Source organism: Lolium perenne, chromosome 3 (assembly GCF_019359855.2).
Source record: "Lolium perenne isolate Kyuss_39 chromosome 3, Kyuss_2.0, whole genome shotgun sequence".
NCBI lineage: Eukaryota > Viridiplantae > Streptophyta > Magnoliopsida > Poales > Poaceae > Lolium > Lolium perenne.
Window position 1 is genome coordinate 350,256,446 of NC_067246.2, and position 72,089 is coordinate 350,328,534.

The 72,089-nt window shown below is 46.8% G+C and overlaps 1 pseudogene; it reads left to right on the plus strand.

Annotated features, from left to right (window-relative positions):
• The first annotated feature begins 17,077 nt into the window (after positions 1 to 17,077).
• On the plus strand, positions 17,078 to 46,763 carry LOC127346191 (uncharacterized; annotated as a pseudogene).
• Positions 46,764 to 72,089: the final 25,326 nt, after the last annotated feature.

Here is a 72,089-nt window from a genome sequence, read left to right on the forward strand (position 1 = left end):
AAAAACTTGAATCCACTTTTAGTCCTGTAGTGACACATTGCAAGAACTCAATAAAACATTAGCTACAGCTCTCCAAGTCTAGAAAACCTCGCTTAAAGTCCACAAGAGACAATGCAAAAAACAGAGACAGAATCTGCCAAAACAGAACAGCCAGTAAAGACGAATTTTAAAGAGGTACTTCCGTTGCTCAAATCAGAAAACTCAAAACTAATGAAAGTTGCGTACATATCTGAGGAACACGCACGTAAATTGGCAGATTTTTCTGAGTTACCTACAGAGAATCTGACCCAAATTCATGACAGATAGAAATCTGTTTCTGCGCAGAAATCCAAATCTAGTATCAACCTTCGATTAGAGGCTTCACTTGGCACAAAACTGCAATAAAATAAAGATAAGGAGAGGTTGATACAGTAGTAACAACTTCCAAAACACAACAAAACAGTAGCAAAATAAATACAGGGGTTATCTCCCAAGAAGTTCTTTCTTTATAGCCATTAAGATGGGCTCAGCAATTTTAATGATGCACTCGCAAGAAATAAGAGTTGAAGCAAAAGAGAGCATCAAAAAGAAAATTCATAACACATTTAAGTCTAACCCACTTCCTATGCATAGGAATCTTGTACACAAATAAATTCATGAAGAACAAAGTGGCAAGCATAGGAAGATAAAACAAGAGTAACTTCAAAATTTTCAGCATATAGAGAGGTGTTTTAGTACCATGAAAATTTCTACAACCATATTTTCCTCTCTCATAATAATTTTCAGTAGCTTCATGAGCAAACTCAACAATATAACTATCACATAAAGCATATTTCTCATGATCCATAAACACATAATTTTTATCAATCTCAAAAATAGTGGGATTAAAACTTTCAAACCCACTTTTATCAATAATATAACATGATGATTGATCAATCTCAAAAGATATGGAACTCATAGATAAAGTCAAGTTCTCTCCAATCCCATTTTCATTAGTAGTACAATTAATATTATCAAGTAACATAGGACCATCATCTAGAGATTTATCATAAACATTTGCCAAGCAAAATTCTTTAGTACCATGCATTTCGACATCAGGCACAAACAAAGCATTATCATAAGATTTATCAAAGTAGCATGGATTATCATATAAATAACAGTAGCATAATTATTCTCACAAGTTTTACTCATAGGGAATATTTCAAGAGAATCCACAGGAACATAGCATTCAACCACCTTTGGTAAGCATGGAGGACAAACAAATAGTGTAAGAGATAAAGAGTTACTCTCATTAGAAGGTTGGCATGGGTAGCTAATCCATTCTTCCTCCTTTTGTTCGTCACTCTCCTCTTCTTTTTCATCCAATGAGCTTTCAGGTTCATCAATTTCCTCCTCTTTTTCATCCAATGAGCTTTCAGGTTCATCAATTTCTTCTTCCACAGGTTCCTGCAAATTGTGAGTGCATTCTTGTGCATTAATGAGTCTCTCTTTATAATCAATGATATAAGGATTATCACTGTAACTTTCATTGCAAAAATTAAGGATAGAAGAGACATAATCTTTAAGGTCCTTACAAACAACACAAGTTTCATAATTCTTAACCATGAAGGATTCTATCTCAGAGGCTCCCATAAATAAGACAAATTGTTCTACCTCTTCGAACACAAAATGAATATAGTTATTCCAATTATAGTTCTTAATTAAAACTTCCTCACTAAAGCCACATTGAAATTTCAGATGTTTAGTGTCCTCTTTAGAGCAACAATTTATATCATGGCGTTTAAGCAAAATTTTAGCAATTGAATTCAATTTTTCTATCACAACACTCATGACTTTACCCGTTCTTGATTCTCTATAATTATTATATAATTCTATGAGCTCCAAATAGGTTGTAGGTTCTCCCATAACAGCAGTTTTTAATTTTTCGATTTTTCAAATTTTTATGGATATTTGGGTATATGAGAAAAGTAAAACAAGACAAAAACAAACTAGACAAAAGTAAACTAAGCAAAATAATACTAGACAGAAATAAACTAAGCACAAATAAACTAGACAAAAGTAAACTAAGCAAAACAAAATAAAATAAAATAAAAACAGACAGAGAGGTAGAGTGTACTCCCCAGGTGAACTTATGAGTAGAGCTATGCCTCCCCGGCAACGGCGCCAGAAAACAGTCTTGATAACCCACAAGTATAGGGGATCGCAATAGTCTTCGAGGGAAGTAAAACCCAAATTTATTGATTCGACACAAGGGGAGGTAAAGAATACTTATAAGTCTTAACAACTGAGTTGTCAATTCAGCTGCACCTGGAAAAGCACTAGTAACAGGGGTGATGTGAAAGCAGCAGTAATATGAGAGCAATAGTAACAGTAACACAGCAGCAGTAACACAGGAGCAATGGCACCAGAAAATAGTTGATACTACTTCCAATGACATATAGAACGAGTATATGATGATGAGAGATGGACCGGGGTTCCCAGCGATCTACACTAGTGGTAACTCTCCAATTACAAGTGACAAGTGTTGGGTGAACAAATTACAGTTGGGCAATTGATAGGATTCAAAGCATTAAGAAAGAACATCAATTCATTAATCATGTAGGCATGTTTTCCATATATAGTCATACGTGCTCGCAATGAGAAACTTGTACAACATCTTTTGTCCTACCAGCCGGTGGCAGCCGGGCCTCTAGGGAATCTACTGGAAATTAAGGTACTCCTTTTAATAGAGCACCGGAGCAAAGCATTAACACTCCGTGAAAACATGTGATCCTCATATCTAAGCCTTCCCCTCCAGTTGTCCCAATTTCTGTCACTTTGGGGCCTTTGGTTCCGGACATAGACATGTGCAAACAACTTGTAGATACAATCTAAGCAATAATATAGAGCTTAAATCTAAGATCATGCCACTCGTGCCCTAGTGACAAGCATTAAGCATAACAAGATTGCAGCAACTATAACTTCACAAACTTTATAGATAGACTAATCATAATGTATCATCCATCGGATCCCAACAAACACAATACCGATTACATCAGATGGATCTCAATCATGTAAGGCAGCTCATGAGATCATTGTATTGAAGTACATAGGATAGAGAGTACCAACTAGCTACTGCTAGAACCCGTAGTCCATGGGGGAACTACTCACGGAGCATGATGGAGGCGGTGGCGTCGATGGAGATGGCTTCCGGGGGCACTTCCCCGTCCCGGCAGGGTGCCGGAACAGAGACTTCTGTCCCCCGAATTGGAGTTTCGCAATGGCGGCGACGCCCCTGGAGTCTTTCTGGAGTTTCGTCAATTGGTATCGCGTTTTTAGGTCGAAAGGGTTTATATAGGCGAAAAGGCGGCGCAGGAGGGGCAACAGGGTGCCCTCCCCATAGGCCGGCGCGGCCAGGGGCTGGCCCGCGCGGCCCTATGGTGTGGGGGCCCAGGCCTCCCCTCTGACTCCCCTTCGGTGTCCTAGTCCGTCTCGGTGAATTATGATGTTTAGTCTTCGTTTCGTCGAATTCCGAGAATATTGCCCGAACAGCCTTTCTGGAACCAAAAACAGCAGAAAACAGGAACTGGCACTGTGGCATCTTGTTAATAGGTTAGTTCCGGAAAACACATAAAAACATTATAAAGTGCAAGCAAAACATGTAAGTATTGTCATAAAACAAGCATGGAACATCAGAAATTATGGATACGTTGGAGACGTATCACCCAGCATGAGGCCCAACATGGGAGGCCGCTTGATCGACGTCAGTACGTGGATCAGGATGATCTTGTGTACCTGCACGAGCAAAAACAGGAGGCTGGATCTCTCCTTGATCGTTAGCGCAAAGACCATTACTACCAAGATCTAGGAGAGTTTCATATGTGTATGATGGGATGTTTTGAGGTGTGACCGACTGAGAGAAGGGAAAAGTTTGTTCATCGAAGATAACGTCGCGTGAAATATAAACACGACTACTAGCCACATCTAAACACTTATAACCTTTATGATGCTCGCTATAGCCTATAAAAACACACTCTTTGGATCGAAACAACAATTTTCGTGTGTTGTAAGGGCGAAGTAAGGGCCAGCAAGCACAACCAAAGGATTTTAGCATGGAGTAATTTGTCTTTGCTTGCACCAAGAAGACGTTCAAGAGGAGTGGCATTGTCGATGACACGAGTAGGGAGACGGTTTATAAGATAGGTGGCAATAGAGAATGCATCATCCCAAAATTTAACAGGCATGGAGGCTTGCGCTAAAAGGGCAAGGCCAGTTTCGACTATGTGGCTGTGTTTTCTCTCGGCGCACCCATTCTGTTGGTGTGTATGTGGACAGGAGATAGTATGGGTAATTCCAGTGGAATCAAAATACTTGTGAAAACGACGATATTCCCCTCCCCAATCAGATTGGACACCCTTGATTTTTCGGTCAAGCAAAAGCTCAACATGTTTTTTGAACTTGAGGAAAGTATCCTCAACTTCAGATTTGCCATGAAGGAGAAAAACCCAAGAGAATTTACTGAAATCGTCAACAAAACTCACATAGTGCTTAAAACCACCAACAGAAGTTATAGCCAGGCCCCAAACATCAGTATAAATGAGCTCAAGAGGAGCAGTAGAAGTATGAATAGAAATTGAATTGGGCAATTGGTGACTGTTGCCAAGTTGACACGCATTGCAAACAGTTGCATGCTCAGTACACAACGGGAGTTTATGAAGTCTCAAAATAGACTGAACTACTTGTTTGGAAGGGTGGCCTAGGCGCCGATGCCATTGCTCTTTGCTAATCCGTGAAGAAAACATGGCACACTTGAGGGCGCTTATTTCTAAAGACTCGATGGGGTAGAGACCTCCTCTACACCTGCCTCGAAGCAGCGTTTTCTTCGACACCAGATCCTTAATAAGAAAAAAATAAGGATGAAATTCAATGAAGACTCCATTATTTAGAGCAAGTTTGTGAATGGAGAGTAAATCTTTGGAGATATGTGGGACGTAGAGAACATTTTAAGAACAAGATCTTCGGCAGTAGTGGAAATTGAACTATGACCAAGATGAGAAATAGCCATACCTGCGCCGTTGCCGACGTGCACACAATCATTTCCGTGATAGGCATCACAGACGTGGAGGCGCTCTAGGTCCACTACTAGGAAATGGCCTACCGCCGGCGTCCTGAAATGGCCTACCGCCGGCGTTTTTGCATTCGCCGGCGATCACCTCGCCGGTGGTAACGCCTCATCGCCGGCGCCTCCCAATTCGCCGGGGGTAAGTGCCGTTACCGCCGGCGTTTTACCAATTCGCCGGGGGTAAGTGTTGTCAATTCGCCGGGGGTAGTCTTACCGCCGGCGTCTTATCATTTCGCCGGGGGAATCAGGCCGTAGTGCTGGCGATTGCAAAACGCCAGGGATACATGTACATTTCGCCAGCATTAACATTAGCAGGAGTAAAAAATAAAACTCGAATTTCACAGTATATACACTAGAATTCATAGCATATACACAGAATATACAGGCAATTACCAGAATGACAGCAAAATAGACATCATTAGCAAGATACACATCATTGGCAATGATACACATAATTAGAAAGTCCCGAAATGTCCATAACATGCATGCATATGCATCAATAACACAAGTGTCGACCATAGTTCAAACATCACGACTCGAAGTAGCAAATGTTACAGAAATACATATAAGTCCAGTGTCGATGACCTAGCTAAACAACAATGACATAATAAACTAGAGAGACGGTGGCGGCAAGCATCATCATGATGAAAGGGGTCCTCCACATCTCCCTCCTCTGTCCCGCTCGAAAGTTGGCGTATCGAGTTTCCACCTCCTCCAAAGTGGTGTACCCCTTGTAGCTGTTGCCGGTGAAACGGTGGACCTGCCTCCTACAGTCTTCCCAGTCCTCGTAGACTCCAGGAACCCTGCCGTGGTAGACGACATAGTACGTCATCTATGCAAACACAGAAAAAAGAAATGAAAGTTGTTAGTACATTAGTAGAGAGAGATATAACATAGAGTAGTGCAAAGAAAAAGCATGGAAATTACTTAAGTAATTTTATGACTAACATTTGCAAAGGACAAAAGTGTTTGAGTCAAGTCGGCTTCGGCGGGAAGGGATGGATGCCCTCAAGCGTGTTGAATGTTCTGTCGTCACATCCATCTTCTAATCGGCCTTCTATCTCGGCCTTAGAAAGTGCGGGACCATAGTGGAACAAGCCACCATTACCGCAAACATCCCTCCAGAGTATTGTGCAAATGGTCCGCTGGATGGCACGGAACTCGGCTCTCACGTTTTCATCGGTGGTGTCCGCCATGTTCACGAACATCCGCTGAACACTGGATGGCAACAAGAGATCGTTCTGAGACCTTACAATCGACCTCATCTGTAGGATGGCAAACCAGGCCTCCATCCCATTGTCATGCGCCGATTGCTTGAGGCAGGGGAACTTGGTTATGTGGTTGCACACATAGCAACCTTTCACTTTCTTCTCATGCCTGATTTTGTCGATGCCAACCTCGGCTATGAAGCCGCTGAGGGCTTTATCAAGTGTAGACTTAAGGTCGGTGAAGTCCTTGTCCGGATCAAGCCCGGAGTCGAGGTAACTGACATGTGAATGATACGGGTGAAAGAGGAGGAGGGTGCAGTACTTGAATCTGCGCAAAATGGAAATAAACCATCATACTCGATCAACTATGAAGGAAATTCATGAAAGAATGTAATAGAGGGTACTCTAGTAACCAAATACTTACTCGCGGAAATATGGTATGGCAAAGCATTTCTTATCCTTGTTTAACACCAAGAAATCCTTGATGTACTTCGCTAGAAACGCTTGTTCGTTCTGGACGACAGTTGGAGTCATGTAGAAGGGGTCCATGATAGCGATGTCCGCTGTGTTCTCCATGGCGATATCGTGCGCCATGCTGAGCGATAGGAGGCGGACCAAGTTTCGGTCGAGCTGTTGCATGTTCAAGAGCCTGAAGATGTCTTCATATCGAATGAACATCAAGTCCGCAGGGTATGTGGTGAGAAAGCCAAAGCCACTGGGAACCTTGGCCGTCAAAACCGGGTACGAGGTATTTCTATCTCGAAGAAGTAGGTCCTCCTTCATTAGAACAGCATCATGCAAGCTCCTCATATCGGGCGTCACCTGCTGGACAATGTGTGCCGGCAGCATAGGCTGGCCTAGGTGATGCATCTTCCTCCACGGGGTCGGCAACTTGTCATTAACCACTTTCTTGCTTGCGGCAACATCTCCGGACTTCTTCCGCTTCCTGGCCTTCTTCTTACTGCAACTAGGAGTGGCGTTTTGTTTCATACCCTCCGTGGTCGCACCAAGGAGTGTCCTCGGGGTAAGCCCAACTCGGGGTGGAGCGGTGAAGGCGGTAGTGTCTTCCTGCTCAGGAGTTTCTTGTGAAAGGAACAACTTCTTCTTTAGCGTACGATCGGCGGGTGGCTTGTAAGGAGAAACCCCGTCGCCCTCCATCTCAGCGATGAACGTATCGATTGGAGCTTGATCGATGTCCAACGCGTTGCCGTGCTGACTCTCGGGCTGACTGTCGGGCTGGCTATCGGGCCCAAAAGGACCACCAGCCGGTGGAGGACTCGGGGCAGCCGTCGCATCCTGAGGAGTGACCATGCCATAGCTTGCCTCCGAACCTGAGGCGGCGGTGTTCAGCCGAATTAGGGCTTTCGGCCATAGAAGGATGTGATTCTTGAGGTCCCCGAGAGTGAGCGGGGTTTCCGTTTCCGGGGGTTGATAAGGAGGATGGAGGTCTTGGCATCCCGGTAACGACCGGTTCACGCGAACCCGGCTCACGCTATCATCCATCCTGACGCAATGGAAAATCCGCTGTGTTGCCAGGATGACATTGCCGCTCGCTACAGCCTTCAACTTGTTGTCCACATTCAGTAGCAAGGTGCAAGGAGTCGCGTTCTCCTGTGAAAACATGTGTAGGTCAGAGAGGGGTGACGACAAAGTAACTAATTTGTAGAGCTTGAGAGACTAAATTAATTACCGTTAGGGCGTCGAGCTCGGCTCGCGTTGAAGGACCGAGGCCAGGCGTGCAGGTGACTGAGGGGCTAGTACTGTGCCCCCCCAGGTCCGGCGAATCCTCTCTAGCGCCGACATTGCCGGCGGGTGGAGTCACCAAGTTGGGTGTGCATTGAGCATGTCTAGTTGGAGGCAGGTTGTCCGAGTTGCTGGCGCCTAGGCTGATAACCGGCATCGGTCCCTTTTGGCCGCCGGCGAAGTAATTCTTCATCGACAACACAAGATCAGGGATGATTTCATTGACCCTGGTGGCCACCGCGTCATCGACCTTGCTAGCAACCTCGGCACTGACGCGTTGCTGAACCTCGGCACTGACTCGTTGCTAAACCTCGGCACTGACGCGTTGCTCCATGGTTGTTTCCAAGTTGGCCACCTTTTTAAGAAGAGCCTCGTGCTCCCGGTCCTTCTGCGCCTGCCGCGACTCCTTAGTGCTTGCGGGCACGTCCAAGCCATAGTCGGCAAGCTTGCAACCTCCTCCGGCGCCGGGGACACGGTGGGGCTTGTCCAAAAGCGGTCGCGCCTTCACGGTGTTCAGACCCCTGATAAAAGGCGTGTCCCACGGGACTTTGCCCGTCGACGTCTGGGACGAGGAGCCAGCTGATTCGGCGGCTGCTTGTTCCGTCAACTGCCAGAAGTAACATGAACAATTTTAGAATGTAATGGACTTGGTGAGCAGTATCAAATTAATAAGCTGGTAAATTGCTTACCACTGCTTTCTCTAGTGCCATCACCTTCGCGTCGGCGACCAACTCAACTCCCACCACCACATCAAGTTTCGTGACATGTTTCCCAGCCAATTCTCGATGGTATCGGGACCTGAGATATGCCCTGAAGAGTGGGTCTTTGTACTTGGCAAAAGGGGGCTCGAGGCCAGCCTTTATGTAGGCCTGGTCCTCCTTGTCCCATACCGGCTGCTTGCCTTCGAAGCCACGGCAACCGAGATTGTGGTGACCGATGTTCTTATCCGCCAGCTCCTTCCCCCAGGTCGATTGTCGTTTGGTGTACTCGAGCTCCTCGTTTTCCAAGAATTTATTATACTGCTCTAGCATCATCCGCGGGAAGTGGCGCTGGATCTCTTCCCAAGTCTCATTGTCACCAAGCATCCCCCTCAGCATGGTTTTATAACCGCTAAGGTTCTTGGAGAACTTAGAGAGGGCTCGTCTGTTCACGATGTTATCCTTGGGATCCTCGTTCCTATATTCCACAGGGAACTCATACCGTGCGTGCAGCCGCGCAAGGAGTTGGGCCTGCAGATGCTGCTTCTTCTTGGTTCGGAGTTTCGTCTCGTTGACGTCGACGACGTCCCGAAGGATTGCTCCCAGTTGGAGGCCGTACCCCTTCGCCAAGTGCTTGGGCTCAGTAGGAAGACCGGTCTTGGCGTCCACCGCGGTGATTATGTCGCGAGTGGTGCCGACCCTGTTTGGGCGCCGCTGCTTCCGTTTCCTCTTGGCCTCGGTAGTAGTATCCGAGCTACCCCCGGCAACGCCACTGTCGGTGGTCTCGTCGGCAGTGGCCCTCTCATCCTCACCATCGTTGTCCATCTCATCATCCCCCTCCTCCGAGGACCCGTCATCGCTGCCTGGAAGTTCCTCCAGCTGATCCGAGACCATGAGCCTGTAGTGCTCATCCAACTTCCGCTGAGAAGACCCGTCAATGTCTTCGTTGGGGTCTGCAGAAGACGACATCGCTAGCTATATGTACCTAGCACTGCACAAACTAGCATACAGTAGCATCAAAAGTAATCAATTAAATAGCCAGCCAGTAGCTAAAATAGCCAGTAATTAAACTAGCTAAAACAACCAGTAGCATCAAAAGTACTCAATTAAACAGGCAGTAATTAAACATAATTATAACAGCCTAGGATCTTATGAGAGCAGTCCAGCCTTGAACTAATAGCTCCATCAGTATGTCTGAAGGTAGTTACATAGCACTTGTTCTAAAACACTACTAGGTGGAAATCCACGGCGAAAATTCGGCATGACCTTTGCTAAAATTGTCATGCCGGAGTGCCAGAAATTCACCGGAAAGGAAGTTAATCGACATTCTGGCGAAACATTGGCACTCAATGTACCTGCAGATCACATTTCTACACTCCAGAATAAATGAACTGAACACCCAGCTTCTCAGGAAATCAACATCACAATTTATCTCTTATCGCACTAGTATGTATTTAGGTAACTTAAATATACTATGTTGTTCATAACATATTCTTAAATTCACTAATGCAGTATCATAACACAACAAGAAGCTGCTGTTGTAATTACATAATACAACAAGAAGCTGTTGTTGTAATTACAAAACAGCAGCTGCAAACCTACAACATTTAAATACCATAGGCAGTTCAGAAGAAGTACTGAAGTCACCAATTCATAACATAACCAATAGTTCACACGACATAGGCAGTACCTGAAGAAGTACTAAAACATGCACAAGTCTAACTCTGATTCAACAAATCTGACACATCTTATCATAAGTGTATAGTAAGTATTATCGGAACGACTCTGAAATCTTCAGAATCTAGGGAGGGACAAGCAAGAACAGCATTAGCATCCCAATGGCTGGTTGCATTGCTCGAACAAATTAAGCGGCGTGCAACACTGACAAACAATATAGTGATTCGGTATAGCAAGTCAAGGGCCGCACTGTCCATTTCATGCAAGGAGTGTAGGTATTGTGGTAGAATCATAAGAGTTATCGATAGAACTAGAGTACATTGCAGTATACTCACGGTAGAATCATACGAATAATCGATGGAGCTCAGTTTGAGATGAACCAATTGCAATATGGATAAGCTGGGGAAGGGGATGCCTGACCTGCGGGGCAGTCGATGAGGATGAAGGCGGGCGGGCTGGCGGATCTCTGTAGCGCGTCGGCGACCCAGGTGAGGGTCTTGGAGCCGAAGGCGAGGGGCAGCTTGGAGCGAGGCTTGGAGAGGAAGAGCAGGTGGAGGCCCTGGAGGGAGCGGTGGCGAATGAGGGCCTGGTCGAGGCGGCAGTCGCCGGCGAGCACGTCGGCGGCGGTGAGGTGGACGCGGTTCTCGAGCCCCAGCAGCAGGTCGAGGTTGCGCAGGCCCGCGTCGGCGTCGATCGCCACCACGGGGAAGTTGAGCCGCGCGAGGGGAGGGGCGGATCGACGATGGCAGCGATGGAGGCTCGACGACGGCAGGGGAGGGGTGGATCGACGACGGCGGCAGGGGAGGGACGGCAGCAGCGTGGAGATGAGGGGAGGCCGACGGCGGTGGATCGACGGCGCGGGGTGGGGGATTTGGCGATTTGGCGATTTGACGGTGCGGGGTGCGGGGTGCGGGGTGGGGGAACGCGTCACACGACAAATCGTTGAAAGCCTACCCCCGGCGTTTTGGCGTAAACGCCGGCGGTAAGTTTACAGCCACTAACAGGTGGGCCCAATTGTTGTTTCCACCGGCGGAAAGAGCCTAATTCGCCGGGGGTAAGTTTTTTTCCTTCAGCTGGCGAGACACCTTTAGTTCAATAAACATGTTGATTAATCAAAATTGATTACTTAGCACAGTGGTGCCATTCTTGATCTTGTACACAGCCTTGCACCCAGTGTTCGAATCCCTCTAGGTGCAAAAAGGCCAACATTTTTTCCCTTCCCTTTTCTTGCTAAGACCTATTTTATTGTTTCTTGTTTATTTGGATAAATTGTAAAGTCCTTTTGGCGACATCTGATAAAAATTAAATGAAGGATAAATTGCGTGATATAAATTGATGATTTTAATTCTTGAATGACTTCAAAGTCCTTTCGAGGATATCCGATAAAAAACCAAGACATAAATTTAGGATACACTTGAGAAGGACAAATGGATGTTCGAGAGATAATTATTATAAATACACAAATGACTTCAAAGTCCCTTCCGCTTGGTCCTTGTGACCCCACCGGTATCGTCGCGACTCCTTGTGTACGGAGGAACACTTGACCTAGGTAGCGTCGTTCTTCATCTTCTTAGTGTGTAGGTTCTATCGTCTTCATCGGGTTCTTCCATCATTGGGTCTCCGACGAGGCCGTCGGAGTCTTGCTCGTCGGCAACTCCATCCATTCCGACGAGGGCCCTTTTTCCTCTCCTTACGACAACACGGCTGGGCCTTGACGGGTCAGTTATGAAGAAGCATTGCTCGACGTGCTTAGCCAATACCCAAGGCTCATTTTGTGCGGTGGGGTTCTTGGTCTTGGATTTGGGGGGCAGTCGCATGGTGGTGACATACGCATCTTCTTTTGTGACGTCCGTAGCCCATCTGACACGAAACATCGGTAGCTTCTCCCCGACGTAGTCGAGCTCCCAGATTTCCTCGATCCTTCCGTAGTACCTTTTCTTCTCTTCACCCGTGTATGATTCCATCGTCACACCCGAGTTCTGATAGTCGCTTTTGTTGTCTCTCTCCTCTGTGGAGAATGTGTAACCATCAGGTCGTGTCTTGCTTTCGACCCGTCTTTGGTCCTCTCTGGCATGTTGAGCACAGTGCCAAGCAAGCTCTCGCACACATTCTTCGTGATATGCATGACATCAAGGCTATGAGGCGTACCGAGGATCTTCCAGTACGGCAAGTCCCAAAACACGGACCTCCTTTTCCATACCCCCAAGAGCGGCCCGGGTTCCTTTTTCTTTCTCTTGTCTCCTTTCTTCCGCTTCTGGATCTTTATCTTACCCGCCGGAGGGCAGTCTTTCCAGTTTTTCAACAGAGTATCTATCTCTTCGCCGCTTCTCCTAGGTGGAGGTCCCTCGACCTCATCCTTCCCATTGATCAGGTCTCCACGCTTCCTCCACGGGTCATTCTTGGGAAGCCACATTCGATGCCTCATGTAGACGGTTTTTGAAGACCCGAGATCCTTACCCAGCTGTAAAAACGGTGACTTTTCCATGCACCTCACACATGCCTTGTGTCCGTGGCACACCTGGCACGCGATATATCCGTATCCAAGATAGTCCTGCACCGTCGTCAACAGTGCAGCTTTCATACGGAAAGTTTCTTGTCCGTACGCGTCCCAAGTTTCTATCCCTTCCTCCCACAGAGTGACTAGCTCCTCCTTCAATAGCTCCAGATACAGGTTGATATCGCTCCCTTGCTGCGTCGGCCCTTGGATTAGCATACTCATGTGTATGTACTTCTTCTTCAGGCATAGCCATGGAGGGAGGTTGTACATCCATACAAACACGGGCTAGGTGCTGTGCTTGCTGCTTTGGTTCCCAAACGGATTGAGTCCGTCGGTGCTCGCACCCAACCTGATATTCCTTGGTTCTTTCCCGAATTCTTCGTAATATTCATCGTCTAATGTTTTCCACTGGCTTGCATCCGAAGGGTGTGTTAGCACTGGGTTTTCAACCCGTTCCACATCACGCATCACCGCCTCCTTTCTTTCCGCGTGCCAGCGCATGAGCTTTGCTTCCTTGGGGTCCACGAAGTACCGCTGCAGACGGGGCGTGAGCGGGAAGTACCACACAACTTTTCGAGGAGATTTTCTTGTCCCTCTCTTGTATCGAGATTCGCCACACTGTGGGCATGTATCGAGATTGGCATGCTCGTTCCGATATATTACGCAGTCACTGATGCATGCGTGGTATTTCTGGTGCGGTAAATCGAGAGGGCACACGATTTTCTTGGCCTCCTGTAGGCTACCGGCACACGTGTTATCTTTAGGAAAGTGGATCTTCAAGTATCCGAAGAGTTCGTCCACGCTTGTGTCCGTCCATTTGTGCTTTGCCTTCATCTCCATAATATCGAGAGCGTATCTCAGACGGCTCTCCTCCGTCCCACGAGCTGCATCGTACAACGGAGTTCTCGAGTCTACCTCGAGTTGATCCAGCTTAGCCTTCCGTCTACCAGCGATTTTGGGGTCGGTCGATGTGTTGCTGAGAAGAAGTTCTTGAACATGACGGTCCTGCACGGCCGCGGTTAGCGGGGTATTTCTACTCATGTCCTCGTCGGCCGCATGTTCTTCCCGGCCTTCTTGATCACAATCAACGTGTGCGCCATCCTCTTCAACCTCATCTCCATTGTCGTGTGGGGCATCCTCTCCATCACCTTCGTTATCATCATCTCCACCATCATCATCTCCATCATCATCACCATCGATATCATCATCTCCATCATCACTCATCCACTGAGTATGCCCCTCCATGAAACTATACCTGAGCAGGTGTTGATTCACTATGCCTGAGAAGGGGTCAAACAACGATCCTAGCTTGCATCTTCGACAAGGACACATTATATCCTTTCGCTTTTTTCGATACATGTCGGCCGTCGCGCGTTCCACGTATCTATCCACGACGCTTTCCCTCATCGCGATGACCATCGCCGCCTACAAGACAAGATAATTGATTACACCGCCGTCTCGGTTTTCACGGAAAAAATTCGGCATGACCTTTGCTAAATATTGTCATGCTGGAGTTCCAAAATTCGCCGGAACGGAAGTTAATCAACATTCCGGCAAAACATTGGCAACTCAATGTTCGTGCACGCGTAAACAAATGCAAAACAATGCATTTACATATATGGACCACCTTTTGCCACCACTAGTACTAGTGATATAACCGCGAATTTTCGCCAACACATGAACATTCCACTCATTTAGTTATGTACCTATTAGTTGACGCGACGTCCAAAAGCACCCGAGAGACGCCACACGTCGACTTTAATGCTTGAGAGATCTAGAGATCTAAGAAATGGAGAGATCTAGCTAGATCTAGTGGAAAAGGTGGTGGGAGGAGATAGATCTAGATCTAGATTATGCAAATCATGCTAGAGGGGCTAGGTAGTGCATGATTTGCTCAAATACATCATATTTTATTGGTTGAAATAGCTAAAATGGGTGGGGGAATGAGCTAACTAGTGCTTGGGTTGATTTGCCATCACATATGAGTGTGTGTGGGTGCTGGTAGGTGGCTGGTCGTCCTAAATGGACATGCCCAGGTTACCGCCGGCGCCTACAAAATAAATTGCCAGCGGTAGGGCACGTTACCGCCGGCATCTGCTGGCCGAAGACCCCGGCGGTAAGTTAAGGCCAGGTGGCCCACCCTGGCTCGGCGATACCGCCGGCATCTACTGCGCGCGTTCGCCGGTGGTACAGCCTAGTATCCCTGGCGCTTTGGGCCCAATTCGCCGGCGGTAAGGCTAGGCCCAAATGGGACCCCGCGGCCCATTGCACCCCCGGCGCCTCCGTTTTCATTTCGCCGGCGGTAATGGAGCCACCCCCGGCGCCATCCTACCTGTTCGCCGGCGGTACTGTTAGGCCCCCCTGGAAGGTATTACCGCCGGCATCTTCAGCTCGTATTTGCCGGCGGTAAGGAGTGCGGCTATAAGCCTTTCCCTAGTAGTGGTCGCCAGTGATGTGGTAGGTGGCGCCGGGGTCCATGTACCAGGAGGGATCGACGTGGTAGGAGGAGGTGACGTGGTTGGCGGTGTGGTTCTCCTCATCCCCACCGTAAGCGTGATCGAAGAGGTTGTAGCAGCGTAGGGCAACATGCCCTACCTTGTTGCAGATCTAGCACACCGGGCGTGGTGCGCCGCCATTGTTGCCTCTGCGGCCGCGTCCCTGACCGCCGTTGCCACGGCCGCCATTGCCGCCGCCACGCCCTCCAGAGTTCTGGACTTGTTGGCCTTTTCCATGGCCACGGCCACCATTGCCGCCGCCACGTCCTCTAGAGTTGCCGCCATGTCCCCCTTGGCCACCACCGCGACCCTGGTTGCGGTTGATGTAGTTTGCCGAAGAGCCGCCGATGTTGTAGTCGGTGTCCTGAACCTCGTGGCGATGCTCGTACGCCAGCAGATGCGAGTAGACCTCGTCCAAGGTGAGATCATCCTTCACGCTGAGTGAGGTGACCAGTGAGTCGTAGTTGGACCCGAGCCCAGCGAGAACGTACGAGATGATCTCGTCCTCGCTCAGGGGCTGGCCGATGGTGGCGAGGGTGTCGGAGAGCGTCTTCATGCTGCGGAAGTAGTCAGCCGCCCGGACACCTTTCTTCTTCGCCGAGGTCAGCTGCGATCGGATCTGGATGACCCGTGTGCGTGACCTGGAGGTAAACATGCACTCCAAGATCAGCCAAGCCACGTGCGCTGTGGGCGCGTTCATGATGTGCGCGAGCTCCTCCTCCGTCACCGTGGAGAAGAAGCCGTTGAGCCTGGTCTGGTCACGGACGTACCAGGTGGCATACTCCGGGTTCACGACCTCGGAGCGGCCAGCGTCGTTGTCGACGAAGATTATCTCCGCCGGGGCCTGGATGGAGCCGTCGATGTAGCCGAGCAGCGAATGGCCGCGCAGGTGGGTGAGCATCTGCGCTTGCCAGAGCATGAAGTTGGTGCTGCTTAGGCGGATGGTGACAGCGGACATCACGGAGGGCGCCATGGCGTGAGATGAGGAAGACATTTGCCGTAATGGCTCTGATACCATGTAAAGTTACAGAAAAGATGGGAAAGGCGAGATGGCCTCCTGGCTCATCATCGATCTCATTATATAGGCTAGTAGCCTTGCGGTACAAGTTTAGATACGTCCAACCGGAGGTACATATAAGAACAGATGGAAGTACAGATAGATACATTTAGTTAGGATCTAATCTAGCCTAACAACTATATCTAAACTAATTCAGTTAACAAAGAAGTATCTCGTTTAACACCAATTATGCATAAAGTATTTTACAAAGGGGCCATAAACAGCACACAAATTCCCCAGAAAATAAAGGTATGGTGAGTTAACCTAGTAAGTAAAAATAATCTATCGGGGGGTAAAATTAAGGAATCAGTTAGATGCAGCCAAGCAGATCATGTTGAGGGCCTCCATGTGGATGTTGGGGACGATCTCGACGATCTCATCCTACACGATCAACTCCACCTACACCAACCATGCCTATCATTCAGCAGATGGAGCCAACACTTAACAGCGAGGGAACAGGGAACATGCCGTAGGTGGATTTGGAATTAGGGATGCACACGGATGGATGCAAGCTCCGGTGGGTTACATACCTCGGAGGGTGAGAAAGATGGAGAGGTGCGGGTACGAATACCCCACCATAAGATCTCAGTTGCTCTACATCCACAAACCACACACTACAGGAATGGTGCGCTGCACCGACGGCCCCGAGCCCTTGGAAATTATGTCAAATGCCATCGGCGTAGTCTACGCCGAGGGCTACCGTCGGTGTAGCTCCTCGGCGACGGTCCACCTCAGCAGAGATACGTGGGTCCTCGGCGTAGCCCTATATGCTGCCGTCAGCGTATGGATCATCGGCACAGGCCACGCCGTCCCGTCTGTTAACTTCAATTTTTTAATTTTTAATTTTTTTATCTCGACCATTTTAACTTTAACTACAATTAATCTTAGGTCAAATTACGCCCATGGTCAAACTTCCCACTATGGTCATCCATCCTCACACTACTCCACCCTTAGCACCCTTAACATCTTCGTTCCTTCGGGTTGAGCTTCCATCTTCTTCATGAAACATCGATGAGAATACTGCCATATCAATCCTATTAACCCTTAGACCATGATATCATAACTCTTTATTATTTTGAATTTTTTTAAATTTAAATAAAGATCAGTGGTTAAGTAATAATAATCTCTATGTAGGATGCAATTATTAATTTATTTTTAAAAAATATAAAATCCTGAATTTCTGTTAAAAACTAAAATCATCCTGCTTTTATATTTTCATTTAGAATTTTGAGAATCTAAAAATTCGCTAACCGGGTAATCCCCGGTGAAAATTGATGTAACTTTTTCGAACGATTATTTTGATATATTATACATTTTTTCTGATTTCGTATGCAACCAGAAAAACCGTTTTACCGATAGTTGACGCAATTTTGCAGAAAAGTTCGAAATTTATTTTTGTTAAATTCTGTTGCAACTAGATGGCATAACACATGGACATCTCGAAAGATTTTATGTTTTGAAATTTTTATCATTTTCTACCATTCAATTGAAACATACCCAGGGGGTGCATGGAGGGAAAAAAAGTTTAGGGCTCCTTTGATTCAAAGGATTTGCATAGGAATTGTGTAGGATTTAGTTCCTATGGAAAAATTTCCTATACATGTTTTGATTCATAGGAACATATCCTATAGGAAAAAATCCTATAGGAATCTTGTAGTGTAATTCCTATAGGAAAAAAGCATTAGCTCATACCTCATGGAAAAATTACTTTGCTACAATCAAACAAACTTCATCTTCCTATAGGATTCAATTAGACATGTCATTCCAATCCTATATCTTTCATATTCCTAAGTTTTTCCTATCCTTTAAATCAAAGGAGGCCCACCTCTACGCCAAAGGTGACCATCAGCGTAGATTAAAAAAGGGAGAAGACTATGCCGAGGGAAGCCGTCGGCGTAGCCTTGACACCGTGACAGTGCCGTCACGGAAAAAACTTTGGTGGGCCACATACATAGCCCTACGCCAACGGCCCATGATATACCAAGGGCAGCCGTCGGCATAGCGTTTCCTACGCCGAAGGCATCGCTACACCCGAAGGCTCTTTTGGCGGGTTGGCCTGGTGGCCCATACGCCGACAACTCCGAATTTTAGCTATCGACGTATGAGTGGATCGTCGGCGGTTTCGAGCCATTCCTGTAGTGACATTAGAATTCCAATCTTCTAACAACAGCATTTCCACAGATCCCCTTCGCAAAAATATCTTGCCGCGAAACGAACATGCAGCATGGAGGAGGAGGAGGGTAAGGAGAAGGCTACCGTGCTTCCACAGTGTCAATTACGGCGCCTGACCGCGAGCTTCGACTGCCTGATTCTCGCTGGCTGCTGATAGGGGAACTTTTTTTCCGCCCTTTTTTTTGAAGCCGTTTTCCTCACCGGGACTTGCACTTCGGCCCGCGTCACACATGGGCCAATTTTGCCATAACTTATATCTCTACAGCCCAATGCAGGAAACGATAGGCTCCGCTCACGCGAGCGCCGGCTTTTTGTTAGTTTTTCATTTTTTAGTTGGTTTTTGTTGGCTTTCGGGGTTTTAACTGGTTCTTCGGTTTTTGTTGTTCCCTGTTTGGATTATTTTCGTTTTTTTCAATTGTTAGTTTTTTCTGACATTTTCAAGTTTCCAATAATGTTCACATTTTTAAAATGTTCAAAATGAAAAAATGTTCATGTTTTAGAACAGTTTAAATTTAAAATATATTCAGTGTTTTTTCAAAAAATAGTTTTAAAATGTTCATGTGTTTTTAAAAAGATTTGGATTTTAAAATATGTACATTTGAGAAGTATTCTGATTAAAATACTCTAGCGTGATATTAAAAATGTTTATTTTTTTAAACAACCCTACCTGTTATTTGGCCAGTTTGAGTGCGGCCCATGGAGGCAGCGACGTAGGCGGGACGCAGTAGCTTCCGCGTCGGCGACAAATAGGAGCCCGCAGTTTGCGGTCGCTTGATTTTTCTTTCCATATGAACAAAGCAAAAAAAAAACAAGGCATTTTAATTGCGTCATCTCATTCTATGGACCAATGCATAGTAATCATTTCATCCTACACTACTCCGTTGCTTTAAACCAATTAAGAAAAAATAAAATATTTGTTCTAGTATTTCAGAAAATACAGTTAGCGACAACCTCCCCTCCTATCGCAGATACGAACATACTAGCCCACAAATCCAACCACCTTTTTGCAAAGCACGATTAATACATAATTTTGTCGTGCGTTACTCCACCAAAGAGATAAAAATTGGACTGGCCTCGTCCATTTATAAGAAACAATATTTGAAATGTGTAAGAAACAATATTTGAAATGTACAGCTCACACGGCTGGCCTCGTCCATTTATATATTGACAACCATTTATAATTGGTTTAGTCTAGAGAGAAGACAAGGCCAACCCTAACCCGCCGCCTCCCTCTCCCGCCCCCGCCCACAACCGTCCGCCGCCAGTTGCCCCAGCTGCTAACGCTGCCGGTCGTGGCCCCGGCCACGGCACTGGCCTCGGTCCCGGCTCCCGTGCCCCGGCCCCGGCCATGGTGCCTGCCCCGGCCCGGCTCTAGCGGTGGTGGCGGCACCGCCTCCGTCGAATCAACGAGGGGGAGAAGAGGGTTTCCGCGGTGGCGTTCCATGGGAGGTGATGAAGCGCCGGTGGAGGATGCCGGGCGGCACGACTACTTGGTCGGGGCCTGAGGCTCTCCGTCGGTAGCCATGGAGGATTCGGTGGAGCGGTGGCGGCCCCCTCCCCGGTAACGGTTCGGTGGTGGTACACATGATCTGTGCCACTGCCCTCTTCCCTGGTGATCCGGCAGGAGGGATTGGTGGCGTGGGGGCTGCTGATCTTGCTTTGTTTTTGGTGGTGGTCCTCGGGTTTCTCGCATGCGAGAATGAAGATCTTCCGGAGGTCAGTTTGCTTTGATCTGACTGGAGAGATGAGTTCCGGAAAGCTCCGCTAGCGAATAGAACAGTGCATCTTTTGCCTGGAGTTTGCTGGATCGGGTGGTATTCGGTCGCCCGCACCCATGTTTTCATTCCGACCGTTTGGTTCCGAAGGGAGCAGTGCGAAGCTTTATTCTGTGTTGACATCAAGTGACTTTTTGGGTCATGGTGAAGTCAGAAGAAGGAATATCATGAAGGCCGGATTGGTCGAGTGGCTAAAGGAGGTTTGAGTCTCCGTGATGTCGAGGGATCCTCTTGGCGTTCCGGGGTCTGCAGCAGTGGTATGCATGTGGGGTGGCAGCACAGGGAAGTTCAGTGTCTTACCTCTCAGGGTGAAAACCCAAGGTCTGACCTTAACTGGATGCGCCTGGCAATGATCTTGTTGGAGGCATTGTTTTGAGAGTATGGACTATCTTCAGGGTGAAAACCTAAGACCTTTGGTCGGACGACGACGACGCTGGTGTACTGTTTCCTTCTTGGAGGCGTCGCTTTTGGAGAGTCTGTACTTCAGGTGTTGTCACGGTGGTGATTGTATTGCTGTTGCTAGGCCTACAAGGTTGTAGCGGGACTTTTATTTCTTAGTTTTCTTTACTCTTTTTTGGATGTGTGCATTCGTACTACCACTAGGGTAGAACTTTGTTGCAGAGGCTGGGTGGAATTGGTATCTTTTGATATTAATATATTCTTTTTATCTAAAAATAATAATATATTGACAAACATGGTTACAAACACAATACGTGTACAACACGTCTGACTATGTCGGTTAGAGTTGATCTAGCTAAATACAAGGAGTACTAACATATGTTAACATCCTCCCTCAATTTTAGCCGTATCTAGTCGGGTAAGATCGAGTCTACAACCATCAAACAATGGTAGAGACAAAGGTTTAGCAAAGATATCTCAATATGCTTGGTACGAGCATGAAAAATCGGATTTGATGAGAGATATGTTTCCTCAATATTATCACGCCATAGGACAGGTGTACTAACATGTTTGACACGATGCTCCTGTAGCAAAGACTGTAACTATTAGCAAGGGCTTTATACTCTAACTTCCCTTTCAATGGCAGCCAACCCAGAGTTGATAGATGATAGCTGACAATTTTGTGGTCACCTCCAAAATGTAGCCCGCATTGGCCGCAATAGGTTTGGTACTCTTAAGTCTGCAAAGTGTCTGAAGCATTGTCAAGATCAATATTTGATGGTGCGGTCATGGTCCAAGTTTAGTCACTACGTGCTGACTAGTGTGTTGTCTTTGTCGAGGACTTGAACAAACTGTTCCTCAACGAGTCAACAATGCCATTATGTACAAGCACAACTTCCTTGACCAAGGACGACTTGAAGTCTCGCGTAGCCAACTATAAACACCAGAAGGAGCTGAACAATAAGCATGCTCTCAAACACACTGCCTAGAACAGACCACGTGATAAGAAAAAACTTTTTTCATTCAAATGGGCTGCTATTTCTGTTGAAATATTGGGCCCACTTTTTAGTGGCCCAAATTAGATTTCAGTTTTCCCTATAAATCTCAAAGCCCACATAGTGGTAGTCTTGTGAGTTTGAGCCCAAGTTGGTGGCAGCTCACTAGGGAGTGGCAAGAGGTGGGAAGTTTAGTTCCACATGGAAAGTTGGGAGGAAGTTAGACCACCTTATAAGGTGGGTTGTTCCACCACTAGTAAGTGAGTGAGAATAGGAGTGCTACACGCGCGCGCTCCTCCTCCTTGCTCGTCTCGACTCGACACGTCACGAGCGCGACGCGCTCGTGGTGAGTGGATTGAGCCTCGAGCCGAGACTTTCCTTACTTTTTGCAGCTCAGGAAAACGAACAGAGTCCTAGACGGACGCGTCGCAGTTAGTCGGTTCGGGTCGCTCCCGGATCGTGGGCTATCTGTAACCGACTCGAAACGTTCGTGCGACGTGGGCATGGCCCACGTTGCCTAGGGTTTCCCGAGCCTATATAATCTCTTGCCCGGTTACCGCAGAAACGCATCTAAAATACGAGTTAAGGTTTCCACCTCTCTCTGCTTGCGCCGCAATCGTAGCCTACTCCATCCCCCGCGCCGACGTGCATCGGCGAATGGGAGAGCAGGTCTCCGGAACCGCTCGTCCTTGCGATCCTGTACGGGAGAGGGCGAATTAGGTTTTTGGGAAGCGCTCTGCGCGACTGCTCAAGCTCTTCATCACGGGTCGCCTTCCGTCCAAGTCGGGCGGTGCTGCCTACCGTCGTCTTCAACGTCATCTACTTCGACCCGTCGTCCCTGTCGTCAACAACGTTGTCATCAACAACGTTACTGCTGCGACATCATCTGCTACACCTCCACCGCCACCTCCACCAGATCGGTACGTGCGACATATCTCGATCTGTTTAGTGATGGATGTTGTACTGTTTGCTCTGCTACTGTTCATGTTGATCACTGCATCTAGTATGTTCGAGTTTCACATGTTAGTAGTTACTGTCGTCATGCTTAATATTCTGGAATTAATCACGGAAATTGTGCCTAATTATCCAACAATCCAAAAACCTAATTGTAGGCAATTTCCTGAGTTAACAATGGCTGGTTTTTCTGATGCACTGAGGCCGGATAAGTTTACCGGTGTGCACTTTAAGAGGTGGCAGTATAAGGCCATGCTCTGGCTTACTCATCTGAAAGTGTTCGAAGTTACTGATGGTTTACCTGAAGGAACTATATCTGACCAAGATCAGAACAAGTTCAAGGAAAACAATAATCTCTTCGTCGGATGCGTTCTAAGTATTCTTGCTGATCGTCTGTGTGATGTGTACATGCACATAACAGATGGTAAAGAGCTCTGGGATGCACTGAATGCTAAGTTCGGTGCAACCGATGCAGGCAGTGAACTGTACATCATGGAGAGCTTCCATGACATCAGGATGGTTAACAACCGTTCTGTAGTCGAACAAGCTCATGAGATACAGTGCATTGCGAAAGAGCTTGAACTCCTTAAGTGTGCCTTACCTGACAAGTTTGTGGCTGGATGCATCATCGCTAAGTTGCTCCCTTCATGGAGGAACTTTGCCACAACTCTCAAACACAAGAGACAGGAGATATCAATTGAAAATCTGATAGCATCTCTTGATATTGAGGAGAAAGCTCGGGCTAAGGATAATACTGAGAAAGGAGAGGGTCAGTCTAGCGCCAACATGGTGCAGAAGAAACCCTACATCAAGAACAAAGGGAATAACAAGCCCTACTTCAATAAGCCTATCAAGACTACAACCTTCAAGAAGAAGAAGATGATAAACAAAGCAGATCTGAGCTGCTTTACATGTGGAGAGACTGGCCACTTTTCTAAGGACTGTCCAGAGAGGGCAGACCGCAAGAAAAAGGCGAGGCAAGTCAACACGGTGACCGCTAGCAATGCTGATGGGTACGGTAATCTCTTTACTGTTCTTTCGGTATTTCAATCTCCATGTTGGTGGATTGATACAGGTGCTAATGTTCATGTGTGTGCTGACATATCCATGTTCACTTCTTACCAGGTCGCCCGGGATTCTTCCGTCTTGATGGGGAATGGGTCACATGCTTTTGTTCGTGGTGTTGGCACGGTAGATCTGAAGTTCACTTCGGGGAAGATCGTGCAGCTGAGGAACGTGCAGCATGTCCCTACTATGAACAAGAATCTCGTTAGCGGCTCCCTTCTATGCAGAGATGGGTTTAAGGTTGTTTTAGAGTTGAATAAAGTAGTTGTTTCTAAGTTTGGACAATTTATTGGTAAAGGCTATGAGTGCGGAGGCTTGTTCCGCTTTTCGCTTTCTGATTTCAGTAATAAGTCTGTGAACCATATATGTGGCAATGTTAGTGACGATACCAGTGTTTGGCATTCTCGTTTATGTCACATTAATTTTGGTTTAATGTCTCGGCTATCCAGTTTAAGTTTAATTCTGAATTTCACCATTGCCAAAGGTTCTAAGTGCTGTAGCTGTGTGCAATCAAAGCAACCTCGGAAGCCTCACAAGGCGGCCGAGGAGAGAAACTTGGCACCTCTAGAACTCATACATTTTTATCTATGCGAGATGAATGGTGTGTTGACAAAAGGTGGAAAGAGATATTTCATGACATTGATTGATGATGCGACTAGATTTTGCTATGTTTATTTGTTGCGAACTAAAGATGAAGCTTTAGACTACTTTAAAATTTATAAGGCTGAAGTTGAAAATCAACTAGAGAGAAAGATCAAGCGTCTTAGGTCGGATCGTGGTGGCGAATATTTTCCTAAAATCTTTGATGAATTCTGTGAGGAACATGGCATTATTCATGAGAGGACGCCTCCCTATTCACCCCAATCAAACGGGGTTGCCGAGAGGAAAAATCGCACGCTGACTGACTTGGTGAATTCCATGTTAGCCACTGCTGGTTTATCAAAGGCATGGTGGGGGGAGGCTTTATTGACTTCATGTCATGTCCTGAATAGAGTTCCTAACAAGAATAAAGATAAAACCCCTTACGAGGAGTGGGCTGGGAGAAAACCATCACTTTCGTATTTGCGCACATGGGGATGTTTGGCGAAAGTCAATATTCCAATTACTAAGAAGCGCAAACTTGGACCAAAGACAGTGGATTGTATCTTTCTAGGTTATGCTCCTCGGAGTGTAGGATATAGATTTTTAGTAGTTCAATCCGAGGTACCTGATATGCATGTTGATACTATTATGGAATCTCGTGATGCAACATTTTTTGAGAATATGTTTCCTATGAAAGATATGCATAGCATTGCTAGAATTTCTACTGAGATAATTCCTGAGTCCAGTACATCTAATGAGTATTTTGAACAATCACATGAGAATGTTACTGAGAAGGATGACAATGAAGCTCCTAAACGGAGCAAGAGACGAAGGATTGAAAAATCCTTTGGTGATGATTTCATTGTGTACCTTGTGGATGATACCCCCACGTCCATTGCAGAGGCATATGCATCTCCAGATGCAGATGACTGGAAAGAAGCTGTCCATAACGAGATGGACTCGATCCTTTCTAATGGAACTTGGGAGCTATCAGAACGACCCCATGGATGCAAGCCTGTGGGCTGCAAATGGGTGTTCAAGAAGAAGCTAAGACCTGATGGTACTATTGAAAAGTACAAGGCGCGGCTTGTAGCGAAAGGCTACACACAGAGAGAAGGCGAAGATTACTTGACACCTATTCACTGTCGCTAGACTTACCACCATTCGAGTACTACTATCCATGGCTGCCTCCTATGGTCTTATCGTTCATCAATTGGACGTAAAGACAGCTTTCCTTAATGGAGAGTTGGAAGAGGAAATCTATATGGATCAGCTGATGGGTTTGTAGTAAAAGGTGAAGAAAGAAAGGTGTGCAAGTTGCTGAAATCTTTATATGGCCTGAAACAAGCACCTAAGCAATGGCATGAGAAGTTTGTGGAGAACTTTAACTTACGTAGACTTTGTTGTCAATGAGGCTGACAAGTGCGTTTACTATCGCCATGGTGGGGGCGAAGGTGTTATACTATGTTTGTATGTGGATGATATTCTGATCTTTGGTACAAACATGAGAGTAATACACGAGGTCAAGTCTTTCTTGTCAAAGAGCTTTGATATGAAAGATCTGGGAGAAGTCGATGTGATTACGAACATCAAGCTGATTAAGAACGAGAGTGGGATTACTCTAACGCAATCCCATTATGTTGAGAAGATCTTGAGCCGGTTCGGCTATATTGATAGCAAGTCTTCTCCAACACCTTATGATCCCAGTGTGACACTACGCAAGAACCGGAGGATTGCCATAGATCAATTGAGATATTCTCAGATCGTTGGCTCACTCATGTACTTAGCGAGTGCGACTAGACCCGAGATCTCTTTTGCTGTTAGCAAGTTGAGTAGGTTCATGTCAAACCCGGTGCGATCATTGGCATGCACTTGATAGGGTCATGCGCTACCTATGTGGTACAATGAGTTATGGGATTCACTATTCAGGGCACCCAGCTGTGCTTGAAGGATATAGTGATTCGAATTGGATCTCAGATGTAGCTGATTTGTACGCCACAAGTGGGTATGTATTTACCTTTGGAGGTGGCGCAGTATCATGGAGATCTTGCAAGCAAACCATATTGACGAGGTCAACTATGGAAGCAGAACTTACTGCTTTAGACACAACCACTGTTGAATCAGAATGGTTGCGTGAGCTCTTGATGGACTTGCCTGTGGTTGAAAAACCTGTTCCGGCAATCCTTTTGAATTGTGACAATCAAACTGTAATTGTCAAAGTGGACAATTCTAAGGATAACGTGAAGTCATCAAGACACGTCAAGAGACGTTTGAAGTCTGTCAGGAAATTGCGAAACTCCGGAGTAATAACTGTTACATATATTCAAACAGACAAAAACCTGGCAGATCCCTTTACAAAGGGACTATCACGTAATGTGATAGAAAGTGCATCGAGGGAGATGGGTTTGAGACCCGTTGATGTTATACCATAGTGGTAACCCAACCTTTGTGATCGGAGATCCCGTGAATTAGGACCTGGGAAGAACAAACTAGTGGTTTAATTGAGGAGAGTATTATGTAACCCTCTCTATGTGAAGATGCACAACTCTCAATTGCTGTAAGGTAGGTTGGCAACAAGCCTTAATGTGTTTATGTTGGCTATATTAGCAAAGATGTTGTCCTACAGAGCATTCTTGAAATAACACACCTATATGAGTCTGATTGTTAAACGTCGCAATCTATGAGATTTGGGTGATCTCTAGTAAACTCATGAAGAGACCACGAAGTATGACACATATGCTTCACCCGCGGGGTAGGCTACTGGCAGCCATGTACTGGTCATGACTTTGAGTGAAACCCTGTTCACGCAAAACTTGCAATTCAAGGCTTAGTCCATTGTTCAAGTGTGAATGGATGTAGCTTAAGGTTCTAGGCGGAAGTTCAACTTAACAGTCTCCGCTGAAACACTGGTATATAAACAAACAGTGAGTATTGGTAAATCTCTAAATGGGGATTTGAGATCTGGTGGGGGATTGTTGAAATATTGGGCCCACTTTTTAGTGGCCCAAATTAGATTTCAGTTTTCCCTATAAATCTCAAAGCCCACATAGTGGTAGCCTTGTGAGTTTGAGCCCAAGTTGGTGGCAGCTCACTAGGGAGTGGCAAGAGGTGGGAAGTTTAGTCCCACATGGAAAGTTGGGAGGAAGTTAGACCACCTTATAAGGTGGGTTGTTCCACCACTAGTAAGTGAGTGAGACTAGGAGTGCTACACGCGCGCGCTCCTCCTCCTCCTCCTCGCTCGCTCGTCTCGACTCGACTCGACACGTCATGACGCGCGCGCCGCGCTCGTGGTGAGTGGTGAGTGGATTGAGCCTCGAGCTGAGACTTTCCTTACTTTTTGCAGCTCAGGAAAACGAACAGAGTCCTAGACGGACGCGTCGCAGTTAGTCGGTTCCGGTCGCTCCCGGATCGTGGGCTATCTGTAACCGACTCGAAACGTTCATGCGACGTGGGCATGGCCCACGTTGCCTAGGGTTTCCCGAGCCTATATAATCTCTTGCCCGGTTACCGCAGAAACGCATCTAAAATACGAGTTAGGGTTTCCACCTCTCTCTGCTTGCGCCGCCATCATAGCCTACTCCATCCCGCGCGCCGACGTGCATCGGCGAACGGGAGAGCAGGTCTCCGGAACCGCTCGTCCTTGCGATCCTGTACGGGAGAGGGCGAATTAGGTTTTTGGGAAGCGCTCTACGCGACTGCTCAAGCTCTTCATCACGGGTCGCCTTCCGTCCAAGTCGGGCGGTGCTGCCTACCGTCGTCTTCAATGCCATCTACTTCGACCCGTCGTCCCTGTCGTCAACAACGTTGTCATCAACAACGTTACTGCTGCGACATCATCTGCTACACCTCCACCGCCACCTCCACCAGATCGGTACGTGCGACATATCTCGATCTGTTTAGTGATGGATGTTGTACTGTTTGCTCTGCTACTGTTCATGTTGATCACTGCATCTAGTATGTTCAAGTTTCACATGTTAGTAGTTACTGTCGTCATGCTTAATATTCTAGAATTAATCACGGAAATTGTGCCTAATTATCCAACAATCCAAAAACCTAATTGTAGGCAATTTCCTGAGTTAACAATGGCTGGTTTTTCTGATGCACTGAGGCCGGATAAGTTTACCGGTGTGCACTTTAAGAGGTGGCAGTATAAGGCCATGCTCTGGCTTACTCATCTGAAAGTGTTCGAAGTTACTGATGGTTTACCTGAAGGAACTATATCTGACCAAGATCAGAACAAGTTCAAGGAAAACAATAATCTCTTCGTCGGATGCGTTCTAAGTATTCTTGCTGATCGTCTGTGTGATGTGTACATGCACATAACAGATGGTAAAGAGCTCTGGGATGCACTGAATGCTAAGTTCGGTGCAACCGATGCGAGCGATGAAGCGTACATCATGGAGAGCTTCCATGACATCAGGATGGTTAACAACCGTTCTGTAGTCGAACAAGCTCATGAGATACAGTGCATTGCGAAAGAGCTTGAACTCCTTAAGTGTGCCTTACCTGACAAGTTTGTGGCTGGATGCATCATCGCTAAGTTGCCCCCTTCATGGAGGAACTTTGCCACAACTCTCAAACACAAGAGACAGGAGATATCAGTTGAAAATCTGATAGCATCTCTTGATATTGAGGAGAAAGCTCGGGCTAAGGATAATACTGAGAAAGGAGAGGGTCAGTCTAGCGCCAACATGGTGCAGAAGAAACCCTACAGCAAGAACAAAGGGAATAACAAGCCCTCCTTCAATAAGCCTATGAAGACTACAACCTTCAAGAAGAAGAAGATGATAAACAAAGCAGATCTGAGTTGCTTTACATGTGGAGAGATTGGCCACTTTTCTAAGGACTGTCCAGAGAGGGCAGACCGCAAGAAAAAGGCGAGGCAAGTCAACACGGTGACCGCTAGCAATGCTGATGGGTACGGTAATCTCTTTACTGTTCTTTCGGTATTTCAATCTCCATGTTGGTGGATTGATACAGGTGCTAATGTTCATGTGTGTGCTGACATATCCATGTTCACTTCTTACCAGGTCGCCCGGGATTCTTCCGTCTTGATGGGGAATGGGTCACATGCTTCTGTTCGTGGTGTTGGCACGGTAGATCTGAAGTTCACTTCGGGGAAGATCGTGCAGCTGAGGAACGTGCAGCATGTCCCTACTATGAACAAGAATCTCGTTAGCGGCTCCCTTCTATGCAGAGATGGGTTTAAGGTTGTTTTAGAGTTGAATAAAGTAGTTGTTTCTAAGTTTGGACAATTTATTGGTAAAGGCTATGAGTGCGGAGGCTTGTTCCGCTTTTCGCTTTCTGATTTCAGTAATAAGTCTGTGAACCATATATGTGGCAATGTTAGTGATGATACCAGTGTTTGGCATTCTCGTTTATGTCACATTAATTTTGGTTTAATGTCTCGGCTATCCAGTTTAAGTTTAATTCCGAATTTCACCATTGCCAAAGGTTCTAAGTGCCGTAGTTGTGTGCAATCAAAGCAACCTCGGAAGCCTCACAAGGCGGCCGAGGAGAGAAACTTGGCACCTCTAGAACTCATACATTCTGATCTATGCGAGATGAATGGTGTGTTGACAAAAGGTGGAAAGAGATATTTCATGACATTGATTGATGATGCGACTAGATTTTGCTATGTTTATTTGTTGCGAACTAAAGATGAAGCTTTAGACTACTTTAAAATTTATAAGGCTGAAGTTGAAAATCAACTAGAGAGAAAGATCAAGCATCTTAGGTCGGATCGTGGTGGCGAATATTTTCCTAAAATCTTTGATGAATTCTGTGAGGAACATGGCATTATTCATGAGAGGACGCCTCCCTATTCACCCCAATCAAACGGGGTTGCCGAGAGGAAAAACCGCACGCTGACTGACTTGGTGAATTCCATGTTAGCCACTGCTGGTTTATCAAAGGCATGGTGGGGGGAGGCTTTATTGACTTCATGTCATGTCCTGAATAGAGTTCCTAACAAGAATAAAGATAAAACCCCTTACGAGGAGTGGGCTGGGAGAAAACCATCACTTTCGTATTTGCGCACATGGGGATGTTTTGCGAAAGTCAATATTCCAATTACTAAGAAGCGCAAACTTGGACCAAAGACAGTGGATTGTATCTTTCTAGGTTATGCTCCTCGGAGTGTAGGATATAGATTTTTAGTAGTTCAATCCGAGGTACCTGATATGCATGTTGATACTATTATGGAATCTCGTGATGCAACATTTTTTGAGAATATGTTTCCTATGAAAGATATGCATAGCATTGCTAGAATTTCTACTGAGATAATTCCTGAGTCCAGTACATCTAATGAGTATTTTGAACAATCACATGAGAATGTTACTGAGAAGGATGACAATGAAGCTCCTAAACGGAGCAAGAGACGAAGGATTGAAAAATCCTTTGGTGATGATTTCATTGTGTACCTTGTGGATGATACCCCCACGTCCATTGCAGAGGCATATGCATCTCCAGATGCAGATGACTGGAAAAAAGCTGTCCATAATGAGATGGACTCGATCCTTTCTAATGGAACTTGGGAGCTATCAGAACGACCCCATGGATGCAAGCCTGTGGGCTGCAAATGGGTGTTCAAGAAGAAGCTAAGACCTGATGGTACTATTGAAAAGTACAAGGCGCGGCTTGTAGCGAAAGGCTACACACAGAGAGAAGGCGAAGATTACTTCGACACCTATTCACCTGTCGCTAGACTTACCACCATTCGGGTACTACTATCCATGGCTGCCTCCTATGGTCTTATCGTTCATCAAATGGACGTAAAGACAGCTTTCCTTAATGGAGAGTTGGAAGAGGAAATCTATATGGATCAGCCTGATGGGTTTGTAGTAAAAGGTGAAGAAAGAAAGGTGTGCAAGTTGCTGAAATCTTTATATGGCCTGAAACAAGCACCTAAGCAATGGCATGAGAAGTTTGACAGAACTTTAACTTCTGTAGACTTTGTTGTCAATGAGGCTAACAAGTGCGTTTACTATCGCCATGGTGGGGGCGAAGGTGTTATACTATGTTTGTATGTGGATGATATTCTGATCTTTGGTACAAACATGAGAGTAATACACGAGGTCAAGTCTTTCTTGTCAAAGAGCTTTGATATGAAAGATCTGGGAGAAGCTGATGTGATTCTGAACATCAAGCTGATTAAGAACGAGTGTGGGATTACTCTAACGCAATCCTATTATGTTGAGAAGATCTTGAGCCGGTTCGGCTATATTGATAGCAAGTCTTCTCCAACACCTTATGATCCCAGTGTGACACTACGCAAGAACCGGAGGATTGCCATAGATCAATTGAGATATTCTCAGATCGTTGGCTCACTCATGTACTTAGCGAGCGCGACTAGACCCGACATCTCTTTTGCTGTTAGCAAGTTGAGTAGGTTCATGTCAAACCCGGGTACTGATCATTGGCATGCACTTGATAGGGTCATGCGCTACCTATGTGGTACAATGAGTTATGGGATTCACTATTCAGGGCAACCAGCTGTGCTTGAAGGATATAGTGATTCGAATTGGATCTCAGATGTAGCTGATTTGTACGCCACAAGTGGGTATGTATTTACCTTTGGAGGTGGCGCAGTATCATGGAGATCTTGCAAGCAAACCATATTGACGAGGTCAACTATGGAAGCAGAACTTACTGCTTTAGACACAACCACTGTTGAATCAGAATGGTTGCGTGAGCTCTTGATGGACTTGCCTGTGGTTGAAAAACCTGTTCCGGCAATCCTTTTGAATTGTGACAATCAAACTGTAATTGTCAAAGTGGACAATTCTAAGGATAACGTGAAGTCATCAAGACACGTCAAGAGACATTTGAAGTCTGTCAGGAAATTGCGAAACTCCGGAGTAATAACTGTTACATATATTCAAACAGACAAAAACCTGGCAGATCCCTTTACAAAGGGACTATCACGTAATGTGATAGAAAGTGCATCGAGGGAGATGGGTTTGAGACCCGTTGATGTTATACCATAGTGGTAACCCAACCTTTGTGATCGGAGATCCCGTGAATTAGGACCTGGGAAGAACAAACTAGTGGTTTAATTGAGGAGAGTATTATGTAACCCTCTCTATGTGAAGATGCACAACTCTCAATTGCTGTAAGGCAGGTTGGCAACAAGCCTTAATGTGTTTATGTTGGCTATATTAGCAAAGATGTTGTCCTACAGAGCATTCTTGAAATAACACACCTATATGAGTCTGATTGTTAAACGTCGCAATCTATGAGATTTGGGTGATCTCTAGTAAACTCATGAAGAGACCACGAAGTATGACACATATGCTTCACCCGCGGGGTAGGCTACTGGCAGCCATGTACTGGTCATGACTTTGAGTGAAACCCTGTTCACGCAAAACTTCCAATTCAAGGCTTAGTCCATTGTTCAAGTGTGAATGGATGTAGCTTAAGGTTCTAGGCGGAAGTTCAACTTAACAGTCTTCGCTGAAACACTGGTATATAAACAAACAGTGAGTATTGGTAAATCTCTAAATGGGGATTTGAGATCTGGTGGGGGATTGTTGAAATATTGGGCCCACTTTTTAGTGGCCCAAATTAGATTTCAGTTTTCCCTATAAATCTCAAAGCCCACATAGTGGTAGCCTTGTGAGTTTGAGCCCAAGTTGGTGGCAGCTCACTAGGGAGTGGCAAGAGGTGGGAAGTTTAGTCCCACATGGAAAGTTGGGAGGAAGTTAGACCACCTTATAAGGTGGGTTGTTCCACCACTAGTAAGTGAGTGAGAATAGGAGTGCTACACGCGCGCGCTCCTCCTCCTCCTCCTCGCTCGCTCGTCTCGACTCGACTCGACTCGACTAGACTCGTCACGACGCGCACGCCGCGCTCGTGGTGAGTGGATTGAGCCTCGAGCCGAGACTTTCCTTACTTTTTGCAGCTCAGGAAAACGAACAGAGTCCTAGACGGACGCGTCGCAGTTAGTCGGTTCCGGTCGCTCCCGGATCGTGGGCTATCTGTAACCGACTCGAAACGTTCGTGCGACGTGGGCATGGCCCACGTTGCCTAGGGTTTCCCGAGCCTATATAATCTCTTGCCCGGTTACCGCAGAAACGCATCTAAAATACGAGTTAGGGTTTCCACCTCTCTCTGCTTGCGCCGCCATCGTAGCCTACTCCATCCCGCGCGCCGACGTGCATCGGCGAACGGGAGAGCAGGTCTCCGGAACCGCTCGTCCTTGCGATCCTGTACGGGAGAGGGCGAATTAGGTTTTTGGGAAGCGCTCTGCGCGACTGCTCAAGCTCTTCATCACGGGTCGCCTTCCGTCCAAGTCGGGCGGTGCTGCCTACCGTCGTCTTCAACGCCATCTACTTCGACCCGTCGTCCCTGTCGTCAACAACGTTGTCATCAACAACGTTACTGCTGCGACATCATCTGCTACACCTCCACCGCCACCTCCACCAGATCGGTACGTGCGACATATCTCGATCTGTTTAGTGATGGATGTTGTACTGTTTGCTCTGCTACTGTTCATGTTGATCACTGCATCTAGTATGTTCGAGTTTCACATGTTAGTAGTTACTGTCGTCATGCTTAATATTCTGGAATTAATCACGGAAATTGTGCCTAATTATCCAACAATCCAAAAACCTAATTGTAGGCAATTTCCTGAGTTAACAATGGCTGGTTTTTCTGATGCACTAAGGCCGGATAAGTTTACCGGTGTGCACTTTAAGAGGTGGCAGTATAAGGCCATGCTCTGGCTTACTCATCTGAAAGTGTTCGAAGTTACTGATGGTTTACCTGAAGGAACTATATCTGACCAAGATCGAGAACAAGTTCAAGGAAAACAATAATCTCTTCGTCGGATGCGTTCTAAGTATTCTTCTTGATCGTACGTGTGATGTGTACATGCACATAACAGATGGTAAAGAGCTACGGGATGCACTGAATGCTAAGTTCGGTGCAACCGATGCGACGATGTTGTACATCATGGAGAGCTTCCATGACATCAGGATGGTTAACAACCGTTCTGTAGTCGAACAAGCTCATGAGATACAGTGCATTGCGAAAGAGCTTGAACTCCTTAAGTGTGCCTTACCTGACACGTTTGTGGCTGGATGCATCATCGCTAAGTTGCCCCCTTCATGGAGGAACTTTGCCACAACTCTCAAACACAAGAGACAGGAGATATCAGTTGAAAATCTGATAGCATCTCTTGATATTGAGGAGAAAGCTCGGGCTAAGGATAATACTGAGAAAGGAGAGGGTCAGTCTAGCGCCAACATGGTGCAGAAGAAACCCTACAGCAAGAACAAAGGGAATAACAAGCCCTCCTTCAATAAGCCTATGAAGACTACAACCTTCAAGAAGAAGAAGATGATAAACAAAGCAGATCTGAGCTGCTTTACATGTGGAGAGACTGGCCACTTTTCTAAGGACTGTCCAGAGAGGGCAGACCGCAAGAAAAAGGCGAGGCAAGTCAACACGGTGACCGCTAGCAATGCTGATGGGTACGGTAATCTCTTTACTGTTCTTTCGGTATTTCAATCTCCATGTTGGTGGATTGATACAGGTGCTAATGTTCATGTGTGTGCTGACATATCCATGTTCACTTCTTACCAGGTCGCCCGGGATTCTTCCGTCTTGATGGGGAATGGGTCACATGCTTCTGTTCGTGGTGTTGGCACGGTAGATCTGAAGTTCACTTCGGGGAAGATCGTGCAGCTGAGGAACGTGCAGCATGTCCCTACTATGAACAAGAATCTCGTTAGCGGCTCCCTTCTATGCAGAGATGGGTTTAAGGTTGTTTTAGAGTTGAATAAAGTAGTTGTTTCTAAGTTTGGACAATTTATTTGTAAAGGCTATGAGTGCGGAGGCTTGTTCCGCTTTTCGCTTTCTGATTTCAGTAATAAGTCTGTGAACCATATATGTGGCAATGTTAGTGATGATACCAGTGTTTGGCATTCTCGTTTATGTCACATTAATTTTGGTTTAATGTCTCGGCTATCCAGTTTAAGTTTAATTCCGAATTTCACCATTGCCAAAGGTTCTAAGTGCCGTAGTTGTGTGCAATCAAAGCAACCTCGGAAGCCTCACAAGGCGGCCGAGGAGAGAAACTTGGCACCTCTAGAACTCATACATTCTGATCTATGCGAGATGAATGGTGTGTTGACAAAAGGTGGAAAGAGATATTTCATGACATTGATTGATGATGCGACTAGATTTTGCTATGTTTATTTGTTGCGAACTAAAGATGAAGCTTTAGACTACTTTAAAATTTATAAGGCTGAAGTTGAAAATCAACTAGAGAGAAAGATCAAGCATCTTAGGTCGGATCGTGGTGGCGAATATTTTCCTAAAATCTTTGATGAATTCTGTGAGGAACATGGCATTATTCATGAGAGGACGCCTCCCTATTCACCCCAATCAAACGGGGTTGCCGAGAGGAAAAACCGCACGCTGACTGACTTGGTGAATTCCATGTTAGCCACTGCTGGTTTATCAAAGGCATGGTGGGGGGAGGCTTTATTGACTTCATGTCATGTCCTGAATAGATTTCCTAACAAGAATAAAGATAAAACCCCTTACGAGGAGTGGGCTGGGAGAAAACCATCACTTTCGTATTTGCGCACATGGGGATGTTTGGCGAAAGTCAATATTCCAATTACTAAGAAGCGCAAACTTGGACCAAAGACAGTGGATTGTATCTTTCTAGGTTATGCTCCTCGGAGTGTAGGATATAGATTTTTAGTAGTTCAATCCGAGGTACCTGATATGCATGTTGATACTATTATGGAATCTCGTGATGCAACATTTTTTGAGAATATGTTTCCTATGAAAGATATGCATAGCATTGCTAAAATTTCTACTGAGATAATTCCTGAGTCCAGTACATCTAATGAGTATTTTGAACAATCACATGAGAATGTTACTGAGAAGGATGACAATGAAGCTCCTAAACGGAGCAAGAGACGAAGGATTGAAAAATCCTTTGGTGATGATTTCATTGTGTACCTTGTGGATGATACCCCCACGTCCATTGCAGAGGCATATGCATCTCCAGATGTAGATGACTGGAAAGAAGCTGTCCATAACGAGATGGACTCGATCCTTTCTAATGGAACTTGGGAGCTATCAGAACGACCCCATGGATGCAAGCCTGTGGGCTGCAAATGGGTGTTCAAGAAGAAGCTAAGACCTGATGGTACTATTGAAAAGTACAAGGCGCGGCTTGTAGCGAAAGGCTACACACAGAGAGAAGGCGAAGATTACTTCGACACCTATTCACCTGTCGCTAGACTTACCACCATTCGAGTACTACTATCCATGGCTGCCTCCTATGGTCTTATCGTTCATCAAATGGACGTAAAGACAGCTTTCCTTAATGGAGAGTTGGAAGAGGAAATCTATATGGATCAGCCTGATGGGTTTGTAGTAAAAGGTGAAGAAAGAAAGGTGTGCAAGTTGCTGAAATCTTTATATGGCCTGAAACAAGCACCTAAGCAATGGCATGAGAAGTTTGACAGAACTTTAACTTCTGTAGACTTTGTTGTCAATGAGGCTGACAAGTGCGTTTACTATCGCCATGGTGGGGGCGAAGGTGTTATACTATGTTTGTATGTAGATGATATTCTGATCTTTGGTACAAACATGAGAGTAATACATGAGGTCAAGTCTTTCTTATCAAAGAGCTTTGATATGAAAGATCTGGGAGAAGCTGATGTGATTCTGAACATCAAGCTGATTAAGAACGAGAGTGGGATTACTCTAACGCAATCCCATTATGTTGAGAAGATCTTGAGCCGGTTCGGCTATATTGATAGCAAGTCTTCTCCAACACCTTATGATCCCAGTGTGACACTACGCAAGAACCGGAGGATTGCCATAGATCAATTGAGATATTCTCAGATCGTTGGCTCACTCATGTACTTAGCGAGCGCGACTAGACCCGACATCTCTTTTGCTGTTAGCAAGTTGAGTAGGTTCATGTCAAACCCGGGTACTGATCATTGGCATGCACTTGATAGGGTCATGCGCTACCTATGTGGTACAATGAGTTATGGGATTCACTATTCAGGGCACCCAGCTGTGCTTGAAGGATATAGTGATTCGAATTGGATCTCAGATGTAGCTGATTTGTACGCCACAAGTGGGTATGTATTTACCTTTGGAGGTGGCGCAGTATCATGGAGATCTTGCAAGCAAACCATATTGACGAGGTCAACTATGGAAGCAGAACTTACTGCTTTAGACACAACCACTGTTGAATCAGAATGGTTGCGTGAGCTCTTGATGGACTTGCCTGTGGTTGAAAAACCTGTTCCGGCAATCCTTTTGAATTGTGACAATCAAACTGTAATTGGCAAAGTGAACAATTCTAAGGATAACGCGAAATCATCAAGACACGTCAAGAGACGTTTGAAGTCTGTCAGGAAATTGCGAAACTCCGGAGTAATAACTGTTACATATATTCAAACAGACAAAAACCTGGTAGATCCCTTTACAAAGGGACTATCACGTAATGTGATAGAAAGTGCATCGAGGGAGATGGGTTTGAGACCCGTTGATGTTATACCATAGTGGTAACCCAACCTTTGTGATCGGAGATCCCGTGAATTAGGACCTGGGAAGAACAAACTAGTGGTTTAATTGAGGAGAGTATTATGTAACCCTCTCTATGTGAAGATGCACAACTCTCAATTGATGTAAAGCAGGTTGGCAACAAGCCTTAATGTGTTTATGTTGGCTATATTAGCAAAGATGTTGTCCTACAGAGCATTCTTGAAATAACACACCTATATGAGTCTGATTGTTAAACGTCGTAATCTATGAGATTTGGGTGATCTCTAGTAAACTCATGAAGAGACCACGAAGTATGACGCATATGCTTCACCCGCGGGGTAGGCTACTGGCAGCCATGTACTGGTCATGACTTTGAGTGAAATCCTGTTCACGCAAAACTTGCAATTCAAGGCTTAGTCCATTGTTCAAGTGTGAATGGATGTAGCTTAAGGTTCTAGGCGGAAGTTCAACTTAACAGTCTCCGCTGAAACACTGGTATATAAACAAACAATGAGTATTGGTAAATCTCTAAATGGGGATTTGAGATCTGGTGGGGGATTGTTGAAATATTGGGCCCACTTTTTAGTGGCCCAAATTAGATTTCAGTTTTCCCTATAAATCTCAAAGCCCACATAGTGGTAGCCTTGTGAGTTTGAGCCCAAGTTGGTGGCAGCTCACTAGGGAGTGGCAAGAGGTGGGAAGTTTAGTCCCACATGGAAAGTTGGGAGGAAGTTAGACCACCTTATAAGGTGGGTTGTTCCACCACTAGTAAGTGAGTGAGAATAGGAGTGCTACACGCGCGCGCTCCTCCTCCTCCTCCTCGCTCGCTCGTCTCGACTCGACTCGACTCGACTCGACTAGACTCGTCACGACGCGCGCGCCGCGCTCGTGGTGAGTGGATTGAGCCGAGACTTTCCTTACTTTTTGCAGCTCAGGAAAACGAACAGAGTCCTAGACGGACGCGTCGCAGTTAGTCGGTTCCGGTCGCTCCCGGATCGTGGGCTATCTGTAACCGACTCGAAACGTTCGTGCGACGTGGGCATGGCCCACGTTGCCTAGGGTTTCCCGAGCCTATATAATCTCTTGCCCGGTTACCGCAGAAACGCATCTAAAATACGAGTTAGGGTTTCCACCTCTCTCTGCTTGCGCCGCCATCGTAGCCTACTCCATCCCGCGCGCCGACGTGCATCGGCGAACGGGAGAGCAGGTCTCCGGAACCGCTCGTCCTTGCGATCCTGTACGGGAGAGGGCGAATTAGGTTTTTGGGAAGCGCTCTGCGCGACTGCTCAAGCTCTTCATCACGGGTCGCCTTCCGTCCAAGTCGGGCGGTGCTGCCTACCGTCGTCTTCAACGCCATCTACTTCGACCCGTCGTCCCTGTCGTCAACAACGTTGTCATCAACAACGTTACTGCTGCGACATCATCTGCTACACCTCCACCGCCACCTCCACCAGATCGGTACGTGTGACATATCTCGATCTGTTTAGTGATGGATGTTGTACTGTTTGCTCTGCTACTGTTCATGTTGATCACTGCATCTAGTATGTTCGAGTTTCACATGTTAGTAGTTACTGTCGTCATGCTTAATATTCTGGAATTAATCACGGAAATTGTGCCTAATTATCCAACAATTTCTCATGGAGAAGCTTTTTCCTGGTCCTGTGTGTAGCGCACTCCATGTTTATATATTCTTCAGGATGCTTCATGGAGGAGAGAGCGGCCCTCATGGATATTAGATCTTTGCTCGTGAGCGTGCGTTCCTATGTTCCCACATCGTGGGGGCACGGTGATGACTGCTGCTCGTGGGAAAAAATCACCTGTGACAATAGCACAGGGCGAATTTCGCGCCTCCATCTTTTCTAGATCTACGAGCCAATCCCTATCAAAGGATCGGATGGTTCTGTTAAGCTTCATGCACTAGCCGCTTGAATCAAAAGTCCGAACTGATGGAAAGAGCTAGGCAATCTACTTATATACTTCAACACCCCCTCTCACGTATGACGGGAAGACGAGAAGACAAGTCAACACGTGTAGAGAGACAAAGAAGAGGGGGGAGAAGAGATAATTTTTAGAATAAATTGTGAAAGCTAGGATTTGAACTCGAGACCTAGGGCTTTGATACCATGTTAAGCTTCATGCACTAGCCGCTTGAACCAAAAGTCCGAACTGATGGAAAGGGCTAGGCAATCTACTTATACACTTCAACAGGTTCCATGCCTGCCGAAATTGTGCAAGCCCAATACTGGAACATGAACTTGACAATCTTCTCTTCATTTCCGGAGCTACAGCTACTGGATTTCTCTGCAAATTTCGCTTGTTTACAGAATTTCGATGGTATGTGACTGCTGTTGCTTGCACCAAACACTAATTTCCTTATTCCATTATAAATTTGATGACATACGGTCTTATTGTGAACCAAACAATCTCCCAGGTCTTCAAGGATTAAGTAAGCTCAAGCATCTCAACCTCAGGAACAACTATTTCATAGGGAGCATCCTAGGATCTGTTAGCAAACTCGTTTCTCTGGAGGTCATAAATCTCAGCAGAAATAACATGAGTGGATCTCTTCAAAATACAGGTACTGAAACGAACAGCCCTTTACAGTTGGTGCAATTGATTTTTTTTACTTGTTTCAAGACAAGTATACATGCATGGCAGGTTTGGGAAATCTTCGGAAGCTGCGAAAATTGCGTTTGGGATCGAGACCGGATTTATGGAGCAGGTGCGCACCGCGCACCCGCATCTTAACCGTCCAATGTGCGCATGGACTCTGGAGCATAGCAGAAGGATGTCAGCTTAATCAGACAAGCTAACTTCGGCTGCATGCAAAATTGTTTGACATCTACTTCTTTTTTGTCAGCAATTGTGGTGCTCTTGGAACTCACATTTTGGAGGCATACAGTGTGTCAGGGCATGCTTAGGATAGATAAAAAAGTAGGCTACAGTACTTCTAGCATCATGCATAGCCTTTCACTCTGGAGCGACATGCACGCATGCAAATTGCATTTTATTTTTTAATGTAATAGCTGCATGACATAGGACTTCTCCACCTGACGAAAAGAAACAGAGTAGGATTCCTTGCTCTGTGCATAAATAGCCAAAACCAGGATAACTGTTCACGCCATCACTTTTTTCAGATTGGACAAAACATCTCGTGAATTTGTAGTCAACCCTATGCTGCTAAGCATCTGCACATGCTGCTAACTGTCTACAATCGGCAGACCAAGTTCACGAATCTTCAAAGAAAACCAACGTCGGCCATACGGGTGCGCATCGAGCAGGTGCTCTACTACACTTTTTCCTTTGGGATCAAATCAATTGACTGGTAGCCTCCCTACATCCCTATTTGAGCTTCCAAGCCTTGAGTATCTGGATCTTTCACATAATGACTTTCAAGGACATATACCTATAAACTCATCTTGGAAGTGTTCCTCATTGCTTCAGACAATCAAGTTATCGGGAAACATGCTAAGCGGTAAATTTGATTTCTTCTGGCTGCGAAACTGTAGCAACCTCAAAGAGATAGATCTGTCTATGAATACTGATTTGGTTGTCCAAGTGAAACTTCATGGTTGGGTACCTAATTTTGAACTGAATACACTAAAACTTTCTTGCTGTAACCTTGACAAGAGCATAATTACGGAGCCAAATTTTTTACGCACGCAGCCTCACCTACAGGTTCTTGATCTGTCCAACAATAATCTGTCTGGAACCATGCCCAATTGGTTGTTCAAAACAGTAGCGACACTTGCTTACCTGGATCTTTCAAACAACACACTCGTTGGATCACTAGATCCGATTTCGCAACACCAAAGTAGTATTCAATTGCTGAACATATCTCTGAACCATATTGAAGGGCAGTTACCGGCCAATATCAGTTCAATGTTTCCGAGACTTAGGATTCTTGATGTTTCTCATAATATTATGTCTGGAGTTGTGACATCTTCATTGTGCAACATTGGCATGATTCAATTTTTGGACCTATCAAACAACAAGTTTACAGGAGATGTACCATCTTGCTTGTTCAGTGATTGTCATGCCCTGAATTTTGTTTTTTTAACTGTGACTACGCCGGGCTTGCGCCAGCCTGAACCTTTATATCAACAACCAGCAGGTGTTACAGAGTAGCTCATTACAAACATTTTAGAGGAAGACGGGAGAGAGGGGGGGGGGGGGGGGGGGGTGGGTAATAATTATTACACCAAGAAAGGAGGGTGGAGCGAGAGTCAACATTTGAGCACCTATGTGCCCAAAGTCTAATGTCTGAAATACATCTCTGAATTACAAGGGGAAGCGGCTCAGCAATATTGTTGAAGACCTTGGAGTTTCGTCGCTTCCAGATATTCCAGGCAATGGCCGTGGAGATAGTCGTGTCTTTGGCGGAGCAGAACCAGGATCCGAGCATAGTTTGCGGCGGAGGAGGTGGGTGGGGTGGGCTGGCTAGTGCTAGGTTCAGAAAAGGGCGACGAGGTTGCCGGAGGAGCGGCGGCAGGGGGCTCCGGCGGGTCGCCCGCGGGAGCGCTCTCGCGCGCGAGCTCACTCATCGCCCTGAATATTTTGAAGCTCTCAAACAACAGTCTTGGCGGAATGATCCTTGGCGGGGCCAGTAACTTGTCCTCTGTGTGGGGAATATACTTGGACGGCAACAGATTTGAAGGAACTCTCCCCAGAAATCTGTCTGGTAATAGTGTCCAAATTATTGATTTACATGATAATAAGATGTCGGGAGAACTGGACACTTTATCTTGGGACCTTCTTTTTTTTTTGAGAATTCGGCAGGTGAGCTGCTCGATATATTAATAGAACAAGATTTGGCTCAGTTAATCAGGGAAACCGGGCCCAAAAACCATACAGAGTGGCCGAGTTTATGAGGGAAACCGGCCGAAAAAACCGCACAAAAGTCGGGGCCTCATCGCCCACACGAAACGAGACCGCCGACGACCAAACACACACCACCAAACCCGGAGCCGCTGCTCCGACGTCCCCTGCTCGGAGGCGAGCCGCAACGCCGCACGGTGTGGACGACCTGTAGCCCAAGCTACCAAGGCGACCACCCGCAGACCACGAACGCCGCGCCAAAAGATCCGGGGCCGCCGCCCCGACTTGCCAGCCACACCGACCACCCCGTCGCGTAGGCCGGGCCGACGAGCTCGCTACCCACGTAGCACGAACACGCCACCCAAGCCTTGCAAGACCATGACCACACCCCATGGAGTCATCGCTGCAAGACCATCCGAGGCCGCCGCCTCGGCGCACGTCAACCGTCCGGGGCCGCCGCCCCGGCATCCACCACCCTCGACGACAAGGCAACCAAGCAGCACAACAACCACACATCTACCACACCACGAGGACTACGGACTCCAAAAGCGGCGCCTTCAAGAAGGTAACGGCACAGTGTGTCGCCGCCGCCCGCTCCAAGGAGCAGAGGTTTTCACCCGGAGAACGCAAGAACTCGCGACAACAGGAGACCAAGCTCCCCGATGAAGCCCTCAACCGGGAAAACGGTACCCAATAGCACCGCCAACATCGGCACCAATGGTGCGAAGCTTTCGCCTGGAGTGTCAGCGCTGTCGTCTGTCGTCGGGTCCAACGTAGGCCCTGGCAGAAGAGGTGTCACGCCGAGCAGGGTGCCTTGTAGCCGTCCACCAAACAGAAAAACGGAGCTGGGAGGCGCCCATCGGGGCCCGCAGGGGCCCATCTGAGCCCGCAGGAGCCCGCAGAAATAGAGCCCCGCGCGCGAGCGCCGGCGGCGCACCAGGCAGTGCCGTGCCCGGCGGAAACCGCGGCCATCCCAAGCTGCAGGGGCCGCGCAGAGGCCGGATGACGAGCTGCCGAGCAGCAGAGGCCGCAGCCGGCCAGCATCCCGCCGCCAGGGCCGGTTTGGACGATGCAGACGCGAGGGCCGGCCAGCATCCCGCCGCCGTGGACGATGCAGACGCGACGAGGGGACGGCAGCGAGCAGGACGGCGGCGGGCCACGCACGGAGCCAGCGCGGACGACGGCGACCTCCGGGACCGGCATGGCGGCTTCCCTCCGAGACGGCCATGCGGGGGCCCGAGAGGCATAGATCCTCGCCGCCCCCGTCCTTGGCGGCGCACGGCTTAGCCGGCGGCGGCCTCGGGAGGCGACGAGGGGGCGGGCAGAGGAGGTGGGGAGGTGGCGGCGGGAGGCTAGGGTTTCCCTCCCCCGTCGCCTGGAGGGGGCGACAGGAGAGAGAGGGGAGGATTGCCGCTTTTCTTGGGACCTTCCTTCACTGGAAGCTTTGAGCCTTGCTAGTAATGGTTTAACTGGCGACATTTCCCCAGGGATTTGCACATTAACAAGTTTACTGATGTTAGACCTGTCAGACAACTACTTTACAGGGCGCATGCCAAACTGCAGCAGTAGTACATTACTACTCGAGTTTCTTAGTATACTACCTCCATTTTAAGGAATAAGGCGCACGCGTATTCCAAGATGAAATTTGACCATAAAAATTAAGCAACAAAATCTTGATTATATTATATGTATATAGTATCGTTGGATTCGTATTGAAAAGCACTTTTTAATGATAGTAATTTCATACAAACAATCTTTATCTATTTTAAGTAATTCTTGGTCAAACAAAAATCTCGTAAAACGAGGGCGCCTTATTCCATGAAACGGGTAGTATCTGGGAATTCGGTGTCAGGCTCGCCGGATGCTTTTTTCAACAACTCCTACATTACAACTTTGGATCTCAGCGATAATAATTTCAGAGGCGACCTTGAGTTTACACAACGTGTTCCTCAAATCAGTATACTTCTATTAGGCTGGCATAAGTTTGAAGGGCAGATCTCTTCAAATATCTGTCGTCTCCAAGACTTGACTATACTAGACGGGCTGTGCTCCGGTGTCCCCCCCTGGCGAAGCACGTTCAGGTGGTAACCGTGCGTTTGGTTCGTGACCAGAAAATATGGATGATCCCATCCCAAAAGCTGAATATTTTTTAGAAAGGCTGGACCATATGATCCGTGAATTTCATGACTAATCTCACTAGCCGCCTGAGAATCCATGGTCGTCGACGCGACTCCGACACCTGCCACCGTCGTATGTGTGGCTCCCCAGCTCAGTGGCGGCCACCATGTCACGGCGAGCGGTGGGCTTGCTTTTCCGCGTGGCTCCCCAGCTCAACATCGGCGGCCTCCAGGGCGCGGTAGGCGGCGGGCTTGATTTTCAACGTGGCTCCCTAGCTCGGCGGCGGCGGCCTCCATGGCGTGGCGAGCAACGAGCTTGCTACGTCTGCGCCACACCCAGTCGACAGAAACGGCCTCGCTATATATGTGCGGGTAGTGATCTTGCTAGGTACGGGTAGGCGGCCGCCCGCTAGGTCCGGCCTCCATCACAAAGGGAAAAGGACCCGTTAATTACATATTAACCTGTGTGTTAATGGCATATTTATCCTTTTATATTAATCATTAATTAAACATATTTTATCCTATCCCATCCCGTACATGTTTGCCCATGAACCAAACACACATGTTAAGTTAATCCACGAAGGGGTATCAGCAGATCCTAGCCGTCTAAATAGAACAAAGTTTTTTTTTTGAAAATTAAATAGAACAAAGTTTAGAGGGGGGACACCGGAGCAATAGCCATACTAGACATTTTTTTTTTTTCGAGTACCCGCAGGAGTTCTGCGAGTTTTGTATTTAGATAGAAGAGGGGTTGGGCAATGCCCAGTACAAGGTGAGAACTACCGACCCCCGTGGCCACAGGCGGCCAGAGGGGTTTTTCATGGTTATCTAGCTATCTCCCAAAGTTCTACCTGTGGTTCTACATCGGGCACGGCAAGCAATCCAGCTACGCCAAGAGGAGAGAATGGAAGCTAGCGTATGCGCTGCGGTCTCCGCCTGGCCGTGGAAGACACGGCCGTTCCTCTCAAGCCACAGCGAGCGAATGGTAAGCATAATCATGGAGTTTGCCTCCTTTAGCCTTGCGCCCCGTAGGTGGGTGACGGCCCCCGGCCACCAGTCAGAGAGGCCCGTCGTTGGCGCTGGGAGGTGAAAGTGTAGTTCCGCCTCGAGCCCTGCCCAGATGTGGTCCGCGTACGAGCAGAGTAGGGAGATGTGGTCGATGGATTCGTCAGCAGCTCCACATAAAGGGCAGGTGCATTTCACACAACAGCCTTTCAGGTTCCATACCACCATGTATTGGTGGCATTCCATTTGAAGAGGCTATCCAACTTTGGCCCAATGCTGGTGCTAGAGTGACTTGGGAAGATGGTCTCTACAAATATGACAATCAATATGACCTCCAAGGCTTCACCTTCACAACTAAACGGAACCGATACACATACGGCCACAACTTCTTCACGGCGATGTCTGGCATTGACTTATCTGCAAACATGTTGTCAGGTGATATTCCACATGAGATAGGAAATTTGAGCTATATCAAGTCTCTCAATTTATCAAACAATTTCTTTAGTGGACTTATTCCTACATCGTTCGGAAATTTGAGCGAGATTGAAAGCTTAGACCTATCAGAAAACAGACTGAGTGGATCAATACCATGGCAGTTAACCCGGCTATCATCGTTAGAGGTGTTCTCAGTATCATACAACAACCTATCGGGATGTCTACCAGACTCTGGTCAGTTTGGCTCATTTGACATCGACAGTTACAAAGGGAACAACAACCTTAGAGCATGCACTCCCAATTCAGCTCCCGTGGTACGGAGTGGTGCCGTAGGAGATTCGCCTGGTCATGCTGACCCAATCCTGTACGTGGTCAGCGCCGTTTCATTCGTCTTGACATTTTGGGTCACCGTCATATTTTCATTCTGTCATTCATTTGGACAGCGTGTTATTCTCAAAATGTAATAGGTAGTATTGGAGCCTAACCTGTGCGTGTAATCGGAGTTTGCTTTTTGATGGTGTGTGCGCATTTGTAAAATCCTTCTATCTATTGTTGCTTTGGAGAAACTGTAACTTCAAAGGATCCTTCTGCTATAAGAAGGTGAGTAAATAAACTGAGCTTAATCTTGTGGTTTGAAATTAACTGAGCTTTGTATTTCGTTGATGAAACAAGAGTGCCATGAGTGCTTTGATATTTATATGGTAATTTGTGATTGTACCCAAGAGATTGAGTGGATAATGTTGCCATCTATAACTACTGTACTAGTACCGCTACACAAGTACCCCTACACCGTGAAGCTGTTCATCCAGAGGGTATATTGTTGGACACCATTCGGATGTTAAGTGACCTAAGAGCCACTGCAATTTGGCTTTTTTACGTCAAGGAAGGATTGTTTATATTCGTACTTTGTCTGTTGGTCGTTTAATTGTATATAGGAGTACTCCATAATGTTAATTAATTAGTACTACCTTTGGTAGGAATTAATCGATGCGGGGCATTTCCACACCCGTGTGTACTTCGTGTATGAGTCCGCGTCAATCTATTCTAAACAGAGGGAGTAAGCAAGGGCACACGTGAATGTTTTCAACAACATTCAAATATTGCATGTCATGTCACTAAGGTACACACGTGAAAGTGTAATTTTTTTCAAAACGTGAATTAAAAACCACAAAAACTAAACATAGAGCAATGTTGCAGATCGATTGCGTTACGTGAGCAACCAGGAAAAGTCACAAACCAAAGTTCGGAACCCTTTTCAATTCACTGCTCACGTACGGAGATACTTTTTCAAAAGAAAAAAAGTTCGGACCATGCATGTTGCATAGGTCCAACATCTTTAGTATGGACTAAGAAGAATACCCGTGCGTTGCTACGGCAGAACAAATTTAGATTTTAACGTGCAGATTAAAAAAATGTGTTTTATAGTTGCACAAACAAATTAAGAAGTGCACCATGAAAGGCATTAGCCTTTGAATATTATTATTACGTCTACTTCTCAATATAAGATGTTTTGGTAGACTATTTTACTATTTTAGCAAAATAAAACTTGTTTATATTTAGTATCGGTGGTCTTAAAATCCCATGTCTCCTATAGCCATATTTCTTATTCTAACATCGTAAAAGAAAAATAATATGAAGTGTGATATGTTTGTGCCTTTATTTTCGAGATAAAACTTATAGCAACTTGCCATGTAGTATTGTACTATATTGTATCAAATAAATATTTTTAGGAACTTGCCATGTAATATTGTATATTGTATCAAATAATATTTTTAGGAACATATATGGTCAAACTATTACATGCGCTTATTTTTTGTTCTTCTTGTTGTTGTTTGTACATTTCCGAGAAAAAAATCTTAGAGAAATATTACATACTCTTATTTACTTGCAACCTTATATTTAATTAGCTTAGGGCATCTTCAACCGGGCGACCCAAACGGACGCGCTGGACCGTCCATTTTGGGCCGTTTGGGTGGCCGCGCGGACGCGCGGACGGAGCCCCGCGTCCGTGCGTCCGTTTGGGTCGTACCCTGCGCCCAACGCAGCGGCAACCCATTTGGCCATTTGGCATATTTCTTTGAGAAATAGGCCATGGCCACGCATACTAGAATAATATCTTGAAATTATAGAATAATATCAAATAAACTGTTCCATGATGAAGAAATGAAATGTGGCATAGTTCAGAAAAATATAAAAATTACAAATTGAGATTGTCAACTCAATTTGGGCGCTCTAGGATCTCCTTCTGCCTCTTCTCGAACCAAGCTCTCTTCGCCTCGCTCATGTTGGTCAAGTCGGCGTTCATGATCAGGTTGTCCTCGGCTTGCCGTTTGAGCTCAACTTCATTCGCCTTCAACTCCACCTCTTGGGTCCTTGCCATTACTATGAGCTCAATTTCTCTCTCTTTGAGCTTAATTTCTCTAGCTTTGGTCTTGGCCTTGACCTCTTCAATCTCAAGCTTCTTCTTTTGGACATCGAAGTAGTTCTTCCTGTCCTCATCTTTCTCCCGGCGCCTTCTCTCATCCCTCTTGTCCGTGGACACCTCTCTGTCGGCATGCATCTCCTTCAAAGTGCCAAACAATAGCATGGACGAGGCATCACGCTTCAAGTCGGCTTTGGTTGCCTTGTGGCCGCGAGGACGACTTGCACGAGAAGCGGAGCTAACGCAAGACTGCCCACCATTAAGGTCAATGACCGTGGGATCTTTGGCGGTCTTGTTGCCAGTCAAGGTCGCCATGTACCCCTCGAACCCCTCCTGGAACTTGGGGGTGCCTTGGAGTTGCTTCCAACAATGAGGGAAGGCAAAGGTCTTGTCTCCATTGTTGCCTTTGTACCATTCCAAAGCTTGCCACACCTAGAGCAAAGCAAGACAACCATGATAAACATATGTGCAAACATTGGATGACTAAGTTGAGGTTTAAGAATCATACCAAGTCCTTCACACCCATGCCACTAACGGGGATCCGCTTCACGTGTTCATACGCCGCCTGAAACTTGTTGCATTCCGTTTGAATTGCTCCCCACCTCTTTTGGAGCGATATCTCGCTGCGGTCGCTGTCAAATGGCTCCTGTCCGTATTTGCGATGTTCATGGAAGTAATCATAGATCCAGCGCCAGAATGCGGTCCCCTTCTGCTCGGCACCCGTCAATGCATCTTGCCCTATGGTCAACCATCTATCGTCGAGCACCTTGTCCTCCTTCTCCGTGTAGTTGCTGGTTCTTTTGCTTACGCGGCGACCTCCAGCTTTTGCAGCTGCGGCTTGCGTGAGCTCCTGACCGAACAACGGCTCGTCGTCGATGTTAATGCTGCCGGGACAGGCAGTGCTGTCCTGTTGTGTGTCAATGGGAGGTGGCTGGGGAGCCTGCTCGGTTGAAGCATAGGGCATGGTGGTCGGCATTGTCTGCATGTAGGACGGAGGGGCCTGCATCGGAGGCGGCGCGCGCTCGGCCGACAAATCGTCGAGCAGGTTGCGTGCTCCGGCCATCGCTGTCCTTGGGGCGTTTGGAGTTCGCCGGCGCACAGTTCAGGTCAATGGACGAAGGAGACGGCCCGTGAAGGACTCGCCCACCTCCGGTGACCCATCCCGTGACGGGAACGCGTACCGCGCCGACTGCGCCCCCAATTCCTGCGCGCCGGGCGTGTACCCAAACGGGGCAGTCGGCAGGGATGTCGACCTTGGAGGAAGGGGCCGGGTCACGGACGAGGCCGAGCTCCCCCCCCCCCCCCCCCCGAGGCCGTGCTGAGCGAGCGCTGCGTGGCCGTAAAAGAGCATGGCATGCTCTTGCATGACGTTCGCCTTCGCCTCCGTCTTGAGTTGGAGGAGCTGCTCCGCCGCCCGCTGCCGCTCCTCCGCGGCAGCGACATCCCTCTTCCGTTGCTCGAGCGCCCTGCGGCGGTCGCCCCGCTTCTTGCTCTCGATCTTCCTCTGCTCCGCGGTGAGGTCGAGCTTCTCCTTCTTCGTCGCCTGCCCGGGCTCCACGACCACCGGAGCGTCCAGTTCAGGAGCCTCCGACACGGGAGGAGCGGCAACGTCCGCGAGCTGTGCCTCGTCTCCGATGGTGGCGGTGCTGGCGGTGGCGGCGGCAGTCGGCAGGTCGGCCATCTCTAGGTTTTGGGACTGGAGTGGAGTGTTTCTGTTTTGGGAGACAGACAGGCGGGCCAGGGGCGGACAAAGGGTGGACGCGAGTGACCAGCATTCGGTGTCCGCGGTCACGCAAACTCGTCCCAGATTTGGGCCGGGTTTGGGTCGTCCCGGACGTCGCGGCCATCCGTTTTAGGGATGGGTCCGCGCGCTGGGCCGCGTTTTTGTCCGATTCGACCCATCCGGACGCGTGGGCGCGGTTTGGGTCGCCCCGTTGGAGATGCCCTTACACCATATATACTGCCTTTTTTGCTTCCCGGCTCGGCTTGCCTCCAGCAACTTGTCACCGTACATGAACCGGTGAGTCTTGACGTAAGGCAGCAAGGTGGACTAAGTTTTTCCCTCTATTAGCTAACTATTCATGTTAGTGATACAGTTATCTATTCGGTAGTGCCTGTACTGATAGCCCAAAACTGACCGCCAAATCGAAGGCACGGTCAGGGATCAGAGACAAAATAGCAACAGCCGAAGGGAAATCGGCAGGGCTTCTCAAAAAAACAAACTAAACTCGAGAGACCAAAGTGAAAGCTTTTTAAGCTTAATTGTACATGCTTCCACAACAATGTCTCACTTCGTCTGATGCTAGTCTAGTCTATTCCTGTTCTCGCCTTTCTTGACTCGTGCCTTATGCGGCCATCGGGCATGTCAACCCTCGCCCCATCTCTTTCAATTGGAATGCTTTGGACCTCCCAACTCCAAATTTGGCGGGATTAGATGACCCTTTTTCCGAGGAAGAGGTCAAGAAGGCGATCTTCGAGATGCCTTCCGACAAAGCGCCAGGCCCCGATGGCTTCAATGGAAAATTCTTCAAGACGTGTTGGGAGATCATCAAAGTTGACATCATGGCGGTCATCCAACGCTTCTCCGATCTCCGCACAAGAAACCTACATTGGCTAAACACCGCCAACATTGTGCTTATCCCAAAGAAAGATGGGGCCGAGGCCATCACCGACTTTAGGCCTATTAGCCTTATTCACGGGTTTGCAAAGATTGTGGCCAAAGTCCTCTCCATGAGATTGGCCCCACATATGAATGACATCGTCTCGCATGCCCAAAGCGCGTTCATCAAATCTCGAAGCATCCATGAGAACTTTATGTTTGTCCGCAACTATGCTCGTTGGCTTCATTGACGCAAGAAGGCTTCCCTCCTCTTCAAGCTTGACATAAGGAAAGCGTTCGACCATGTTAGATGGGACTATGTCCTCGAGCTTCTTCAACGCCTTGGGTTCCCGCCGCGGTTCCGGGATTGGATCGTGGCTCTATTTGGCACCTCCTCATCGAGAATTCTTCTCAATGGCATTCCTGGAAACCCAATCAAGCACGGCCGGGGCCTTAGACAAGGAGACCCTCTCTCTCCATTGCTTTTTGACATCGCCATCGACCCTCTCCAACGCATCCTCCACGTCGCCACCGAGCTCGGCATTCTTTCCCGCCTCCCCGGAAGAGGCGCTAGATTTCGGACCTCCCTCTATGACGACGACGCGGCCATCTTCATGGCCCCCATCCGTATGGAGGTCTCCTCCCTCGCGCAAATTTTGAGCGATTTCGGCAAGGTCACCGGACTATTGACCAACTTTGAGAAGAGCCTCGTTGCTCCTATTCGATGCAACAACATCAACATCGAGGATGTCCTCCATGATCTCCCGGCTACCATAACGTCTTTCCCCATGCGCTACCTTGGACTTCCCCTTGGGGTCTCAAGGCTAAAAAGATCACACTTCCAATATATCGAGGACAAGGCTATGGCACGCATCGCCCCCTTGAATGGGAGATACTTCAACATTGCCGGCAGGAGAGCAATTGTTAGATCGGTCCTTACTTCCCAAGCTATTTATCCTCTCACCTCCCTCGAGGTGCCAGCGGAACCTCTACAAGCCATAACCAAGACCATCCGCAGTTTCTTTTGGGCGGGCACTGAGAAGGCCACGGGTGGTAAATGCAAGGTGAACTGGACCGCGGTCTGTCGCCCCACCTGCTTTGGAGGCCTTGGCATCCTCAACATGGACAAGTTTGGGAGGGCTCTGTGCCTCCGATGGCCTTGGCTTGCTTGGACGGCGCCGGATAAACCGTGGGTCGGTATGGAAAACCCATGCAACAATGATGATATGGAGCTCTTCCACTCGCTCACAAAGGTCACCGTTGGCGATGGCACAAAGGCCAGTTTTTGGAACGATCCTTGGATCGATGGTTTAAGCCCCAAATGCATCGCCCCTTCCATCTTCGCTCTCTCCGGCAAGAAATCTGCCAATGTCCGGGATTCCATCACCGACGGCGCTTGGGTTGACCACCTCGATACTTCGGAGGGGCTCTCGGTGCAAAACCTCGTTGAGTTCACTAAGTTATGGTCCCACACCTCGCAGCTTCACCTTCAAGCAGGCACCCCGGACTCCATTGTTTGGAAGCTCACCGCGAATGGGGCCTACTCTTGCTCATCGGCTTACAAGGCACAATTCGCAGGGACTATCCGCTCTTCTATGGATGCTATTGTTTGGAAGGCTTGGGCACCCCCCAAATGCAAACTCTTCGCTTGGCTCATTATCCAAAACCGAGTATGGACGGCGGACCGACTTGCCAAACGGGGTTGGCCCAATGGCCGGGTATGCCCCTTATGCCGATGCCACGACGAATCCGCCAACCACCTCCTCTTTAAATGCCGCTTCACAATACGCATATGGAGGATGATCCGAGATTGGCTCCCCATTCCAGACTTCGACCCTTCCGCTTGGACCGGTTTCGATAGTGTCGAACTCTGGTGGACCTCCATCGCCTTTGCTCATAGTGGAAGAAGGAAGGCCATGGCTTCCCTTCTCATGTTGGTCTCGTGGGAGATTTGGAAGGAGCGCAATGCAAGAACTTTTAAGAATGTGGCGACCATGCCTACTATCATCTTCGCGGGGATCAAATCGGAGGCTAGAACTTGGGTTGTGGCCGGTGCTAAGCACTTGGGTTTTTTCATAGCGGGAGAGTAATCCTTTTGCCCTTCGCAGGGTTGTAACCCTAAGACCTTGACTATCGAACTTTCTTTCCTTCTCTATTAATGAATTAAGGCAAACCTTTTGCCTTTCTTTCAAAAAAAAAAAAAAATTAGTTGCAGGCCCGCCTCGCAATAGAACTGCAGGTGCTTCTGGGATTCTCCCGTGGGACGACGGCCCGAGGAACCGCTCGGCTCTGGCCCGACCGGAGGCGGCGGGCCCGGCGGCTGTGACCAGGGGAGGCGTCCGGATTCCGATTTCCTGGCGAGCTCGATTGCTTAATTTCCACCATCAGAGTGCTCTGCCTCCTTTCGTTCTTTTCTTCCATTCAGATCCCGAGTCTTTCCGCTCACATGATCACACCACTGCCGCCACCGATGGGGTGCGCTACCGAATCTCGACGAGCTATTTCCTTTCTGTTCCTTGGAGGCTTGTGGATATCCAGAAAACATGCGTATATAAACTGGTAAAACTCTATTTAATGAAGCGAGGTGGTACTAATTTAAGAATATTTTTACCTATCGTTAGGTATAGATTAAGGTGGGTTCGATGCGGAGCTGGCCCAGCAGCGGCCAGCGCAGCTTGTGCCCATGGTGGTGCGAGCGTGGAGGCAAGGCGAGCCGGTAGATAGCGCAAAAGGAAAACGAAACGAACCGGTACGGTGGCAATGTGAAGTATTATGCAATTTAGTGGGAGGGTAAATCGGTCCCAAAATGTGTTGGACCAAGGAAACAATCCTCCCTTTATTATTAGACTAGCAGAAGTGCCCGTGCGTTGCATCGGGAGATGCAAATACTCAGAAACTCCTATAAACTACTTTTTTGGTGTTTCATTTGCTCTCTTTATCATCATCGTATAATATTTGTTAAGTATTACTCCTCTCATCTCAGAATAATTGAATGGTTTTAGGTACGTATATGACATATACAACGAAAATATGTTTAGATACAATCTTATCTAGATAAAATTAAGTTACTTATTTAGAAAAGAAGTCTAGAGGTTTCTAGAATCTGATGGAAAACAGCACCTGCTTTTTTTCATTGGTATTCATTCATGTTTTCGACACGCTATCTAAAAAAATCTAATCAGCTCTTCTCCAATAACAGTTTTAGAATCACGCTGAAATAATACAACTACAACATCATGTCTCCGACATGCATTCAATATCTTTATTTTATCTTCATATAAATGTTTCATTCATATCCGTCCCCTTCCTGCCACCGAGGATTTGCCGCGCCACACTCCCTTGAATCATGCACGGTTCCTCCTCCCACTTGTCTCCTCCATCGGTGAAATTGCAACGTGTTGCTTTTTGGCCATCAATATCTTTATTTTATCTTCACATATATATATTTTCCTTTCATATCCGTCCCCTTCCCACCACCGAGGATTTACTGCACCACACTCCGCTAGATCATGCATGGCACCTCCTCCCACGTGTCTCCTCCATTGATGAAATTGCAACATGTTTGTCTTCCGTGCATACAATTATTTTAAACATATACCGGAAAATCCTAATGTTGTCGTCCAACCTGGCTAAACAAAGTGAACCTCCGACAGAACTTCTTGCCTAACCCGACTGGACAAATTAAGCATGTGAAAGAACTTGCACGATGCAACACCGTTCGACCCACGCATCGTTGTCCCGGCCTCACCTTTCACCAGCACCCTCCTCTTTCTTTTTCCAAAATCCACATCTTGCCGCCCAACTCTAGATCAATCAGGTCTACATCAAAACAATACTCCTTTTAATATTTAAAATTAATCTAAATTAACTTTGAACACAAATCGAGTTGAACTCAAACTAAAAATTAGTTAGAAACAATACATCGTGTTTAGACTTTAGAAAAACACTCATTTATTTTAACATGCTATTAGATTTGTGTTGGCAAATATACAAATAGCATTAAGCTGCATACGACTCGACATGTTAACCTGTAGTCTGTTCAGGTATTAATTTTTTTAGAGACATTTAGGCAAGGAAGAAAACAATTGAACTAAACTGAGCGAGGGATGCACAGGATCCAGGAGAAGGCGTCCATCTTCACCCAAGTTTGCCAAGAGCCAGGTTGGGTGGTGCCATCCACGGCCGCGCGAGCGTAGAAAAAGATCTTGCAGCACCACGATCAGGCAGGCGACACTTCCCCCGCAAGCTGGACTAATTCTCCATATTTGGCTATTTTTTTTGTCAATTCGACGGAGGCGGCATACCTGCAATAGCTAATCGGGAGCAGGAGCTTCAAATTCCACGGGGAGCAATTATGGGATCGGCAGCCGCATAGTTTGTATATTCGTATGATTCCAATTTCCGTTTACATGTGCGCCTATTTACCAATGTCGTAAATCGATAGAAAGTCGCTTGGATAAATTAGGCCTTGCTGAATGGTTGGCAGGTACAGATGAATGACTGACATATGCAAATTAGCACTGGCGCCATTTATTCGCTAACATTGGTGTTGACCTCTGGCTGCACCCACGACGCCGCCTGGAGAGCTCCGCCTCCGTTCCTCTTCCCCGAACTTAGCTAGGACGAAGCTGGCCCATTGGCACGGGTCGCACCCTCTCTCTGCCTCCTTGAAATCTCTCCCCAAAACTCCCCTAGATCCTGCCCTCCAAATCTCTTCTCCCGAGACATTTGCTTGGCCTGCCGACTTTCTATTCTCGCGGATGGACCTCGAGTTCAGATTGAGGTGTCCGAGAGGGGGAGCAGGGGCCAGCGAAGATTCGAGATGGAGCTGGCCGGCATTGTACGCGGCCACCGGGAGAGGCACAGCGAAAGTGGCTCCGGCTAGGATTGTGCCCGCCGCTGTGGTGACTGAGTTGCGCGGGTGCGGGTTTTTTTTTTTTAAACTGGAAACTTAATCATAAATTATCCAGAAAGCACAGCGGCGTCGCTGGCTACAAGCCTTTGCACAAAACTAGGAGCATGACCCGGCCATACAGCTTGGGGCACATGAACTAGCTTAGCACCATGCATCGCAAGAGCGTTTGCAACTGAATTACATGCCCGTGGGCAGAACGAGATAGAAAAAGAGCTAAATCTCAACAAAGCAACAGATTTAATCTTCCTAAAAAGCACACCATTGACTGAACAGTCATAGTCATCACCTTTGATTGCTTGCACTAGAACCTGAGAATCAGTTTCAACATGGATATCTTCAATTCCCCAGTCAGCTACTCCCTCGAGAGCCACCAAACAGGCAACAGCTTCAGCACTTCTGCTCCGGTGCTCCTCCCCTAGAAAAATATGGGCACGTAAAATACAATAATGGTGGAGATCTTTTCATAGATGTTCGTAAGAGGGCTCACGATCGTAATTTTGAGTGTAGATCCACCGTCCGTACAGCCATGTACAGGCCCGTATGGTCCCCCGTTGTGTTGTACCTCGTTTTATACGTATCTACGGTCACGTGCGTGTGCCGAAATAAAAAAATGCTATAAAGATCTTGCTTATGTGATCTCTTCTTTTTCCTTGCGCGACGTATACATATCGTATCAATATAGACAAGTATACATGGGCTAGACATGAATTTCGGCGGATCCAATATAGGAAAAAATATCAACTATGACCCTTCAACTTAATTTAGGGGGGAGCACCGGAGTAGCCGCATCGTACGCCTTATCAATTCTTCCGGCCGCCGCGCCAAGAACCTGAGCTCTTGAGTCTCTTATCACATAGCCCCATCCACCCAAGTGTGTTGTAGCAAAAAAGCTGCCATCAATGTTCACCTTTAGCGCCTCCCCATCAGGTGGCTTCCAACTGATCAGCACCTGGGCTTGTTTCTGGACAGAGCTCACACAAAACTGCTCATATTCAAGAGCACCTCTCCCAGCGCTGAAAACCACCTCATCAACATTCAGCATAGCCCCCTCTGCATTTATCTTGTTTCTATGCTTCCACCATTCCCAAAGCATTGCAACACAACGAATCTTGTCTCTTTGTTCTAGCTTCAAAATTGAATTCATCATATCCTTCGGTCCATCACAAAGCAACAACTTTTCCCTGACATTCTCCAGAGCCAACCTTGTCCACACTTGTCTCACTCCCTTACATCTCAGGAACACGTGGGCACCATCTTCATTCAGCCGATGACACACCTGGCACAATGGATCCAGAACAACTCCCCTCCTTGCAATATTACACCTATGTGGCAGACTGTCATGTGCTAACCTCCAATGAAATTGGCGTACATTTGGTGGGCATGGGCAGGACCAGATGTCCTGCCAATTAAGCTGCTCTTCAACCCCAAAGGGGACAATGTTTGAGGAGTTTCCCTTCGGTTTCAACAGTAGCCGGTGCAGCTTATATGCAGATCGCATAGAGAATTGCCCTTTGTTATCAAGCCGCCATGCCCAGAAATCCTCAAAACCGTGCCGCACTAGGATCTTCAGCACATGAATAGCATCGGCTGGCCGGAGACATTCAGAAACTAGCTCTTCATCCCACGAACCACTAACTGGATCTAACAGCTCAGAGACATGGTCAATCAAGATGTTTCCCCTTCTTGTGATAGCGAAAGGACTAGCCTCCCGCATGATCCAAGGATCATTCCACACGTCGATAGAGTTGCCATCACCCACTCGCTTGATGACCCCTTCTTTTAACAACTCAATTCCTTTTAAGATACTCCGCCAAGTATACGACATCCCCTCCTTTGGTTCGGCATGCAACACATTTGTGCTAGGGAAATATTTGGCCTTCAAGACTCTTGCACACAACGAATTAGGGTCCGTAAGCAGCCTCCAACCCTGCTTAGCCAGCATCGCAATATTAAAAGAGTGAAGATCCTTATAACCCAGTCCTCCCACCTTTTTTGACAAAGAAAGCTTGTCCCAACTCATCCAATGTACTTTGTTTTCATCCTCTTGTTGTGCCCACCAAAAGCGACACACCATAGAGCTCATTTGGTCACAAAGGCCTTTGGTAATGTCGAAGCACGACATAGCAAAGATAGGAATGGACTGAGTACACGCTTTAATTAAAACCTCTTTTCCAGTCTTCGAAAGCCATTTCTCCATCCATCCAGAAATTTTCCTCCAAACTCTGTCCTTGAGGTAAGCAAAAGTTTTTGTTTTTGACTTCCCTACATGCACCGGGAGACCTAGATATTTTTCACTTTGAGCCTCAGCTATGATCCCCAATGTATCCATCATTTTCCTCTTGTCCCTCTCCTTCGTATTATTGCTGAAAAACGATACCAGACTTATCTATGTTTACTGTTTGTCCTGAGCAACTTTCGTAGAGAGCAAGAATGTCCAAAAGGTGTCGTGCACTCTCTTCAGTAACCTTTAGCAAAATCAGCGAGTCATCCGCGAAAAGCAGATGGTTGAAACTAGGCGCGTCATCTGCCACCTGGACACCCTCTAAGCGGCCATCCACTTCCGCAGCATTTAGGAGACAAGAAAAGGCCTCCCCACATATCAGAAATAAGTAAGGTGATATGGGGTCTCCTTGTCGCAGCCCCCGACTAGGAATCACCTCATTTGTCAAGCTACCATTAAGCTTGAACCTATATTTCACCGTAGAGCAGCACTTCATGATAAGGGAAATCCATCTCTCATCAAAGCCCAACCTTCTCATCATTTGCTCGAGGAAACTCCACTCAACTCTATCATAAGCTTTGCTCATATCCAATTTTAGCGCGGCCACCCCAACAGCCCCTGATCTTTTATTTTGCATATGATGTGTGACCTCATAGGCGAGCAAGATGTTATCAGTAATTAATCTTCCGGGGACAAAAGCACTTTGGTTGGGGGCAACAATTTCGTTTAAGATTTCTTTCAACCTATTTGCTAACACCTTGGATATTAGCTTGTACACGACATTGCATAGGCTGATAGGTCTTAGGTCCTTCATGGCTTCTGGATTCTTGACTTTCGGAATAAGAGTCACCCAAGTATCATTCCAATTTTCTGGGATCTCGCCACCATTAAGCACCCCAAGAACTTCCTTTATCACATGAGGTCCAACAAACTCCCAATGTTTCTTGTAAAAAATGGATGGCATTCCATCCGGACCAGGAGCCTTTAAATCACCAATATTTTCAAGAGCATCCACCACCTCAGCCTCCGTAAACTCCTTCAAAAGGTTTGCATTCATTTCCTCTGTGACTCTCGGAATCACATGTATAAGCAACTCCTCAATCCGATCCCCAACATTGGAAGTAAAAAGATTTTGGAAATAGTTAGTAATCACCGCCGCCATCTCCTCCTCTCCCTCTACCGCCACCCCAGCCGCATTCTTGAGTTTTTTAATGCGATTATTCCTTCTCCTCTCAGATGCAAAACTATGAAAGAACTTGGAGTTTCTATCTCCCTTTGTCAACCAATTCACATGGGCTCTTTGTTTCAAAAAACAATCTTTCTGCTCTTCAAGGCGATCCAGTTTAAAGCGGAGGACATGTTCCTTATTCACCATATCTTGATCCGGCCAACTTCTTCTACACCTTTCTAGCTCTTTTTTAATTTTTGCGATACGTTTCTCAAGATTTCCCAGTGAGCTTTTATTCCAATCTTTCAGATCAGCAGCCACTCCCTGGATAGCATCAGTCACGTTGCCCCCTCTCCCTTGCACCTCCCTTTCCCAAGCATTTTGGACCACCTCTCTACAGTTCTCCTCCTCTAGCCAAGCTGCCTCAAATCTAAACGGACGTGGCCCCCCTGTTCTTCTTCCCAGCCCAGAGTCTTCATCCAGCTCAACAACAACAGGTCGGTGGTCGGAATGTCTAGGCTCCTCGTTAATCACTCGAAAGCCCGGAAATCGCTCACACCACCCTTCCGTTGCCACCGCACGATCAAGTCTTTCTTTTATGTATGTAGAATGGTCACGGCTGTTATTTCTCCATGTGAAGGCATCACCCACAAAACCCAGATCATGCAATGCACACACCTCCAACGCCTCTTTAAACCGATCCATGCAAACTTGGGGCCGAGCCGCCCCTCCCACCTTCTCCCAGCCGTAGAGGATCTCATTGAAATCCCCTACACAGAGCCATGGAAGGTCATAGTGGTGTTTTATCGTCCTCAACAACTTCCACGTCGCCTCCTTCGCATCTGACTTCGGTTCTCCGTAGATCCCCGTGAACCTCCATTTAAACCCATCCGCTTCCGTAATTTCTGCATCAATGTGGTACCTTGATTTTAAACCTGCTTTAAGATTCACCGAACTACGCCAAAAAAGAGCGAGCCCACCACTTTGGCCTTCACAATCCTTTGCTACCATGTTTGTCAGCCCAAGCTTCCACCTCAGCCATTCTAGCCTCTTCCCATCCATCTTTGTCTCTGAAATGAACAAAATGTCGGGGTCCACCTTCTTCTGGAGATCCAGAAGACCACGAATAGCCGGGCCATTCCCCAAACCCCGGCCATTCCAACCTGCAATCCTCATTGATCCTTGCAGGGCTGTACCGACAGCCCCGCCTCAATATTTTGTTTTGCCACACCCCCTCCCTTTACTTTCTTTCCTTCTCTCTGGTCCTCTTCCTCAATCTCCATAGGTTCTGCGCCCCTTTTTTCTCCCACTTTCAGCAACATCTTGACTTGTTTCTCCCCTTTATTGTCTCCTTGTGCACTCCTCCCCTTCTTCTGAAATTTATGTTTAAATCTGCCATCTTTTTTCTCTTCCTTTTTTCCACTGGGAATTGCCCCCAAACCCTCCAGGTGACCACTACCACGCTTCTGCTCCTGATTGGCTACCATGTGAGCTCCATGTGTGTCATCCTGCATGAGCGTATTCACCACCATATTATTCTTCACTTGTTGTGCCCCAAGACTCTGTCCTTTCCCTGCCTCCTCATCTTTGTTTTTTCCCTCCTCATTCTGGAACTCCAACCTTTTTTGTGTACCAGCTAGGTTGTGCTCCACTAGTGTCTTCATTGGGCTGGTAACCTCTTCGTTTTTATCTGATATTTTATTGTCATCTCCACCAGAGCTTGTCTCCTTACGCCACGAGCGACTATCACTCCCAGACCCCCCACTTCTGTTCCCAAAACCAAAACCTTTTGGGTTCCTTTGGTTTCTGTTCTCCTCCCAAGAGGACCTCTCACCTTGGGTCTGTTTCTTTGGCATCATAGCACGAAGCCATCTGCCATATTGTTGTTTTTCCCCTCCTTTCAGTTTGATAGAGCAGTCTGTATATTCATGCCCAAGGACACCACATGTATAGCAGAATTCTGGGAGGTACTCATACTCAAAAGGACACCATTTGTCTGCATTACTCTCCCCCACTTGCACCATCAACCCTCTCAGCAGTGGAGCTGTGATATTCAGTTTAACTTTGACGCGCAGATATTCACCTACAGCAGTATCGTCGTCACCCACATCTACTCCCAAGAACTCTCCCACTGCATCCCCCACCACCTCCCCTGTAGCTCTGTTCATTCTGCCCAAAGGTAATTTCAGCACCCTCACCCAAATTGGGATTGAATCAAAGGCATAATCATCCCGAGCTTTATTCGGATCAAAATCCTCCATCACCACCAGGTCATTATTGAACTTCCACGGACCACTTTCAAGAGCCTTCCTCTTCCCTGAAGCTTGCAAGAAAACAAACTGAAAAATGTTGGAGCCCAAATCCTTGCACTTCAATCCTTTGAGGGGACACCAGATTCTCCCCAAAGAGGTTTGTAATCCCTCCACATTAGCAGGCCTCTCCGACAGCACCTTCCCTACTGAAAGGATCGTATGCCGCACCTAGAGGGGGGGGGGGTGAATAGGTGCTAACCAATTTTTAGTTCTTTTTCAATTTAGGCTTGACACAAAAGGTAAATTCTCTAGATATGCAACTAAGTGAATTTACCTATATGACAAGGTTATCAACTAGGCAAGATATAGCTACGCAATATATAAGAGATAGAGTGGGATAGAGGTAACCGAGAGTGGAGCACGCAATGACACGGAGATGATTCCCGTAGTACCCTTCCTTTGCAAGAAGGTACGTCTACGTTTGGAGGAGTGTGGTTGCTACAAAAGCCAAACCAACAGCCACGAAGGCTTCACTCAGATCTCCGGTGAGCAACGCCACGAAGGCCTAGCCCACTTCCACTAAGGGATTTCCTCGAGGCGGAAACCGGGCCTTTACAAGGTTCTTGGGGCACACATCCACAACCAAATTGGAGGCTCCCAAATCTGTTACAACCCAACAATCAACAACAATATATCAACACAAATCAACTAGGGAACCAAATAGGAACACTAGCATGAGATCCCTCAAACACGAGAGGGGGAAATGAAGAACGCTTCGGTGAGGATGTAGATCGGTGTCTTCTCCTTCGAATCTCCAAAGATCAAGAGATTTGGTTGGGGGAGGAAGGAGATCTTGCAAATCTTGACTTTCTTGAGGTGGCTCTAATGGAGGTGGCTTGGCAGATTTCTTGTGTAATGATTGAGCAAGCAACCAAGGAAGAAGAAGGGGGGTATTTATACCCCCTCTCAAAATTGAGCCGTTGCTGCTTCCGGGGGGCCGGATAATCCGGCCTAAGTAAGGGCCGGATAATCCGCCCCCCCGGATAATCCGGCCATCGGGACAAAAGTGTGACATTGTCCGGCCAAATGTCCGGCCCATATACAGATTCACATTTCTTCCAGTCCTTAGCCAAAAACGAGGGGGCCGGATATTTCCAAAATATCCGGCCCGGATAATCCGGCCCTGGTACAATACCGGGACATTATCCGGGCAAATGTCCGGCCCCCATACAGAGCCGCATTTCCTCGAAGACTTAGCCAAAACCAGGGGGCCGGATATTTCAACAATATCCGGCCCGGATTATCCGGCCTGGCCAACTTTTTCTGATTTCTTTTGACAGACGATCAAATCCAACACACATGAATAAATATCTATGTAATCCATGTACCACTTAAACAAACATTAGAGTATCACATATATTGACATCAAACACACAAAACATAATGTGAGAGATGTTCTTTCAATCTCCCCCTTTTTGGTGTTTGATGACAATATACGGATTTGCAAGGGAATCACTAAAGAGACAAGCATGATGGCAAAACATAGAGGCACTCCCCCTACATGTGTGCATATAAGTAATTTGCATTTGAATACAAATACACAACACATAGGAGTATGGTGCCTCAACACAAGAGATATCCAACATGAGCTCTAACAAAAGACATTGACACAAATGAAGTTGAGATAGGATGCAAGAAATCATACCCATGTGTAGATATATAATGCGGAGATATAGCATCACACATAATGTAATATCCTTGATCTCAACAAATAGAAATTCGAAAACCATAACAATGTCTCACACCACATAACACATAGTTTTGAACGGCACACAAACAAACCAAATAGTTCAAATAAGAGGGAACACAAGCAATATAAGAATGATAAACGCATATGCTTGTGCCCAAACCATGCAAATCCCCGAGAATCCTAATAGAACACTTCTCCCCCTTTGGCATCGAGACGCCAAAAAGGGGACAAGCGCGATGCTACACGTCCCATGGGAATCACTCGGAGGCATAATCATCATCGGACTCTTGCGCCTCTTCTTCTTCTTCTTCTTCTTCTTCTTCTTCTTCATCAGTGTCAGGAGCATCCGGAGAACGACGAGAGGTGTTGGACCTTTGAAGGCAATCATCAAGATCACTCCATGGAACCTGTGCAGAGTGCCATCCACTGTAACCCTGGTGAGCTGGAGGCTGAGGCGGGGGACCTTGATCACCACTGAGCTTGTGTAGAATAACCGCCTGAGTATGCTTAATCTCAGAACGTTCACGGCTAGCTGCATAGTTCTCCTTATGGATCTCAATGTTCATGCAAAGGATGTGACGCTGAAACCAACTAAGCCGGGTCACTTCCTTCCTCATAGCCGGGACATCAGGATGACGAGCAGGAGCAACACCACTAGAACGAGCATCACCCATGAAAGAGTCAGGTGCAGGTACAGCTGAAGAGACTGGCTTAAGCTTGTAGGCCTTCTTGACATGGTGCTTCACCAACGGATACCCACTCAAATCTTCACTCACAGTTACAGAGTTGTTGATGAGAAGCTGGATGTAGGGTGCATAAGGTATGGTGGTCCGGGAGACCATGGCATCACGGATCTCATGGAAGATAAAGTCCATGATATCAAGAGTGTAGTCCCGCACCTCATTACCATCACGAGCACACTTAAAGCTGAGGTGCATAAGATCCACAAGGACTCCCCGGATAGCATCATTGTTACCACCACTTGGGCAAATGGTTGCCCGAAAGAACCGGAGCAACTGACTGTATATGAGGAGCAGCCCCTTAGTATAACCAATCCTTCCCGCTGAGGTATAGAGATTCGCAAGGGCGTTCTTATCTGTCTGTTGTGGTCCATGAAGACGACGACCCTCATCAATAGGAACTCCAAGAATACCAGCAAAACGGCGCAGAGTGGCACTGCAGTGAGTGGAGCCAGACATCCATTCCAAAGTACGTTCCTCATCATTCTTGATTGCCAAAGTGGCAAAGAATTGCTTCACCAACTCTGGGCTATAGTCACATTGAATCTTCATGATATCTTTCAAGCCCATTCTTCCAGCTACCCAGATAGCATCTTCAAAGTGATTGTTTTCAGCCAGAATGTCCACATTGATAGCTTGCATGGGTCTCAGATTCTTCATGGGCTCATAGATGTCCTTGTAGATGAACACTTGCTCCATGCACCAGAATTTCCTGCCCTCTATCTCTTCATCCCTCGGAACATCTTCATACCAGTTCTTCAAGCGAATAGCGGAATAAGAAACTGGATCCATGGTCTTGTAGTTCTCCCTCACTTCCTTGTTCTTCCTCCTTGAAGTGACGGACTTGCGAGGTGCATTGGGTGCAAACTCGTCACTAGATCGATCATGCCTTTGGCGTCTCCGACCACCCCGAGAAGCACCACCTGTGAGAAGCAAAGGCGGATAGCAAAGAGAAGGTAATGCTCATAAATCATGTAAGATATAGGAATATACTCGAGAAACATGCTATAAGTCGGTACAAATCTAGACATGATAGATTGAAGCAAAACTGCAGCGGCGATGAAGCTCCAGGCCAGATAATCCGGTGTCCCCTGGGGGCGGATAATCCGGCCCGGCCGGATAATCCGGCCTGCTCGGGGGGCGGATAATCCGGCCCTGCGAGATGTGCAGATTTTCAATCAAAAACTTGTCTAAGACTAGATCGGCCTCATAGCATGCAAGAGGAGTACACTACACGTGATTTGGAACAACTAGACACCAATTCCACCAAGAAAATAGCTCATATAAAACACAACATCTAGGGTTAGAGATTGTGAATCATACCCACATCCATTGTGGAAACCGCTTGGAGGAGAAGGTAGCTAGGGAGGAGATGCACCCGATCCACCCAAGAACTCCGAGAGGGGGCGGACGGAGCGTCTCCGGCGAGGAGGAGGAGATCCGGCGGTCTTCAGAGGAGAAAGAGGAGAGAGGCGCGTGGGGGGAAGGTATGAACCGTTTTGCCCCCTGCGCCCTCGACCTCAACCCTTTCAAGATCTGCCCAGGCCGAATAATCCGGCCCTAGCTTAGGGCGGATAATCCGGCCGGGTCGGATATTCCGGGGTCGCCTGGGGCCGGATTATCCGGGGTTCTGGAAAATTCCAGAATCACCGGGAATCCGGCCCATCTTTCGTTGGTTATTTGCAAGACCCATATATGATGTAATAAAGTATCACGTCACATATAAGGTGCAAATTTACCAATAAGATGGAGCACCCTAGATCATCCGACCGAAAAACCTCAAACTCCAAGTTTTTACCAAACATGACAAATGAGCAAGATGGAAATGGCTTATAGGAGAGAGTAGGCTTAGGTTTTAGAAGATACAAACTGTTAATGGTACATGGTCACTCAAGTTTGCAAGATATGAGAAAATAAGGCCAAACTAGAGTGATTTCCCATAAGAACATGGAGATGTCAATAAAATCCAATGAAAAACCAAACAACTCCAACTCTTCACGAAGAAGAGTGTGGTGGCCTAGGCCACCATATATGAGTGTTATGGTATGGCACCGCGAAGATATATCTTGGGTCCAAACCAATACTCATCATTTAAGCTCACATATCAACATATGATATAACGAGAATGAAATCGTTAATGTTGGCATTATGGGGGGAGGGATAGCTCAATAATTTAAACCGCACTCCCCCTATTTCCATGCCCACATCTAAACCAAATAAAGTTTTGAGACGAAGGTGTGTTTGCAAGATGGTCAAGCTATACTCCTTGAATCGATGATATTTAGCTCATTCCTCAAATAAGTGAACCTTGCTTCATCAAGAGGCTTCGTGAATATATCGGCAAGTTGATCTTTGGTAGGAACATAGATAAGCTCAATATCACCACGGGCAACATGATCCCTAATGAAATGATTCCGGATCTCAATATGCTTCGTTCTTGAATGTTGCACCGGATTATAGGCAATCTTGATGGCACTTTCATTGTCACATAATAGAGGCACTTTGTCACAAATGACACCGTATTCCTTTAAAGTTTGCCTCATCCATAACAATTGAGTGCATCCACTTGCGGCGGCAACATATTCGGCTTCGGCGGTGGAGAGAGATATGCAATTTTGCTTCTTAGAAGACCAACACACCAAGGACCTACCAAGGAATTGGCAAGCCCCGGAGGTTGATTTCCTATCATCCTTGTCACCCGCCCAATCCGCATCGGTGTATCCATTGAGAATAAAACTTGAGCCTTTGGGGTACCAAATACCATATCTTGGGGTATCAACCAAATATCGAAAGATTCTTTTGAGAGCCATCATGTGGCTCTCCTTAGGAGAAGCTTGATACCTTGCACACACACCAACACTCAACACTATGTCCGGTCTAGATGCACAAAGGTAAAGCAAGGATCCAATCATGGAGCGATATACCTTTTGATCCACCTCTTTACCATTGGGATCTAGTGCAAGATGACATTTGGTAACCATAGGAGTGGCCACACCCTTCAACTCGGTCATCTTGAACCTCTTGAGCATGTCTTGGAGATATTTTGCTTGATTGATGAAGGTTCCTTCTCTCAATTGCTTGATCTCAAAACCAAGGAAAAATTTCATCTCTCCCATCATAGACATCTCAAACCTATCGGTCATAAGCTTTGAGAATTCATCATTCAAAGCTTTGTTAGTAGAGCCAAATATAATATCATCAACATATAATTGGCAAACGAAAAGCTCCCCATTGACCCTCTTAGTAAAAAAGAGTGGGGTCGATTAGCCCAACATCAAACCCACGGTCTACCAACAATTCCTTAAGGTGCTCATACCAAGCTCTAGGAGCTTGTTTGAGACCATAAAGTGCTTTATCAAGCTTGTAGACATGGTTAGGAAAGTTGAGATCCTCGAACCCCGGGGGTTGCTTAACATAAACCTCTTCATGCAAAGGACCATTAAGAAAAGCACTTTTCACATCCATTTGTTGTAACTTAAAGTTATGATGCGATGCATAAGCAAGAAGGATACGGATGGACTCAAGACGAGCCACGGGAGCATAGGTCTCTCCAAAGTCAATCCCTTCAACTTGAGAGAAACCTTGAGCCACCAATCTTGCCTTGTTCCTCACAATATTTCCAAACTCATCTTGCTTGTTCTTGAATATCCATTTAGTGCCTATAACATTGCGGCACTCCTTTGGCTTCTCTACTAAGGTCCACACTTTGTTGCGCTTGAAGTTGTTGAGTTCCTCATGCATAGCTTCCACCCAATCCGAATCTTCAAGGGCTTCAAACACTTTCTTGGGTTCCACTACGGAGATATAAGCATGATGATTGCTAAAGTTAGCCAATTGCCTTCTTGTGGAGACTTTTGCTCGAACATCACCAAGGACCTTGTCATGAGTGTGTCCACGAATTTCAAGGGTCCTTTCTCTTCTTGCTAAACGACGGGCCTCGATCTCCTCCTTGGTTCTTCTAGGACTTGGAGGTGTCACTTGATCAACTTGATCATTTGGGTCCCCGTCTTGACCTTGAACTTGAGCTTCCTCAATTGCTTGGGGTTGCTCAATCTCATGTGCTTGATCTTGAACAATGTTCGGAGAAGGGCAAGAGTTGGTTGGATCCACATTGGAGCCATTATGAATGATTGGTTGATCTTGACCTTGATCTTGTCCTTGATCTTGCACATAAGAGGGAGGGTCTTGTTCTTGTTCTTGGGTTGGTGCATCATTTGCTTCACTAGGTAAGGTTTGTTGATGTTGAGAGGATGAGGGCTCCACCGTGGTAGAGCATAGTTCTTCCCGAGACGCCAACCCGTGTCCCTCAATGGGGCGGAAAAATCCCACACCCATTCTTACTATGGCATCTTGAGGTATTTCATCACCTGCACAAACATCAACTTGCCCCACTTGGGAGCCATCATTTTCTTCGAACTTCACACTACAAGATTCAATGATAATCCCGGAGGATACATCAAAGATTCTATAAGTGTGAGATTCGGCACCGTAACCAACAAATATACCCTCCAAAGCTTTAGGAGCAAATTTAGACAAACGAACCCCTTTGATTTTGTAGAAACACTTACACCCGAACACCTTGAAGTATGAGATATTAGGCTTGTTCCCGGTGAGTATTTCATATGGAGTCTTGTTCAAGCCCTTGAGGAGATAGAGCCGGTTGGAGGAGTGACAAGCGGTGGAGATGGCTTCGGCCCAAAAGTTATAGTGGGATTTATACTCCGCCATCATAGACCTTGCCATATCCATCAGAGTCCGGTTCTTCCTCTCCGCAACACCATTTTGTTGAGGGGTGTAAGCAGCGGAATATTGATGACGAATCCCCTCATCACTAAGAAAATCATTGAGTGTGTAGTTCTTGAACTCGGAGCCGTTGTCACTTCTTATTGTCATAATGACGAGGTTGTGTTGGCGTTGCACCTCGGTAGCAAAGTCAATGAATATTTGTTGAGTCTCATCTTTCGTCTTGAGAAAGTAGACCCAAGTGTATCTTGAGTAGTCATCGACAATCACCAAGCAATGTTTCTTCGCACCAAGACTTGCATGAGTAACGGGACCAAAGAGATCCACATGAAGGAGCTCCAAGATCCTCTTGGAAGAGATGATGGTCTTGCTTGGATGCGGAGAGTCATGCATTTTGCCTTCAACACAAGCCCTACAAACACGATCTTTGGCAAAAGACACATTTTCCATTAGTCCCACAATATGGTTCCCCTTGTGAAGACTTTGTAAAGTTCTCATGTTGACATGGGCTAGGCGGCGATGCCACAACCAACCCACGTCCGCCTTTCCGAATAGGCACATCGCACTTGACGTGGTGGTCCCCGAAAAGTCCACCACATACAAGTTGTGTTCGCGATACCCAACGAATGCGACTTTTAGAGTCTTGCTCCACAAGAGGACCATAATATCATTATCAATAAAGACGGTGAAACCCATCTTGCCAAGGGCGGAAACGGAAAGCAAATTGTAACCAAGGGTTTTGACAAGCATGACATCCACAAGAGTAATGTTGTGTGCAACCACAACCTTGCCAAAACCCAATACCTCGGATGTAGAATTATCGCCAAAGGAGACGGTGATATCATTTATGTTAGGCCTCAACTCCTTGACGAGGTTCTTGCCGCCGGTCATATGACTTGTACATCCACTATCAAGTACCCATTTTGAACCTCCGGCGGCATAGTCCTACATGAGATCAATTCTTGGATTTAGGTACCCATTTTTCAATGGGTCCTCTTTTGTTAGCAACAAGGGTCTTTGGGACCCAAATAGACCAAGCAACATAACCATCATAAGGACCAACATATTTAGCATAGACATCACCATAATAATCTTTGAAGAGAACATAGTGAGGGTTATCTATTCCCGCACCATCATCATTAATAGTGTTGCCCTTTCGGGGTTCGCCATTAGCCTTTTCATGTGCGGGCTTGGTCTTTTTCTTGTTTGCCTTTTTAGCCTTGGCATTAAAACCAAGTCCCTCCTTCCCATTGTTTGACCTTTGCTTAATCAAAAGATCATCCAAGGAAAGTTTACTTTGGGGAGAGGAGGTCCTAGCAAGTTCATCTTTCAACCTAGCATTTTCCTCAATTATATTTGCATGATCACATGAAGGAGTAGAGGTACTAGGTATGTCATATGAAGCAAGCCTAATTTGAAGTTGCTCATAAGACTTGGATAAGAGAGTGTATTCACTCTTCAAAGCTTTGTGAGCTTTGTCTAGTTCATCTAGATTTTTCACAAGTTTCTCATGATCAACCTCAAATTGGGCCTTTTCCTTTTTAAGCACTTTAGTCTTAGCTCTAGCAAGATCTCTAGCTTTTGTGAGCTTGTTAATTTTATCTTGAGGCTCTTCAAGAGTTTCTAGCCTCTCCTCAAGAGAAGCTATAGTTTCTTGACTTTCCTCAAGAGCATTTTTAAGAGCATGGATTTCAAGAGAGTCTTCTCTCTCTATTTGACCCTTTTTCTCAAGCATATCACTTTGTTGAGCTATACGAACCATGAGGCTAGAAACATGCTTCTTAGTGTTACCTTGTAGGTTAAGAATGAAATCATCAAACTCTAGCATTTCTTGTTTCACTTTTAGACTAGCACCATCAACCCCTAGATCACTAGATAAGTTAGGCATAGAGGGGTTAGGGGATGATACCTCGGAGGATTTAGCCATGAGGCAACTTTCTTCCTCCACATGAATGACCTCATTGGGGGATTCACTTGGTGATGAAGAGTTGGTGGAGAGGGAGGCAAGAGCGACCAATCCATTAGAGGTTGCATCTTCTTCATCATCAACATCATCATCTCCGGAGGTATACTCTTCTTGAGTTGATAGCACAATAGGTGTGTCCAAGGAGGACCTTGCCATGAAGCAATGTGCATTCTTGATAAGAGGGTTCTCATTGGGAGATTCAAAGAGAGATGAAGAGGGTGTGTTGGTGGTGACGATGGCGGCCAATTCCTTTGAGCTTTCTTCATCTTCATCACCACTAGAACTTTCAACTTCATCGGAAGAATATTCTTCCCTAGTTACTAGCACAACTCTTGAGGGCCTCTTGCCCTTCTTGGTCTTGTTGTTGTAGAACTTCTTGTTGAGGGGCTTTGAATATTTGCCCTTTGAGTCTTTGCTCTTGTCCTTGGGAATGAGCCTCCCATTATGAAGCTCTCTATTCTCATAGGGGCATTCAGCAATGAAGTGGCGCTTGTCATCACAATTGTAGCATGATCTTGTCTTTGGACCAAAGCTAGTGAACCCACTTTTGTTGTTCCTCTTGATGTTGTCTTCCTTGGCCTTGGAGGGATCAATCCAAAAAGACTTTGCATGGAAGGCCATGTGGTCATGGTAGTGGCATTGCAAATCTTCCGGATAAGTCATGCTCCAAGATGCCCTATAAGATTCTTGAGGAATCACTTCATTCGACGGAGTTGACCACCAAGGCAAGGTTGGAACCTTTTGCCATCCCAAGAGCACGATTGCGAGAATCATGAGAGGCTTCCTCAAGCACCTTGAGAGCTTGCATCTCGTGCACGACTTGTTGAGAGGTGAGAGAGGAATAGCATTCCCTCCCCACAAGAGTCTTGACATCAATGGGTACAAATGGCATCATGCATTCAATGTACTTCTCCTTGATCCAAGAGTCATTTATGTGGGTGGCACCAATAAGCCGGAAGGCATCGGCAACGGTGAGAAGTCTTCCATACATGTCTTCATGATCTTCATCCGGTA